At 40.1% G+C, this 72,089-nt stretch overlaps 1 protein-coding gene and 1 pseudogene across 1 annotated transcript; one reads left to right on the top strand and one right to left on the bottom strand.

Moving 5' to 3' along the window:
* The first annotated feature begins 15,395 nt into the window (after positions 1 to 15,395).
* BPNT2 (3'(2'), 5'-bisphosphate nucleotidase 2) lies at positions 15,396 to 43,289 on the top strand. Its single transcript, XM_037802825.1, has 5 exons — positions 15,396 to 15,987; positions 21,880 to 22,042; positions 23,255 to 23,350; positions 35,308 to 35,469; positions 37,752 to 43,289. The coding sequence occupies exons 1-5, from the start codon at positions 15,610 to 15,612 to the stop codon at positions 38,021 to 38,023; spliced, it is 1,071 nt and encodes a 356-aa protein (XP_037658753.1). The 5' UTR covers positions 15,396 to 15,609; the 3' UTR covers positions 38,024 to 43,289.
* Positions 32,101 to 33,666, bottom strand: LOC119509029 (annotated as a pseudogene).
* Positions 43,290 to 72,089: the final 28,800 nt, after the last annotated feature.

The raw sequence follows: 72,089 nt of genomic DNA, 5'->3' as shown, positions 1-72,089 counted from the left end.
GGGGGGTGGGAGGAGCTGGGTCCCGTTGGTTCCAGGAGAGCTTCTGTGAATGGGCTTTGTACTTCTATTCAGGGCATTCTAATACAGTATCTCTGCTGGCACTGACAACAAATTCTGGAAACATTTCAAAGTCCAGGATGTGGCAAACCTCACTTCCTCCCTCACCCCATTGGCTAGAACTAGTCACGTGGTATGAACCTAATTGCAGAGGGGACCAGGAAATGTAATGAGGCACATGGGTGTGTGATGAGAATTAAATGCCCCTGCTGCAAGCTTTTCATTTTTTGAGAAAGCAAATATTCTCCTATAGGAGAGTCAAATTTACAAATATTTGGCTTGGATGCACAATACCCATAATTCCATGTGATACCAAATTATTCAGGGTTAGGGGAGAACAGAAGAGGGAGCTATTCACATATGAAAGTTATGGCCTTTTGACATCTGCTTTCTAAGCTCAATTATACTCATTTTTAACTCCCACTATAAATGATGACTTTTACTGGTTTTGCTAATCTCATTGATTTTATGTAGAGAAGTTTAACAGTAATCAAAGCTGATTGTAAATGTATGTAGTAATGTTTTCAATCGAATTCAAACAAAGTGGGGTTTATGATATTCCTACAACTAATCTCATTATTAATTGTTTCTTCCATCAAACATCTTTGTATTTCCTTTTAGGTTTAATTAAAAATGAACAATAATCACTGTCTTACTAATATTTTGAAAGCGCTATACTGCTTGAGAAACATGTGAATCACCCCTCTAGATTGCATCATTCTCTCATCCGAACACTGTGCTTTTTTTTATTATTTAGTACTTAAGAATTCAAGGAGATGATTCATGGAGGTCATTAATCAATTCATACATAATCATTTCTTTATCATTTTAGAAGTGTGCATGTGGTTTATAAAGCAGGTGATGAGCCGTCAATAAAAATTATTTGCACTACTCAGGCCAAATTGAGAATATAAAGCAATCACCCTTAAGCAACACCAGGGTGATATGATAATAAATTAATATTATGTCAAGTAAATGATAAAATTGACTATCACTTGCCTTCTTTTCTTACAGAACCTTTTCCACATCTGTAGCTGAAGTGCTTTTGATTAGCTCAAATTTAAGGCAAAGGATTTAAACTCTTCAAGAATAAGAACATTTGCAGCTACTCAGCTGGGTATAGTTGTAAAGTACTACATTATTGTCTGAATGCGTATAATGCCACTTGAGTTGGAAAGTCATATTTTGGTGTGTATGAGAAAATTAACAGACTCAATATGCTTAGACCAGGTGCAAATCACAGATTCCTCAAGTTGCAGGGGTCATTAAGTTCTTTTAGTTGACTCGCCCACTCACTGTGTATTTCCCTCTGTGACAGCCCTCACACGTAACCATCCAGCTGCTGCTTGGGTGCTTTTAACAAACAGGTGTGCACCATGTTTCCAGCCATTTCATTGTTAAAGTTAATTGTTGGACAGTCCATCTTATTTTGAACAAAATCCTGTCTTTACGTAACTTCTTCCCAATCCTCTTGATTGTACCATCTCTATAACACAATTTCACTCCCCCCAATCGCTGTAATGTCTGCCTTTAATCTCCATCTAATCTAAAGCCCAAATAAGATTCGAACCCTCAGCCATTAACAGTGAGATGATTTAGAGACTCCTTGCTACTTCATCATCCTCTGAATTTTCAACTGGGGATGGGGACACATCTCCTCAGGGGTAATGAGGTTTCTCTTGGAGGACAGTATTGGGTTTGTTCTCTTACTGTCCCCCTCACCCTGAGAGTCTAAGATGCTCCCTGTATTGGCGAAGTTTCTCCAGAGAAATAGAACCAATGGGATATATATTAAGAGAGCTATCATAGTAGTTGGCTCACATGACCAGGAGAATTGGTGTGTACAAATTGTGTAGGGCAGGTCATGAGTTGGAAACGCATATGAAGTTGACAGTAAATTCCCCCAGGACAAGCAGCAGGGTGAAGCAGTGATTGAAGTCCTTCTCTTCTGGCTAATGATCTAAACCTATCCATGAAACACCCTCATACCAGCAATCAGGCCAATGCTTCCTGGACCAGACAAGTGGACACCATGACCCAGCCAAGTTGACCCCTGCACATAACCATCACCCCCCAAGGAGGAATGTCCTCTCTCCAGTCTGTAAATCATTTGGTTAATGAGTCCCCTGCCTTTTCCCTCAGCCCCTTGATATCTCCCAGGCCCCACTCACAGACACACACTATGTCTTTCTTGGAGTTTCACAAGGAAACTCCAGTCAAATTGTTGGCTTTTTCGGAGTGTATTTCATCATGTAATTCCCAGAACAACTCTGCTGTGTGGGTAGTATCCTTACTTTACAAAGTAAGACACACAACGTCAGAGAGGTTAAGCAATTTGCCTAAGGGTCCACGTCTCTAAAATAGTTTACTGTATCACTGTAGAAATAATTATAAGGGGTTATTTTGCAATATTAAAGAGAGCATACAATTAGCATGAAGGCTTTAAATTATTCTGCCCCAAGTTTCTTGCATAGAGGACCATTCCAGAAGCACTGTGTTTTGTGTTGGCTGCATATTCACAGAACTACTCAGCAGGATGAAGAAGTGGATATCCACACTCCATGGGTTTGCACCCTTCCTCAGGCTGGAAAACACTCAGCAGACACACGAAAGCTTTAGTACTAAATTTAGTGCTTTACTTGGAATTCTTAAGTACTAAATAATAAAAAAAAGCATTGGACTGGAGGCTGACAAAGTCCTAAGTTCTTCTACCTTCCATGTAACTGCCTCCAACTATCCTCAAAATTGGGGGCCCAGCCCTCCCTGGTCATTGCCCCCCCTGCTTTATGCTCAGGGCACAGGGCAAATTAAATGAACATGTTGTCTTAGAAACTGACATAGTGGAAAGAGTGGTGCATTAGAAAGTAAGTAACCAACAGCAGAGAGATCTTAGGGGAATACTGTCAACTGTCATACAAATGAATACACTATTTGAAATATTGTCATTGAATTGAAGCTTCTTACTTGGAAAGTGGCATACCAAAGCATTCATGCATTTAGTCAATCAACAAACATTCGAGTGTCTCTCATGTACCCCTGAGACAATGTTAGCATTTGTTCTAACTTATGTTACTGGAACAGTCTTTCTAATCTGATCTTTTTCACAAAAAGAAAATAAGTTTGTCCCCTGGGTGATTAAAGACTGACTGCAACACGCTGCAGTAACAATTCATCCAAAGCACATGCATTCACTTTAAGATTTCATGCTACCATTACAATTCAATTATATTGCTTATCTTCAAAATAGTGTTTCTCCACATGGAGGTTATGTCCTTGGGGAAATTGAAGAAAGAGGCTTATTTTCATGGTTTTAACATTTGTACGTTACTGAGTCCTCTGATTTCTGATCAAGCTGAGAAGATGGAAAGAAACGGGAGAGGGATGTTAAGCATTTAAGAAGGCATCAATCTTTTGTGTGACCAGGTCCCATTCGGTTTAAGAAACATGAGGCAAAAGAGAACAGGAATAGATCAATCCAACGCATTCTCTTGAGAGTGTGGTTTTGGAGGGGCAGTGGGGAAGGGCAAGGAGTAAAGGGAGTGCTGTGTGGATGCCCCATGCTGGAGCATGAGGGTGGTGATGGTGTTTCCACACATGGGTAGTGGGTGAAGGGAGGGAGGTAGTGTGAAGGGAGTGGCTGACACTTCTCACCACAGCCCACTTCCTGAAAGCTGGAGACTAGCCTCTCCAGAGCCAGGGAAAGAAAAGGGAGCTTGTTAAGAACTCAAGGCTGGGATGGAAATAGATGCTCTTTTTGCATAATAAGAACAAAAATAGCACGAGGTGCAGGGAAAGGGCCAGGATGTATGTTTTCTAGCGCAGTGACTTGGCCACCTGGGGTGGACATGGGGACAAGATGAGCAAACTAGAGATTTTACTTCTAATCCTCCCACCCTTTTCATGAGTTCAGTTATCATCTGTCTCTTCAGAGAATTGTTTGAAGACTCTTTCATGTCCCATGTGTGTCCAACTAGACAAGAGAAGTTAAGTATCTTTCCCACGATCATACAGCTAGTAAGTGGTAGAACTTGGATTCCAACTTCTGCAGTCAGGCTGGGGGAGCCAGGCTCTTAAAGAGCATTCTGAAGAGTGAGACTGGTTTTACTGGCTCCAAGTTTAGGGCCATAATACCTGGGATCCATTTCCTAACATCTAGCATTGAACAGCCAAGCTTCTTACTGTTTCTTACTTGGAAACAGGCATACCATATCAACTATCTCATTTAGTCCTAGAGAAAACCCAATAGTTGTCTTGCATTTGCAGGTGAGAATGTTGAGGCTCTGAGAAAGTGAGCAATTTGCCAAAGCTCTTGGATCCAGGAAGTAGCAGAGTTGGAATTTTTTCCTAAGTCTTTTTTTGCCACAAGCACTGATGTTCTTACTTGCCTTTCAGCACACTGTCTCTTCCTGGAAAGAAGGATTTTTTTTAGCCTTTTAATAATGAGACATTCTTTTCCATTCTAAATTTATATGGCATGTTGGCTTTTGTTTTCTTTGTCCCCAGTGGACAAAGAGATTTTTAATAAAATACATATTTTTTTAATAGAGAAGTTGTAGGTTAACAGAAAAATCAAGGAGAAAATACAGACTTTCCAAATTCCACCCTCTTGATACACAGTTTTTCATCTTTGCATTAGTGTGGTACCTCTGTTATAATTGATAAAGCAATATTATTATAATTATACTATTTACTATAGTCCATAGTTTACATTAGGGTTCACTGTGTTGACCAGCTGATGGCTTTTTTTTTTTTAATTTTTATTCCAATAAAATATATATAACCTAAAAATTTCCCTTTTAACCATATTCAAATATATCTCAGTGGTGTTAATTACATTCACAATGTTGTGTTACCATCACCACCACCCATTGCCAAAACTTTTCCATTGCCCAGTTGAAACTCTGTACCAAGTAAGCATTAACTCCCCATTCCCTACCCCCACCTCAGGCCCTGGTAACTTATAATCTACTTTCTGACTCTAGAAATTTGTTTAATAAAATATTTTTAAATATAAATGTTTTTAATAGTTGATAATATGCAGATGAGAAGCAATCTTCTTAATAAAACATTAGCGAATATTGAGTTTGGAATCTCAGAATGGTGGTCTAGATTGAAATGCACTTAAGCCTTATGAAATCGATATGCTGTATTATGGATAAAAAGCTTATTCTTTGGACAAGGGTGAAGGGTTATGGTCCCCGGTACAGGGCCAAGCCCAAGAAGTCAAAAGACGATGAAGGAGACGCTGAGAGGTCATGTCCTGTCTCAGCAACCAGGAAGACAAAACCATTCCCAACATCAGAGGTTTGTGTGCTTGTCAAGTATTATACTTTAAGTCATTCTCATCCTCCCACCATTTTTCTTTTGTCATTTCTATTCTTATAATTAATAGTGGACCACCTGAAAGAAAAAGAAAAGCTCTGGGTTTTCTTTACTATTTTAAAAAATAGAAATATTTCACTGTTTTAGTTTGCTAATGCTACAGAATGCAAAACACCAGAGATGGATAGGCTTTTATAAAATGGGGGTTTATTTTGCTACACAGTTACAGTCTTAAGGCCACAAAGCATCCAAGGCAACACATCAGCAATCGGGTACCCTCACCGGAGGATGGCCAATGGCCTCCGGAAAACCTCTGCTAGCTAGGAAGGCAGCTGGCATCTGCTCCAAAGCTCCGGCCTCAAAACGGCTTTCTCCCAGAACGTTCCTCTCTAGCAAGCTTGCGCCTCTTCAAAACATCACTCCCAGCTGCACTCGTTGAGTTTTCTCTCTCTCAGTCAGCTCATTTATATAGCTCCACCGATCAAGGCCCACCCCGAATGGGTGGGGCCACGCCTCCATGGGAACATCTCATCAAAATTATCTCCCACAGCTGGGTGGGGCACACTCCAAGCAAATCTAACCAGCACCAAAACTTCTGCCCCACACAAGACCACAAAGATAATGGCATTTGGGGGACACAATACACTCAAACCGGCACACACTGCTAATCTGATCTCTTTTTTTTAACTGCTTCTCCATCTCAGCTCACAGCCATGGACATTGCATTTCTTTTGTGGAGTTCTAATATTAAATGTAAGACTTTGTATTCCTCTCCAAATGTCTTCCAATATTGATGAGAAATATTTAGATTCCCTGAAGCAGTTATGTTTTAAAAATTGCAAAACTGGTCCCCAAAGTAGTAACTGACTCTGCAAAAGATCAGAATTGAATCTTGTCTGTCATCAGTTATAATCATACTAAATCAGCTCACTAGGAATTATAATAAATAAGAGCTTCAAGTCATCAGCTAAACCCACAACTGTTAGACACAACTGTCCTTCCCACCTTTTTTACTTTCTTTATTCCCCTCTTTCCCTCCAATTTGCCTTCCTTCTCTCCCACCACATAACACATATAAATATAAACACAACATAGTGTACATGCAAATACACATTTTAAACTTAAGAAACATGTTTAAAATTATTATACATGTAGGTTGAATATCTGCTTGACAGGAGACAAACTGGAAGAAGCCAGTCAAAGGAGGCACTGGTTATGTTTGTGCTGTTTTCTCTGCTGCCCGCCATTCAGGCCCGACTCGGACTCGGGCAGCTATAGTGGAGAGGAGGGAAGTGGGTGGCTGTGTCTTCACCTCCCACGAATCCCTCTGGGGTGGAGGGAGGAGGAAAGTTGGAAGGGAGAAGGCTTTTACGCGATTTCGCACCCATGGATGGGGGAAACCCAAACTCTGGCTCTTTCTTTCATGAGGCACTTTTGCAAGTTTTTTGGAGACCACCCCCCCCCCTCCACTACTCTCACCTGCTGGGGACCTTGGTCCCCTGTTCCCAGGTGTGGGAGCCATGCTCTCCGACCTCTGCCTTGGACACCGCCTCTCCCAGGGCGCTCCATCAGAGTCACCTTGAGAGGGCCAGCAGGCCGTCCCCTTGGACAGCATCATTTCAAGAAGACTCTCATCTGGTTACTTTCTCCAATGTCCATTCAGTCCAGAGCAAAATGCAGCACTTCTGTCCACTAGCTTCTACATGCCAAGGCTGCTTGCTCTCTTCCCCTCCTGGCTTTACCCATCCACACATCACCTGCTAACCACTCACTGATAGACTTTTCGGGTCCCTGTGCCCTCAACCTTGAGGGTACACGTGCTTTTTCTTCAAGTGAGAGAGGTAGGGAGGGGAATGTTGAGTGCAACGTTGCACAACTAGTGTTAACAAACTCTGGCTCACCAGGATCCTCTAACCACTCTTGTCCTTAAAGGCAGGTAGAAGGATGCAATCACCCCAGGGTCCTTTGGGTCCCTGGCAGCAGTCCTGGCTAAATGACCCAGTGCTGCACCTCCTTGAGAACATGCAGCCACTTCATCCCCACGTCCTCAGCTTGGGAATCCCAGCCCAGACTCCAAGACAGTGAGAAACTTCTGTCTCATGTCCGGTTGCATACGATACAGTGGGCATCCTGGCACTTTTATTTCCAGGCACTGCGTATAATAGAATCAGTCAACCATTACATCTGGCTGGTCTGTGCCAGGTACTGGGGAAGTTAAAAAGGAAGGCTAGATTACGTGTCCCTAGAGAACTGATTGTCCCAACACATACGACAAGTGGCTTTCATTTTAAACACATTAAGCAAAAAGTGGGCCTCGTTCCAGCTGGCACAGCCTGGTCCTGCCTGGATCAGACCAGGCCCCTGAAAACAGGGATGGGACCCAGGGGGTGCCGCTGGGGGCCAGAGCCCCTGAAGGGGGGTGGGGCAGGGTGGGAGTTGGCCTGCACACCCCCATCAGAAAGCATCCTTCAGAAACCCCACAGGGAAGTGATCCAGGGGCCAAAGGCAAGAGCGCTGGCTGGGAAAGGGTGTGGGGAAGGGAGGCAGTGGGCAGCTTTCCCAGGATCTGCCAGATAACCTGGCAGTGGGAGAAGCAGGAAGCCTGTCTCCTTCAGCCAGCCCAGCAGCCGGAGGGCTAAGCCCCTAAAGACTCCTCCCTCCTCCTCCTCCTCCTCCTCCTCCTCAGCCACAGATTGGGGAAGCTGATATACCGAGTGTCTGGGAAAAGAGGATGGAGGAGAAAAGTGTATCCTTCAGGGCACAGGATAACTGCAGAAAAAATGTGGATTTGAGGGAAACAAGGATTTTTGGTTGTTGGACTGCATTTCACCAGATCACAGAGCTGGGGTGTTATGAATGTAAGGCATAAATAAATAGGAGGATAATTGTTAAAATGCACAATCAAGTTACAAGCCCAGTAGAAATCCACAGATTGGGGAGCAGCCGCCATGGGAAGTGGGGTGATTTTGTGGGGCCAGAAGGACCACTTAGATTCAGGGGGGCAAGGAAGGGCACATAGCAGGAGGGACAACAGCTTCCACTACCAAAAGAAACACCTGTCATTAAACATTTTATACGGGCTAGAGAAAAATGAATGCTTTTCTTTTGTACCTTTGTTCTCTCTTCAGCATGAGCCTCGGGAGCCCTTTCCTGGACATCGTAGTCTTGGCTGAAGTCGGCCTTCAGTGCTCTAGTTAGGAAGCAAGAAGGGCCCCTTTCCCAATTCTTTAGCTTGCACTGATCCCCTCTTTCTCTTTTGCTGCAGCCTTTCTGTGATTGATGAGATATGTGACTTCACTATTAAATGTTGTCCTAGTTTTTCTTATTCAGGTCAGTCTTTGAAGGGCCTGAGGTCACAAATCCAGCCAGACTGGTAATCCTCATGATTTATATCCATTCGCCATGTGCCCCTTAGAAAGCAATATCTGGTCACCCCTTTCCTGGGTAGCTGCATTCTGGTTTGACCTCATGGAAGGGTGTCTGGTCTCCCTCGTTTATTTTGTATTTATGCTTACCTTCACAAGTCAGTGGGGAGAATGAGCTTGCAGATCTTGCTAGACAGGAATGTAAGACATTTCTTAGCTTCTTGAATTGAAGCACCCAAGACAGTCTTGTTGGGACCTGCAGTCACAGTTTGTTTGGGGCAGAAATGTTGATGTCAGCTCCACTACTAACTGATCTGCAAGATCTGCATAATTTATATACGGTAACAGTCACTAATTTAAGGGCTCCCACTGGTGGATTTTGACAGTTGTGTCAAGTCAGGTAAGCACCACCAGAATCATATCACAGAACCCTTCCATCATTCCAGAAATTTCCTCCGGCCCCTTTGCAGGCAGTCCTCTCCCGTCCACCGTTGTCCCTGGGGTGCTTGGTTCCTGTCTTAAATATGAAGAAGGATGTTAGCATGGTCTCATAAACATCCTCTAATACTTCCTGTTCTTAATCTACAGTACTTGCCAGTCATTTCTTAATTGGCATCCTGAAGAATCAGGAATCATTAAAATCCATCCACCTTTTGCCCCCATAACAGAAGCTGTAAGGAGACCACCAGTTTGACATGTTAACTTTGTTGACTTATTCCCTGTAATGTAAATCCTTTCCAGAGACATCTGTTAACTGGCATCTCTCAGATGCTGAAAGAAAGGAGTGTGAGCTTAACGAGAAAGAGATGTACAATTTAAATTAAATGTAATGAACTCTACCTCCTACTGCTCTGTCTACTATCTTTTGGTTAGATTTTGATACGGTTTAGTGCCTAAGAGGTTATTTGTCATTTACCCTTATTCTCTTATACCATGGAAACAGGAAGTGATAAAAAAGCAATGAGTGAGGCTAAAGCTAGGAATTTGGAGGATGGTCAATAACTGTGTAAACGTAGAGGGATAAACAGAATGCATCAGAATGCCATTTGTTGAACATGTATAAGCCCAGTGGTGGGTTCTGAGACACCAACCCAGAATAATCTGTGGGTCTTGCCCGCAAGGAGCTCACTGTCCAGGAGGGGTGACAGCCTGGTAATCAGGCCATGACAGTGTGATGGGGGGCACACTGTTAGGGGCAGCACCTATTCTGATGGGAGCATGCACACAGACGGCGAGTCCTGTCTTGTGCGGTCAAGGAAGCATCCTGAAGATTGAGATCTCTAAGACTGGAGTTAAAAAACACAACTGAAGAGTATAAAATCTGAGAATTTGTCTGTAAGAGCTCTTCACAGTAACAAGTGATGTCATATAGTGGAAACAGGAGGACATTTTAAAAATAAGAGCTCTCATTCAGAAGCACTGGGGAAGGCAGAAAAATTAAAAATGCAATCTGAATCACATGATACATAAAACTAGTCATTTAACTGAATTTAAAAAGAAAGACAGAGAGCGTGAGGGTGAGAGCAAGAGAGAGAGAGAGAGAGAGCAAGTGCATGCTACAGTTATGGAGCAGGCACTAGACAGGGGCTGGAAACACAGGCTCTGCATTGGAGGGGCCAACACTCTCGCTGCCTTCATTTGGGCAACATCATGCACATCTGTACATCCGATAGAAAGCATGCTGGGGCATGGGAGACCAGGGTTGTAGGTCTGCCTTAGACTTTGGGGAACTCGGTTTACTCATCTGTAAAATTGGGAGGTAAATTCTCCCTCTCGTGCTTTTCATCTCTAAAATGTTCTCATTTGGTGTCCCCTTGGCAGGTGTTTGTAACTTTGTCATAAGGTACAAGGATATTAGGATGCTACTAGAAGGGCTCTAATAGTTGGGCTGTGGTAGCCATATCCACCCCATGGCCCTGTGCTGAGGAATGCTACCTCTATCTTCTTAAAGTTGCTATGGCTCTGCCTTGTGTCCAGATGTCCGGTGAAAGTGGCACTGCTACCTTGGCTGAAATGAAGGCACCCATGTAGATGTCAGGAGGACTCCAGCATGACAGGTAACATGGTATGAAACCCTGCCAGGACAAATGACCCGTAACCGCTCTCCGTGCTGGTGCGAGCATGATTTACAGAAGAAAAAATGGGTCGCTAGAGCTGTACATGATTCTAGAAGCCTGTGAATTGTGCTTGTAGCTACCTGTGATCTGTTGAACATTACAGTTTTAGAAGCTCCCAGAGTGACTGGGTAGCTTGTGCATGTGTTCCTGGGAATCCTTGTTACTGCAGAGAGTCTTACCTAACCCACTTAGAGCAATCTGAATGTTTCCCACGTCTCCTAATTAGGAGAGCCTGAAGGACAGGCAGGAGGCTGTCTGTAGCTGACTGAGGCTCCTGGATGAAGGCAGATGAGTAGAAGGCTTGCTTCTGCAAAAAGGACAGATTATTCAGGAAGAGACGCTTTCGCATAATACCGTATTAGAAAATTGATGCTGCAGGAATATACATATTTTCTATTTGCTTTGTGACTGAGAATTGGAAAAACTGGGAAAATTGGCTTTATGACTTAACTGATTTGGGTTGTGTTTCTCTTATTGAATTCTGATTAGAATTTTCTTCAACTTCATAGAAGCAAGAAGACTGGCTTCTGCGATTGAAATAACATGACATGTGGAATGATTTATCTTATTCTGTGATTCACCTTTTAAGATTTACAGGAATTTTTAATAATTCTAGACCATCTCTGAAAAGTTGGGATCATGTTTTTAAAAATATATCCTATTTCATGTGGTTAGCTTTTAAAGTTTATTTTTAAATTAAAGGTATAGTGAAGTCTCAATGGGGACAAGACTAAAATCTGGTGTATAGACCAGAAGTGCTTTTCAAAATGTGGGGATTATGAACAGCAAAAACTGTGAAGGGTCTGAGATTTTACCCTACGCACAAGCTGTCAGGTTAAGTTGCCACAGTTTGTTGGCAGAAGACATGAAACTTCTGGGTCAAAGACTATGCATTGCAGCATTCAGAGTACCAGTATCTGCAGTTGTTCCCCAAGCCACAATTCTTGCAGGATGAGGCAAGAGGGCCAAGGGACACCTGCCTACACACGGGTTGCATTAGAGGAGAGAAACCCTGTGTGTAGGGAACCCAAAATATTTGTAATGGACAGTAAGACTGCCTGACCTTTGCCACAGGAGTGATTAAAACAAAGCCTTGCCAAATACTGGATTTAATGAAAAGCACTCAAAAATGTTAAATTAATATTAATATTAAAGTATAGATGCTTGTTATGTTAATTGTTTCAAAGCAAATATTTATGTCAGTTGACTTTCATGCTAATAAAACAAATGTTTTGAACTGACAAATTGAATAATGGGTCTTTAACATATTTATATTCAATATTTTTCAAAATGCTTTATAGGGTAGAAAAAAATTCAATAAAACTAGTTTTCAAAAGTTCAATTTCATGAATGTTTACTGAGTCCTTACTGTATGCAAAGGATCTGAGCTACGGCAGAGGATATTAAGGTAGGTAAATACCTGCCTGCCTTTATGCTGTTTATGTGGATTAAATTAAACTATAATTTCAAAAGTAAAAGGTATGTGTAATTTCAAAGTAAAGTAATTTTAATTTCTACTATATATACCTATAAGATGGTAAGTATTCACCATTATTAATGCTAAGATCAGGGGCACAGAAGGAGGTTATAATGATAACATAAATAATTCTTTTACAATAATTGAAAAAGTTATCTGTTTCAAAAAGAGACTCTCCAAAATCTTAATGCATGAAAGCCACTCCCAGGAAATATATGATCTGCCAAAGGGAGAAATTTAATTGCATTTCAAACATAATGGAGAGCATGGGAAAAGTGGTATTTGTAGGAAATTGAGATTAGGTATTCTGGAATGGAGTGGGCAAATAAGCTGAGAAAATTTAAAGTGAGAATCATAGAAAAGCTAGATACAAATTAAAACATTTGAACCTAAAAGATGTAAATAGATATTCATTCATCAATCTTTTAAGGTAAGGCAAGGACTTCCCTTTGATTATATCCACTAATTGGAGTTTCAGGTTGTTTACTTGCACCATATTTGTAATATATCATCTAGGAAGGCAATTTTTGGTTTCTTTAAAGTGGGATGAGAACTTGAAGAATCTTGGAAGCGATCTGATTTTAGCCTCTGAGCTTTTATGATTACTTTTCCTCCCAGTTAGAGTTTTTGCTCCAACACCTAATTTGATGGTAATTTTTGTTTTTAGTGACCCACTTTTAGCAAGTCTTTCCAAAACATTTGACTTAGTATTCATTTTATTGTTTTATATAATATTTCATTTAACATGTATTTATAATAGTAAGCACAATGGCAAAATGGGGTTGGAAATGAACAAAACTGAATCTTGAGAAGAATATCAAGTCAACTAGTGGGCGTGGCTGGGGGCAGGTGAACTAACCAGGGCATCAGGAAGTGTGTTTTACAGAAGCAGTGGAGAGCATGAGTCTGGCAAGCCAGTAAAATGGAAGTTGGGTAGAGAAGCTTCCACTATCTTAGATTCTTATTGCTATCAGTACTTATACAGAAGAAATATAAGCAACACCTTTTTCAACACCTAGAGTAAAGGTTATTTTTTTAAGACCTGCTTGCCTCAAATTCAAAAACCCACTGTTTTTCATTTACTTTCATTTAATTTACATTTGTATGTATACTTTTTTTGAAGCTTCTAGCAACTGGCTACTGATAAAACAAAGTTTCTTTCAGCCAAATTCCTATGAAGGTTCTAAGACATAACATCACTGTCCCACATGCTATTAATTAAATGTTTGTGCCTAGTCATAAATTTTCTCTTAATAATAATTAATAATCATCAGTGTCTATTTTTGCTTCATCCTCTCAATCATCGCTGAGGGACAAGGGCCTCCCTTGGACCTTTGACTTTTAAATTCACTCTCATTCTTTTCATGAGCCTTGGCATTTCTCCAATATTTCTTCACTCTCTTTCTGGCAGTATAAATGCTCCTGGTTTTTTGTTTCTACCTGGATGATCTCACTGTCCCTCTGCATAGTGCCCAAGTGAATATGGCCCCATACTCTTCTCCGATATTGTTAGAAATCTGTATTCAATTTATTTTTATAAATTGTAGCTAAACTTTCCAATGATGATTTTAATATTTCTCTCTCTGATTACTTCCCAACTCATGGCTTTTGCTGTTCTTACATTGCTGTTTGAGGTGGTTCAGTTTAACTTAAGGCTTTGCATTTCAACCCTGATCTTTATCTTTATCTTTGGGTTGGGTAACTGTAATTACTCTGTGACCTTCTCTTTCAGATTTCTTTCGAAAGCAGCTTTGCTTAATTGCCATGCTGCTCCCCTAAACTGGCAGGAAGGACAGTATCAGTTCCTCACCATCTCGAGCTGCCAACACTCCAGGGGCTATTCTTTCATTGATTTGTATTTGTACTTGATTTCGTGCTGCGCTTATTTTTAAGCCAGCTACAGATTGCTGGCAGGGAAACCAAGCAATCAATAGCCTTGTTTATTTTATCTGTAAAACCAGATGCAAATGGAAAGCTCAGGCTGTCTCTACAAGACCTCTTTAGCAAGGGGTGATCAGAGTCGGGTCTGTATGTGTACATTTTGTAAGGCGGTTAATATTAAAGCCCATCTGAAACCAGTGCTTTTGCGTGTACACAGTAAAAGAGACTACATTTTCAGTTGCTTTTCAATAAATATTCTAACATTTAAAAGTGATACTGCATATCTTAATATACACTTCTAAGATGGAAGATAAGCTCAATACTTATCAATAGGAAGAAGTTATTTCACTCAAGTGCTTCTATACAATGCATTTGGAAGGCCTGTGTTGACTCAGAGATGTTATTTTCTGTATTGACTGACCATCTCCGGACAACCTTGCTATCAAGTGGGCTCCCAGGCTATTTCTGCCCCACCCCATCCCCAACCCAGGGAGGAGAGCATGAGTGATGGATCCTCAGAAGTGAGAGGCACGCGGGGTGTTTTCTTTCATTCCAAAAGCCCAGTATCGTGGCATGTTTTAGCGGCTTAGAGGATGGTTTATTTTGGCAGATGGAGGTAAAGGGAAAAGCTGTATATACGTACAGCTATCTATGTATAAGCGTTTAGATCACCCACAGGCGGAGATGCCGACCCAGTAAAGAATCAAACACAATTTCTCCCCTCGTGGCTCACGTCCCGCCCGCCCGGACCAGTGCAGGGGAGGCGATTTAAAGCTACAGGCTCTGTCTACACACACGTTGCTGAAAAACAGCTTGGAGAGAGAAAAAATTTCAATGGCTTATTTTACTTTCCTTCTTTCCTCCACGATCTGAGCGCGATGGGACGTCTGAACTGTCACTGTGGCTTGATTTCAGCCACTCACTGTCGTTCAAAAGGAGACGTAATTTTCAAATGCACAGGGCACTCAGCATCCTCCCTGCGCGGAAGGATGCTACGCCACAGGTAGGAGAGGCTAGAAAGGACGACCACGTTCCCGACCCACACCAAGGGCTCCAGCGTGGTCCAGCGACTGCGGGAGGCGAAGCCGTCGCCCCGCCCACCCATCGCCCCGCCCCCGAGCGTAACCCGGATACACACCCACGCTGCCCTTTCACCTCGCGGCCGTTGGCTAACGTGGAAGTGGGACGTGCCAGCCGGCGGAGGAGCCGGCGGAGGAACCGGCGTCGCGCTGCCCGCGGCGGCTTTGGGGCGCGGCGGCTCGGCCTTGGGCGGAAAGGAGCCATGGGGCGCGCGGGCGCCGGGGAGCGGGCGGCGGTGTAGCGGCGGCGCGGGGCCCGGGAGCTCGGCGGGCGGGCGACTGCGCGCCCGCGCTCGCGGAGGCCTTCGGCCATGGCCCCCATGGGCATCCGCCTGTCCCCGCTGGGGGTGGCCGTGTTCTGCCTACTGGGCCTCGGGGTGCTCTACCACCTCTACTCGGGCTTCCTGGCTGGGCGCTTCAGCATCTTCGGCCTGGGCGGCGAGCCGGGCGGCGCGGCGGGGCCCGCGGCCGACGGAACCACGGTGGACCTGCGCGAGCTGCTGGCCGTGTCGGTGCTGGCGGCCGTGCGCGGTGGCGAAGAGGTGCGGCGCGTCCGCGAGAGCAATGCCCTGCACGAGAAGTCCAAGGGGAAGACGCGGGAGGGTGCCGACGACAAGATGACCAGCGGCGACGTGCTGTCCAACCGGAAGATGTTCTACCTGCTCAAGACCGCCTTCCCCAGCGTGCAGGTGGGTGACCGCGCGGGCCGGGAGCGCTCCGGCAGCCCCAGGACGTGGGTCCTCTGGTTCCCATTTTGCAGACGTGGAAACTGGCATAGAAGCTAAGGTGCTTAAGGTCATAAGAGCAACTCGTGGAGGAGCTGGGCGAGGGTGCAGGCAGTCTCATTCGGGGCCCATGCTCTCCAGACCTACGTTGGGGTGTGGGCGCGCTTTGTACTCGGGATCGGGAGCCGCAGTTTTGGCATAGGCTTTGATAACCAGATGAGCAAGTTAACTTCACTGTCTGCGTCATACCGTTCTGTAAACTGAGGGGATTAAACTTGGACCCCCAAGGTCCCTCCTGCTCTAGCCTTCCCTGATTTCATTCCTGGAAGGGTCCTCAAGTTTTCCGGCTGGAGGTCAAAGACTTGAGAAGAATTGCTGCAGAGATATGCAGGCCGTTTGAGGGGGATGCTCATGAATTACTTTAGCTAGTGGCAGAGGTTTTGGGAACCCTTCAAGGAAGTGTTTGGTAGTATATTTGCCAGCAACCTCGTTTTAGCGATCTGTCCTAACTTGACATTTGGTTAAAGATCCATATTTACTCCAAAAGATAAGAATCGAAGAGCATTTACCTTTTATTTGATTAGATTTCTGAGGTAGGAATTGACATTTTCCTAGGGGAATCCAGACATTTTGGAAACTTTCAGAGTTAACTATTTTGGCAGAGCTGCTGTTGAATTGAATAAAATGTTTGTTGGTTTATTACAGTTAATGATAGTTTATTACAGCAAGAGCTCATCCTAGCGTAGCAGTACCTTGTAAGTTTATGTCTTAAGTCACCTAACAGTAAGTTTCTTCTACTGGGAAGAAAACCCGTTTCCAGTAGAATTTTATTGATTAAATAAACTGTGAATCTAATGTCAGCCTTTGGAACATATTAGACGTTTTTATTATTGTTCTTGGAAGAGTTAGGAGAGTATTGCCACTTTAGAATTACGTATCTTGTGTAACTCCCTCCAGTCTATTATTGCTTTGATTTGATTCTCTCTTCCTTCCTCCCCTCCTCACCCCCCACCAGCAGGAAGGAACACTGGCTTTCATAAAATGAGCTGCTGGATACCAGATGTAATTGACATTAGTAGAATTTTTTCAATTGTCTGTTCAAATAAAACAGAACTCTTCTGCTTTTTCTTTGGCCTTACTCTGCTTTATCATCACAAATAATACTTATCTTGTGTTTGCACCTAGTATGTAGGATGTGCTTGCGAAATATCTTCCCCTCTGTTCCCAAACACACGCTTTCCCAAGAGCATATGGAAGAAAATAGAGTTTCAAGAAAAGTCAGTCTATATTAATTGCAACAGTACTAATAGTAATCATTTAGATTCTGGTTGCACAGGACTTCATTTGATTTTGTAGCAACTTCAAGAAGTAAATTTTATCCCCATTTTTCAGGTGGGAAGTCTGAGGCTTATAGTGCGCCACTCCATGGCTTATATATAAATTAATTATTTGTTTAAGCTAGATCTTTAGGAGATGATTGAAAACTTAAGAGTGTGAATTGTTGGGCAAAACAAACTTGTAGAAGCATAAAAGCAGTAATAGTGAAATACAGCAAGCATAGTAGAATTTTTTAAAAATGAAAGTAAAGACAAAAATATATCTGTGTTTATATAATCTCCACCATTCCCCTGTCTGCCTGCCTTTTGTCTTGGGTAATTTCCACAGAATTCTGTGTTTGTGTTCTCACTTCTTAGCAAATGCTAAGGGAATAGGTGCTAAGGGTAGAAGCCATGTTTTATTAAACACAAAAGCAAAGCTTTTGGAATTACAGATACTGAGGTCTCTGCCTTAACATAAAATAATTTCTTGTGACTGAATGCTTGCATGTGCGTCTTTAGTGTTTATGTTGGATTGTTGATTGGTAGAACGAGGAGGTTGTGTTCATTTCTACAGTGTCCAAGTAGGGCTGATGTCATGTCGTGCTTTCTCCTTTTGTCCCTATGTTGTTAGACTGGAGGCCACATGTAGCCATCTAGGAAGAAACTTGGTCTTAGATTCCTTCTTCCCTTCCCTCTCTTCCCCCACCACCAAGAAGCTCAGTCTTAAAGATCTGGTTGTTTTAAAGCCTCACCTCCAATTTTTTTTACCAGGAACTTCAATCATCTCTCACTTAGTTTACTTCCTAGTGGAGAATGAGCCTTGAAAAGCCACAGATTCCCCTTTCTTTTACCCTGGTTCCCTGTGCAAAGGGGAGAGGGCTGTTCACTCTTTTCCCAGTGCTTTCTTGTCTAGATTCTGAGGCCTGGGTTTTCCTATCTAATGTTCACTTCTCAGTAAAAGGATATACCAGGAGTCATTCTACAGCACCCACCTGGCCATCCCCTCAGCCCCCACAAGGGACATTTGGCCATGTCTGGAGACATTTTTGATTTCACAACTTTGGGGTGAGGTGCTATTGGTATCTGTTGGGTAGAAGGTAAATTTTACAGTACATGGGACAGTCCCCCTTAAAAAGAATTGTCTGGCTCAATTTGTCAGTGGTGACCAGGCTGAGAAATCGCTCAAGAAGTGAATGGTGTCCTACCAAAATGCAGGCTTGGCCTCATGCTTTCCTTTGTGTGAAATCTTTCTCAGGTGAGGAATCTGGGGAGGGCCCTCAGGGCAGCAGTTGTCTTCCTAAACCTGTGCTGGTGACACTCCTTATCATCCTGTCAAACTGTCAAAATTCCCAGGACACTGTCTCTCATTATTTCCTTCTGGATAATGAGGACAGTGAAGGCTGAAGATAGATTTGTTGAATGGATTTGCAGCCAGCAGGAACACACCAACTCCTATTTATGGTTTTGATTTAATGTACAGGAAGTGCTCTTTTGGAGTTCCACAGGGCTCTTGTGCTCAAGTTGATTTGTTCAAAGGTTTTGACAATGACTTGTCTGAAGATAAGGTATGACACTGCAAGATGGTAGCAGCAGCATGGATCTGAGCACTCCTTGTCCTCTAGGATGGGAGTTAAACGCTTCTCTCTCAACGGAAGTACTTACTGGACAAGTTTGAGAAGCACTAATACAGTGCAAAGAATACTTGCTTTGACATCTTGTCCAGTTCCAGCTGATACGATCCTGGCAAGGCATTTCTCATCTCAGAGCCATAGTTTCCTCCTCTAGTAATCAGTAGATAGTGCAGATAAGCATCTCAAGGCAGGGAGAAAAAAAAACAAGTTCAAAGGAGCAGGCCCATGTGGGAAGTGGTGGTTTGGTGAATTCAAGTTGCTGGATGAGTTTGAAGAGAGGAACACATGGGAGATCACTGTGGACACAGTGAGAGACAGGTAGGCAGGGACTAGATCAGAAAGTACCTTCATATGCCAAGTGCAAAGGAGTTTGGATGTGATATTCAAGAGCAATCCTTGAGTACTAAAGGAGGTCAGATTTAACTGGCTTTTCTTAAGGCTGCTCTATGCAGAATTTTGGGCTTATACTTTTGGAGGTGGGAGAGACCAATTAGGAAGTGATTACAAAAGGCCATATGAGAGGTGGTGTACCAGAACACAGGAATGGGAGGGCTGACATTTATTTAGTTCTCAAGTGTCAATCACCAAATTAAGCTTTTTAATACAATTATAATTTAATGCATTAGGGTATGAGAGAATCGTTAGGAAAAGTGAAGAGATGGGTATCAAAAATGACTCCTCTATTTCTGGCTTTCCCAGTTGGTGTTTTCTGGGGGTGAGGAAGGGTAGGGGGTGACAAGGTGGAGGGGCAGAGCACAAGTGCCATCTTAGACTTCTTAGACTTGTTAAGTTGGAGGTGGCTTTCATGTGTCCAAGGGGAAATGCTAAGGAGGCAGGCAAATAATATGGGTCTGCAGCACTGAAGAGATCTGAATTGGAAATACAAATTTGTGAGCCATCAGTCTCATGGTAAATGAAACTGACTGGGGACAGGATTTCTTAGAAGAACATGAAAGGGGAAGAACAGGGCCTAGAACCAAACCTTGAAAATCTGCAATATTTAATAATTGGAGAGCAGATGAGTCTATAAAAAAGGTGGGATGAAATGGCCACAGAGGGAGGAGCGGAACCAGGAGCACGTGGAAACATAGATGACAGGGAAGGACGGGGACTTGATCAATGCTGTCACAGCTATTGGAAGATCAGGGAACATGAAGACTGAAAACGATGATTTAATAAGAAAATAAAGCCAACCTTTGTTAAGTGCTTTCTCTGTGTTAAGCACTAAAGTAAGTAGGTTTTTTTTAAAGTCTTTTTTCAATTCATTGATGTGTCTTATGAACTCTGTAAGAGAGGTATATTTATTGATAAGAAAACCACAACTCCGAAAGATTAAGTGATTGGCCTAAGTTAGAGGAGCTGGAATTTAGATTCATGCAATCTAATTAACACATACTCTTAATTATGATTCTATTCCACTATGGCAGAGATTTTTCTCTCACTTTGTTCACTGTTGAATTTTCAGGCCCTGTGACTGTGCCTGATATGTAGTAGGCAGTCAGTAAATATTTTATTGAATTAATAAAGAAATAAGTAATTGAATTAGATGTTTACTGTACACCTATCCTAAGAAATGTTTTATGAATTAAGTGTTTTGATGTTGGTTTCTGGAATATTACTGTTTTCAACTTCATCGGTGATGATTTGTGGTGCTGCAGGGTACCTTCCAGAGATTGCTAATAGTTGTGGCAATTTTACCCTGTTAGTGACTTTTTACCCATGAACTATTAATACTACAGTTTACTGTGGCTCTGTACCATGGGGTCTGGTATGGCTTCATGTGCAACGTGAACATGGATGACTCCCTGGAAAGGGGGTTTGTCAGAAAGCACAGAACCCCAAAGCCTGTCCTAAATAGAATGTTAATCCCTAACTGAAATCCACCTTTTGGGGATGATTGCACATGTGTGTTTGTATTAGGATCTTATAAAGGAAGTGTTGTGATGAGGCAGTATTTTAATAAGATTGACAATTGGTTATTAACTTAATTCTTAATGTGCAATCAGTTCTTAGATTTTCTTCACTGGTATAGCTTAATTAACAAACTAAATGCAGTTTAAAAACATTGTTTTGAAATCATTATTTTGCAAACCAGACTATATTTTAACTGTGTTAAGAAGCTCACTGTTTAAAGCAGTGGTTCTCAGTTGGGAATTATTTTATCTACCCTCCCCGCCCCTTGCAGAGGGGCATTTGGCAGTGTCTGAGGCTTATGGTTGTCACACCTGTGGGCCAGGTGCTGCCAGCATCTCGTAGGTGGAAACCGGGGATGCTGCCGAATAGCCAAACGCACAGGGCAGTCCCCACCCCAAGGATTTATCCAGCCCCAAATGTCATAAGGCTGGGGTGGAGAACCCCCAGTTTAAAGGGTTGCTTAGTGTAGTCTTCCGTGAACAGAGTATGTATTTTAAGTTTTATAAACCTGTCAATCAAATGTATTTCATTTACTTTTTTAGGACATGGCATCGCTTAGCATTCATAATTCTGTTTATAAGGCATATTGGCTCTTCATGTCTATTGTCACTTACCTCCTTTTAATTTTTGTAGTAGCTTGTGTTCAGTGTACCACTGAATTGCCAGTCTATTTTCACGTTAGAGCTATTATTTTTCGTAAATCATCATTACATTTTAAGTAGCTTGTTTCTTTGATTCTTAGTTTCTCTATATTTTTGATCGTTTTGCTTAGCCAACATGTGAGTATTAGGGTAGGCAGTATTTGAAGACAGTATATCACTGTAATTTCTTCTACAGTGTATTTCATTTTGCAGTGAAATACCTCAAAATAAACAAAAATAGGGATTTACCTTTTTAAAATTTGTGCGATTTTATCTGCAGTGTTTTATTTTCTTTTGTTTTCTCAGGTAGTAATTTTTAAAATTATTAACTGTCATCTATTTTTGATGCAGATAAATACTGAGGAACATGTGGATGCAGCTGATCAGGAAGTTATCTTATGGGATCATAATATTCCTGAGGATATCCTGAAGGAAATAACTACCCCTAAAGAGGTGCCAGCAGAAAGTGTCACTGTCTGGATTGACCCACTTGATGCAACACAGGAATATACAGGTAATTGTAAAACTTCATTCTCAAACTTTAAATTGCCGTTATATATTGGAGAGCCAGAACCACTTCCTTCTTAAGAAAAGTCAGGTGATACATGCATCGTGGTAGGATACTTTCAAATCCAAGACAACTTTTCCAATTAGATTTTAAGACAGAGAGCTATTGGATTGGTTAGGTGATTCTCAATCTTTTTTTAATTTTTTTAACCTCAAAGCACTGTATTATGTTATTGTTTTTAACAATGATAGTCATGAAAAGATTCCCATTGGACACCCAGTTTTTTTTTGGGGGGTGGGGGCAGAATATATGGAGCCAGAGGGATATTGGGATTTTGTTTTACTGCATATACATATGGCCTTGGAATTCAAACTGCTAAATTCTTAGGTACCCAGAAAGCAAGTAAGTAGCACAACAGAGAATTATCACCCCTCCCCTTTTCCTTTTTATTTTTTAACCTGGTCCTAGCTCAGATTGCATTTCTGTGGCTCCTTTCCCAGACCTCATTTTTTACCCAGAGATTTTTAATTCCCTCTGTTCCTTTGGTCTATATGCTAAATTTAGTTGCTTCTGTATTGTTCTCCTGCTTTTTCAACTTTGTTTTCTGGTGCTTAAGCAGAACCCTCGAACACACTCAGAAATTCTGGTTGGAGAACAGGGGAAGATACATACTGTAGATGTAAATGTTTATAGTCATAACTAAAATTACAAACAAGATTTTGCAGGAGTAGATAATAAAAATATGGAATCTTAAGGGTTTTGTTTACAAAAAGGTTTTCATGCACTGAGATTGACCTGAACAAGTAATAGTGAAAATAGAAAACTTTTAGTGAGCACATGCCTTGGGCAGGGACTGTTCTGAGTACTTAACTTGATTTTCAAATTTCATCCTAAAATTAAAAAAATTATTTTAATGTATACCTAAAGATGATTACTGTTAAGTTTCTCTTACCTTACAGTTGATGAAATGGAATGTAAGTACTTGGCCCAGAGACAAGTTGCTGAAAGAGGTGGGCTGGGGAAATAATCCAGGGAGCGGCCTGCAGAGCTAGAACTCTTCCCGCCTGCCTCAAACTGGCCCTCATCAGTGCACTGTGTTGGAGGGATCCTCCTCTAGAAAAGAGAGTCCATGTAAATAAATTTTTTAATGAGACAGAGTATAAAGTTGTATCTTCAATTTATAGTTCACTCTGACAGTTGTGCTTTTTCTGTTCTCAGAGGACCTTCGCCAATATGTCACTACCATGGTGTGTGTGGCTGTGAACGGCAAACCTGTACTAGGAGTAATACATAAGCCATTTTCTGAGTATACAGGTATGAAATTTGCTAGAGTTCTAAGAGTTTATGTTATCAAACCATTTGCCTATAGCATTTACCATCAGGTCAGAAGTTCAGTTATCTCAGTAGTTATTAAAGCCAGTCCCCTACCTCTCTTCTCCACTCACTAGATCCAGTGAGGTTTTTCTTGTTGGTACTCATGATATATGACAAAGCAGGGCTTTCTGACCTTTCTTTAGCTGCTGGGAACTGTGTGAAGAGGAAAGATTCTCAGTTTGTGGGGGGTTACACCTGGTCATGGACTCCCCCAGAAGGTGAGATCCTCTTTCTCTCATACTCCTGGGTTGAGGTCCAGGGCTGTTACATCTCGGATTCTCTGTGTACCCTGAGGTTCACTGTGCAGCTGCTCTTAACCAGATCTTTTGTCCTTCCAGGAAATGAGCTTGACCTTGTGGTGGTTGAGGGCAGTGCCACCCTCAGTATTGAAAATGGATGAGTGGGTGTCACCACGAAAGTCATAGGCATCAGGCTAATCCCTAGGTAGCCTATGACGCCCTTCACAGCTTCTTTGGACACTTGTTCCCCTGCCTTCTTGATGTTTGTTAGCTTCCAGCGGATGGCAGATCAGATCCTCACAGTCGTGTTGGGAGTGAGGTTATGGAAGATGTTGTCAATGAGCTCCCCTTTCAGCTCAGGAATGACCTTGCCCATAGCCTTGGTAGTGCCAGTGGACCCAGGGGTGATATGTTGGCAGCCATTGTGCTGCACTTTCCCAAAGGGGCTTCTGGGGGGCATTGATGGCAGGGACTCTGGTACAAGTTTCTGATGGTACCACTAGTTATCATGGTGGAGGGAGGGAGTCAGTTACTGATGCCAAGTGGCTTTGCTGACAGTCTAAAGGGAGTTGTCAAACTTCTCATTGATAACTCCCATCATAAAACACTGGGCAATAGTGATGGCCTTTTTGAAAACTACCCTTCTCTAAGACAAGGAGCTCTTGATGGCAGCGGTATCAACTTTGCCATGTTGAAAGCAGCCTTGATGTCCTAGAGTCCCATACAATTGTATCCATTCCCTCAGACCTTCCCCATTGTGTGCAGGGGTGTGATTGACAAGCTGCACAAAAAGGCTGTCTGTCAAGTGGAGACAAACTGAGAGACAGAATAATCTCTCATCCCAAATTCCAACTATTCTGAGATAGGCTAAACACAGATTACTATCTTGATCATACTTTTCTGTATTTGAGTGTGTTGTCTCTGCTTTTCAAAACCAAATCTACTATGTGCCATCTGAGCTTTTATTTCCTTGTGAAAATTTGGGGAAGTTTTTAAAGTTAATTTGATGAACTACAAAAGTTTTATGCCATTGCTGTAATAATGAGCCTCAAGATTAATTGCATAACTGCTTTATAGTTTATGGTTTACTTATACATATATCCTTTAATCCTTACTGAACTGCTTGTTTAGGTTGCTGTGGTGGACCCCCCAAATACAGGTGGTTGAACAAAGCTTATCTCTCCCTTCTCTGATAGCCTGTGTGTGAGCAGTGTTCAGGCTTTGCTATGCTGTCCTCCTCTTGATTGAAGGTGGCCTGTCCATCCACCTTCCGCCCAGGGCAGAAGGCCAGAAGGGAGCCGAGGAGGGCTCTCCCATGACTGGCTTGACCTGGAAGCTACATGTATCACTTTAACTCACATCCCACTGATGAAACATAGTCAGAACCCTTTATTTTCATGGGCCATCCAAACTAAATTTTAGGCCTTCTGTTACTAAAGGAGAAAAGGGAAAGTGAATATCAGAGTGCCACCTAGCAGTCCTGTCACATTTAGTGTAGGCCTGCCAGGGGACACAGTTACTATCTGTACTCCATTCTTAGATGAGAAAATGAGACTCAGAAATTTGATGCATTCCTCAAGGTCATCTAGTAAGTTAGTGGCAGAATCATCCCCAGGAATTCTATGCAAATCTGTGTATTACACTGCTTTCTTAATAATAATTCCGTAATTCCTAACACTTGTATAAGTGTTTAACAATTTGCAATATACTTGACGTTATCTCATTTGAACCTTTCAGTAACTGTGTGACAAGGAAAGAAGTCGTTTCTTATAGATCAGAAAACAGGCTTGGTAGCTCCTATCTTTTAAAACCGAAGAGTTCGAATGTAACTCGAAGAGCTAATGACTCCTTATTAGTATCTCACAATTGTTTAGTATTTTTACAGTTGACAGAAATTCTTTCATTTCAGTCTCAAAATAAACTTGGAAGGAATGTAAAACAGGAATTATAATGTCTTTATAATGTCTTTTTTTTTTTTAAGTAACGAAGACAAAGCAGGCTTTTAGAGGTTCAGTTATAGGGTTTAGGTTTTTTAAAGCCTGATCTCATAGCTCTCATTCTTTTGGCACTGTCTATCATTGCCTTTCTTTATAGGCCAGGACTATTTTTTGCAGTTGCATATAATATAAACTTGATTACAACATTTAAACAGATCCTGGGGGAGTTATTCTCAGATAACAAGGCCAAAGGGCAGGGCTAGCTCAATGGGCTTACAGTACTTTTAAGGACCTGACTTCTCTATTGGCTTAGAAGGCGACTTTTGTTTACATGCTTGCAAAGATGGCTACTTTCAGTTGCTGTGACTATTCTAGTCAAGAAGAAAGGGGAAAGAAGACGGGGGGGGGGGGGGACCTACTGTTCTTTTTATTAGGAAAGCCATACTTTGAAGCCCTAGCCGTTTGCTCTCCTTTGCCTCATGGCCAGTATCATGTGAGCACCCTTAGCTGCAAAGGCACCTACTGCTCCAAAGAGAACTGAAATTTGGTAAAGAATCCCCAAAAAGGAAGAGGAAGAAATTGGTATTGGATAGGCAAAATAGATTCACATTCTGTGGGTCTTGGTTTCTTCATCTGTTCGTCTTAGGGGGTTGGGGGAGGTTGTGTGGAAAGAGTTTAGGCTTACTCCTTAAAATAAAGCAGCTAAAAGTCTCTGACATAGGAACAAGTTGTGTTGAAACATTTCTGTAAGTTGGTAATAAAATACCCCATTCTTCCATAAGGAGGCCAGCTTTCTCAGAGTATTGGAACATAAAGGTGCATGTTAGTCAGCAAACAATTTTAAAAGATTAAGTCCACCTAATTAGGTGTAGGTTGACCTTCCATTCTGAGAGCTAAGGTTTGTTTGGCTTGTGCCTTTCTTTTGTACTGTTATTTTCCGGTCCAGACTGTATATTGATGTTGGCAAAGTACCAGTTGTCAAGTATTGTATGTTTACCAGAATTTAACTACAATTAATTCTAATGGGAACTAGATATTGTAGCTCTTGGCAGTGGTTGTAGCAAAGTTGATCAAACTCCTTATCAGATTTACTTAGAATTAATTCCTTGAGTTTGACATTCTTAGAAACAAGAGATACTTGAATAGTATTTTAATGAAGTGATGTAAGTCTAGTGTATCCACTCAGGATATTTGTAGCTATTAATATTGAGTTAGAACATTCGAAGCCTGTTTAGCAATGTGAAAAAATGCTTTAAAATACAGTATTTAATGAAGTGATGTAAGTCTAGTGTATCCACTCAAGATATTTGTAGCTATTAATATTGAGTTAGAACATTCGAAGCCTGTTTAGTAATGTGAAAAAATGCTTTAAAATACAGTATTAAGTAGAAAAAAGCAAGATATAAATGTGCACTTAATATTATAGTATACAATAAATCATCAAACGTTAAAATCTATGAACATATGAAAATTAAGTTTTAGAAACAGGTTCAAGAAGTCCTTATTTTTTTAACTTTGATTTTTAATAATCTGTAATGTTTTCAGGGAAAGCCGTACAAAAGCTTTATCCTCTTAGAATCATAAATGCTATGATTAAATTATCCATAATTGTGAAATACATGGATTTAAATGAGCTTGAATGTTACTGTCATCATTAGTGGAGCCCAGTAGGAATCCTTCTGGCCCTCATCAAATGCTTCAGACATTTTCTTTGTAGAGGCAACCTGTTGACAGTGAAAAATACACATATTTATCTTTGGATCTCTATGATTCCCAAAACAATATCCCAAGAGGTCTGAAGAGATAGAGAGGGAGCACTATATGAATGGATTGAAAAAGTAGCACAGATTAAGCTAAAACTGTGTTTTCAGTGGCATCATAACAGTTCGTCGGGAAACATCAGGACTTCTTACAACCCTCCCTTAAAGCTTGTTTAGAAAAATGCCCTAGAAATGAGCATGAAACTTACCTTGCAGATACAATTAAAGGATGTGGCGATGAGGGAAGAAGAGAAACTGAAAATATGGAGAGAGAAGCCTCAGAGAGCTTTGCTGTCAAACCTTTTTTCAATAAGAGAATAATGAAGCATGCTGAGAGCCATGGGCCAGCCAGAAGGGTGATGTGGTGTGAGAGTTGTTAGGATACAAACAATTCAGCAGAAGCTTAGGACCCTTCAGACTATGACAGCAAAGTCACTGCTTATGTAAATAATGACATATGGCACTTACATAGCAATGTCTATGTGCCCGGTCCTGTTCTAAGGACGTTATATGTAACCTTCTCATTTGTGAGCTGTGGATAGTACCTGTTTCTTGTGAATAATTGAAATACCTGTGCCAGTGCTCAGCAAACAGTGTGCACTCTGCAGTGAGCTGTCACGATAGTCAGTATCATCACCACCACTGCCACAAAGAATGAAATAGTAACTTCCTGCAGGCCCCCTAAGTAGGGATCGGCATTGACATTCTGGCTTTTTAGGTTCAATTCCTGTTTTAGACCATCATTCTACCTTGAGGAGGTATTGAGAATTTTGCTTAGTGTTATCCTTGGAGTCTATGTACAGAGTCCACATTATTAGATAATACTGTGTTAAGCACATAAAGACCTTCTAGTACCCCTTACAATGGATCCATGGTGAAAAACCAGTGTGCCCATAAATTGTGCATCATGATGGGTCCTGTTAATGTGGAAACTCCAGGATGTGTCAGTGTTCCAACCACTTTTATTTCCCGCTGGGCTTTTTTCGCTTGTCTTACAGACAGAATAAATATAGTCTGCAGCTGCATTTTACTTCATCACTTTATCCTTCTCATCAATAATTTACATTTATTTAAGATGTTAGTCTGTTTGTTCAGGCACTTGAAATAATTGTGTCCTTATAAGTGTTATGACTGAATACAATGAGTTGTGTAATGTGAAGTAAGTAATTCTTACCTATTAATTGTTCTGGTTAGTATCTACGGAGATATACTGATTCTCATTTTCTTAACCAATACTGACCTCTAGAGAGAGAGCATTGTAAATTCAGTTCTTAGCATCACTGTAAGTTTTTCCCTTTAATATAATTTTTTTTTTAATTAGAGGAGTTGTGGGCTTACAGAAAAATCATGCAGAAAATACAGTTCTCATATACTCCCCCCTGTTATTAACACCTTGCATAAATGCCGTACCTGTTACAATTAATGAAAGCATATTATAAGTGTACTATTAGCTGTAGTTCATGTCGTCCACATTCGGGTTCACTGAGTTGTGCAGTTCTCTGTTGTTTTTTTATTCTACTCACATATATACAACCTAAAATTTCCCCACATTTGTATATATGTTAATTACGTGCACAGTGTTGTGCTTCTATCACCACCACCCATTATCAAACTTTGCCATCACCCCAAACAGAAACTCTGTACCAGTTAAGCATTAATCCCCCATTCCCCACCTGTACATACCCTGGCCTCTGGTAACCTGTATTCTGGTTTCTGGCTATGAATTTGCTTATTCTCATAATTTCCTATTAGTGAGATCATACCATATTTGTCCTTTTAACACCATGTTTTTTGAATATTTATAAAAATTATTTAGAGGGTTTTCTGTTCATTTATTTCCCCTTCACTTCTTTTTTTTTTTTTTTTTGCACTCCATTATGAATAATTCTAAACAAACCTAAAATTATAATAAATACATGTATACTTCATGTAGATTTAAGAGTTGATTTTTTTTTTTTTGTTTTGCCTTTGCATGTTAAAGCAAATTATAAAGATCATGGCATTTTACCCTAAAGTATTTCAGTGTGTATCTTTAAAAAGTAAGGGCATTTTTCTACTAGTATTCTAACAAAATTAACAGTTATTCCCTAATCCCCATCCAATAATTCACATTTCCTCAGTTCTCCTTAAAATTGATTTTATAGCTATTTACTTCAAACTAGGATTCAGTCAAATGAAATTTTTTTGGTGAAAGTTCCCTAATCATCTCTTGGTTGAATGAAGCTTGTTCCCTAATTGATTACTTCAGAAAAGTAGCTCATGAGTGTGACATATGTACCACTAATTTTCCTGGGTAATTCATATTTTAAAATTGATTTTTCTCCTATATTACCTCAACTTCTATATATGTCACAAGTTGAATTTTCCCAGGAAAATCAGACCTTGAGATGAAGATTAGCATGCCAGATGTTTTTAAGGAGTGCTCTTGGGAACAAATTTTTGGAGGGAGGGAAGGAAGTGGGATGAAGTGCAAGGAGAAATTGAGTTGCAATGCAGTCCCAACAGAGTCTCAGGCAACACCCCACAGGGAACTCTGGAGCCTGGAAGTTCTTTTCAAGTTTGCTAATGATTTTGATAGTCAGATGATAAGCATTGCTTGTGGTTGTTAGGTTGTCAAGTTCTCTTAATCTAGAACAACCCCCATTCCTTTTTCCCCCTGCCTTGGATATGTTCATTGTTTTTGCACATTGGCTCAATCTCCTAAGTGGCTTTATAAACATAAATACAGTTAAAGAGTTTATATGTTTATTTTGTCCCAAGAGTATAAAAGAAAAAGCTTATATAGAACTAAAAAGCCTATCTAGTCAATATAGAACAGAAATTACAGAAAAGGGGGAAATGGCTTGGGAAGCTTTCCTTGGTTTGGAAGTCTGCACTACTGACTAGCAAACTATACAAGAGACTAATTCATAGTTATCCCAATTAGATTGTTGTTCTAGCACTCACCATGGAATAAAGTATAGTTCACCATGGCTAGCAATGAAAGCACATTCCAGCTAATTCCTGGTTGCAGGAAAAACATCAAAAAAATTAGCAGGGTTTGGGTTTCTGAGTTCTGTAAGGAAAATGGCAGTCTCCCAGACTCTTGTTATACTTCCTTCTAAAATCCACAGAGCAACAAGGAGAGCAAATCGAAACACTTATAAGATATACTTACAGAATAAGTAGGAGACAGCAGAGGGCAATAAACCACAGTTATGTCAGAGGAGAGGATTAAATACCAATCAGCAGAATAAGTGCTGGAGCCCACCCCAGCTTGGGAAATGTGGAGGAATTTCACAGAAGCATCTAGACATCAGAGAATTCCCCAGGGGTGGCAGAACTCGGATGACATTAGCCAGGACTTCTTCCCAGAAAGAAAAGGTCCACCCTTTCTGAAAGAAGCCCTGAAAACCTGGCAAGAGAGCATTGAGAAGAAGCTTGGAGAATAGGTGGAACCTAAAATGTAGTCCTGAGAATACACAGAATGGAGAGATGGTAAGGGGGTAAATGGGAGAGAGAATGTGAAAGACAGCTAGTAGAGCTAATGAGAAGGAAGGGGTGCCGAACAAAGACATCTGAGAACAAAAAAGGTGCCCAGTTTAACACTTTCTACAAGATAATCAAGAAAAAAGAGTGAACCAAAGATTTTATAACTAGCCCAGTGGACTTTCAAGCATCAAGGTAATAGGAAAAGTTTTAACACGTAAGAAGTGTTTGTTTATTATTCCTGGGCTTTGTCCATATAGGTGAATTCTCTTCTTTTGGGTCTGAAGTCAGTTGTTCAGCTGCCTGCCTCACTGATTTGTGGTAGAGGCCATGTCAGTTGTGCTGAGAATGTCCCATCTTTTAGATTTATCTGATTGTTTCCTTTTTTTTTCTCTTTTTAGTATCCCATTTTTTCTTTCAAGTGGAGATTAGTTCTAAAACCTTGATTGCATTGAGGGTTAAACATTTTTGTCAAGGATACACCATAAATGTTCTCCATGTCCTTCATATAACAACATCCTGTTACATGCCATGTAATATCTTATTGTCTCCTTGTTAATGACACAGTAGTTAAAGTGGTCACCGATGTGTATATAATAAAATTCGTGAACTGCCTCATGCTCCGTTTCCGACACAGAAGCAGTGAGGTTCCACACTTAGAACATCATAAAGGCCATATTCTGGAGAACACTCTCCTAAGTGGACTTCCCCACTGCCATCACTTTGGGGCCATTTTTGAACATTATCCTAATGGAACAATATTTACTTACTTGGACTTTGTCTGTAGGCCTCTCCTACCTACACTTTTCATATAAAAACCTTAGTTAAAATAATCAGTTGCCTAGGGACATGCTACTTTCAATTATGATGGGCAAAAGAACATTTCATCAAAAACAAAGAAAAAAATCTTCAAATATGCATTTGGTGGCATTCTTAAAAATTTACCCTTTTTATTTATGTCAAAAGGAAAATAAGGATCAGGCTAGTAAATTTGAGGGGATTTAGGGAAGTCTTTATTTTCCCGGAAATCTGCAACATGAAATTATCGGAAAAAAAGAAAAGTAAAAACTGTAGCTAAAAATGTGATTTAAAAGAACGGGACGATAGGATGTGAGATGTACCTCAAAGAATTGGAAATCAGTCTGCACCTTCACTTCCATCTAGAATGCAGAGGAGGTGACAGTGCTGCACTCTGCTGAGAAACTGCATTGCAAAACAGTTTCTCAGTCTCATCTATTGCAGAACATAGTTTTGGAATTTTAGGGCAATGACAATTACATGTTTTTCAGAAGTGATAATAAAAAAAAATATATACTAAACTACATTGCCTCCAATGTATCTAAATTTCTATCAAAAAAGAAATATGCCAGTGACCGTTTCAACCTAAATAAAATTTTATTCAAATTAAGCATAATAGCCAGGGTGGTTTATTTGAACCCTGGTTACTACTTAAAAACTTAAAAAAAAACTCAATTATAAATTTTCTAAGGTCCTCTCAAAAGTAAAGAGTTAATTCTATCCAAGTTTTTGCCCCAAATGTCCATAGGTATTATCAGCATATATGTACACACAAGGCTTTAATTAGAAGTAATCTTTGGCAACCGCTGAAATATACAAACTAGGACTTTCCACAATAGAATTATATGCTTGAAAGCTGTGGCCTCAAAGCACTGAAAGAACAAAGGTAAAGGTCACTTGTCAGAACTAGTCAAGAGAACACAAATATTTCTCATTTAAGAGAGTTCATTTAACAAAAAAAAAATTCCTGGAAATGAGTAGTCTCAAGCTTTAAACAAGGTGAAAATGAATCTCGGAATATACAAAGAACTGATGTATTTTTAGCACTGTTGAGTCCTAAAGTTAAAAACAAGGACCAAGAGCAGGCTTGTTGGACACTTCTCGTTCTGGAATTACAGCGGGACATAGCTAAACAGGTAAGACACACACTTACCATTGTGTGTCCTCCAGATTGCTTATGCCAAGATCATTGAGATATCAATAACCTGAATCTTGGAGCAGTGTTTTCATTTTGTCCTCTTGCGTAATTGTGTTTGTTGACCACCACAGCCTCAAAGAAAATAGCCGGCTGAGAGAAGATCCCTTGGTAAGGAGAGCATAGACTTTGGTGGCTCTGGCTGAGAGGAGCTTTTTGGTGACAGGGCAGATGGTGCCACACGTGTCTGCCATGTCATCTACCAGGAGAGCCACACGGTCCTTCCCATCCCCCACCAGTACCATAGGGTCCACTTCGTTCACTGTCTTCCTCTTTTTGTGATTCAAAGCGAATCCCAAGTTCAACCTGTCAACAATTGCTGTGGCACTTTTGGCCCCCCCTGCATCCGGTGAAATGTTGATGCAAGTGCCTCCACTCGAAATAATTTCCTGAATCCACTGCAGAAGGCAGGTTCTGCCTATAAGCTGTCTGTGGCAATATCAAAGAATCTCTGAGTCTGAGAGGCCTGCAGGTCCATGGTGATGATGTAATCCTCCCGGCTACTGACAGCATATTGGCCACAAGTTTTCCAGAAATTGGGGCACACTGGGCGTAGGGAAAACATGGGATGACTGCAGTCACCCTGGATGACGACGCGATTTTGCAGTCATTGATCATGATGATGATGAGTTCCATCAGGTTGTCGTTCATCGTCCCACAGCCACCCTGAAGGTTGTAGACATCTGCCCTCACGCTTTCACCAATCTCCATGCTGGTCTCCGTGGTCTCCTTTGTCTCCTGGTTGCTGAACTTCTTGGTGATCACTTTGCCCAGCTGCAGGCCCAGTGGTCGGCCATGCGCTGGGACAGGTCCTGGTGCAGCTGCCGCTGAAGGGTATGATGTTGGTGGAGAGGGGCATGGAATGACAGCGCGGAGCAGGCTAGAGCAGAGCGAAAGCGTCACCTAGGGGTGGAGCTGGAGGGGAGGAAGAGCAAGGAGGAGCTGAAGAGAGGAGGGAGGGGAGGAGTGGGAGGAGGAACAGAAAAGTGCATTGCAGGATCAGGGGGAGGAACACAGGTAACCCTGGGGGTGATGGTGGGAGTAGGGAGTAGGAGCAGGAGCCTGGGAGTTTTTAAGCCAAATATTCAATTGTCATTATCTTTGGTTGGGCAGAATTAACTGGTATTTTTTTAAAAACATTATTTTAGTATATATCTAGTTAATTAAAAAAAAATAAAAGCATTACTTTTATACTCAGAAAGTACAGTGAACTTTCTATTTTGGAAAAAGAAACAATTGCACTTAATTCTGTGGGAGAAGATATTTTTTCAGTCACTTGGTACTTTGGGTTCTGAAGAGTATCACTTCTAGTTTTAAAAGCTCCGTGCCTTGCACCTGAAGAGATGTTCGTTTGCTATTAGGGAAATGCAAATCAAAACCACAACAAGATATCATCTCACACCTATAACAATGCCCTGTATTAAACAAACAGGAAACTACAAATGTTGCAGAGGAGGTGGAGAAATAGGAACAACTTATCCACTGCTGGTGGGAATGTAAAATGGTACAGCCAATGTGGAAGACAGTTTGGAGGTTCTTCAGAAAACTAAATATTGAGTTGCCCTGTGACCCAGCAATTCCGTTACTTGGTATATACCCAGAAGATCTGAAAGCAGGGATATGAACAGCCTTTTGCACAGTAGTGATCATAGCGACATTTATAATTGCCAAAAGATGGAAACAATCTGAGAGTCCATCAAGAGATGAGTAGAGAAACAACATGAAGTATATACATATGATGAAATATTTTGTGGCATTAAGAAGGAATGAGGTCCTGAAGCATGTGACAACATGGATGAACCTTGAGGACATAATGCTGAGTGAAATAAATCAGACACAAAAGGACAGCTGTATACGATTTCACTAATATGAACTACATTATGTAAACACATAGTCATAAAACGTAGAACATAGGTTACCTAGAGATAGAAGTTAGAGAAGGAGTGGGTACCTAATACGTACAGAATTGTCATTGAGGATGGCGTTAAATGTTTGGGAATGGACAAGAGGTGATGGTAGCTCATTATTGGGATTATAAGTAGTAATGTTGTAGTTGAATTTGATTGAAAGTGGTTGTTTAAAGTCATGTATGTAAATACGTTCTTGCACAAACTACAACAAATTTTTTTAAAAAATAGGTTTATATGGGAAAAAACATAGCTGTTGCAAACTGTGGACTACAGGTAACAGTAATATTTTAATATTCTTTCATCAACAGTAACAAATTTACTACACCAATGCTATGGGTCAACGATGGTGGGGAATAAGGGGTATAGGAGGATTTGAGTTGTTTTTTATTCTTATTTCTGTACTGGAGTAATGAAAATGTTCTAAAATTGATCAAGAGGATGTATGCACAACTATGCGATGATACTGTGAGCCAGTGGTTGTATACTTTGGATGGTTTATGTGGTGTGTGACTATGTCTCAATAAAATTGAAAAAAAAAAAGAAGCTCAGTGCCTCCCAAAGTGGTAATGGATATGCTATTTGCTTTTCAGCATGGGCAATGGTGGACGGTGGTTCAAATGTGAAAGCCCGCACTTCTTACAACGAGAAAACCCCAAGGATCGTTGTGTCTCGCTCCCATTCAGGGATGGTCAAGCAGGTTGCTCTTCAGACGTTTGGAAACCAGACTACAATTCTCCCAGCTGGTGGTGCTGGTACGTCCCCACTGCCTTTTGTTCCCATTGAGTGTTGCCAGCAGGGTCACAGCTCATGGCACATGGGAGGAGAGCAAGAATGGAGAGCATACACTAAAGCAGGTCTAGTCTCCCACTTAGCAGTCTCAAGGGTGGGTTTTCAGATATACCAACCTTCTAAGAAAAAAGCAATTCCTCAAACAGAGGGATACTCTGTCCCTCGAATACTGCAGAAGCATTTTCCTATCAGTGGTGTGCCATCACTGAATGCTGTATATATAACCTGTCCTGTTGCTTCAACTGAGGGTCCTCAGGGAGGGGAGGGAGGAGCAGGCACATTAAGATACTTCATATGGCAGGAGGACGTCAGGAGTCATCCTAGGTAGTAGGACAGTCATGCCTGGGTCAGTGTGGACACTCCTGAGCTCCTCAGCGTCCCCCAGAGCAGCTGCTTGTCTGCAGTGAGCGAGGGAGTCAAATGCCCACCCAGCTCAGTGCATATTCTTTACTATTTTATTACCTTTGTTATAGATCAGGGGCTCAGCAAATTTTTTTCCAGAAAGGGCCAGCTAGTAAATACTTGAGGCTTTGTAGGCCCCATATGGTCTCTGTTGCATATTCTTTGGTTTTTCTTTTTTGTTTGTTTTAACAGCCTTTGTACAGCTCAAGGGCTGTACAAAAACAGGCTGTGGCCTGGATTTGGCTCACGGCTGTCATTTGCCACTGCTTACTATGATGAATGCTCCTCAGCACCACAGAAATGTTTAATTCAGAGAAATAGCCAATTACAGTCAGAAAACATTTGCGTGTGAAAACCTTTTTTACAGAGTAATAAAGGAACCCTGAAACTTCTTAACTTTTAAGCCTAGGGGTCTTCATGTGCTGGTTGCATGTATATTGCCTACCTTAATGTGATTTCACTACTTTCTCATAGTTTCTCTGTTAGGTTAATGAGTAAGTGTACGGTCCAAAATATCGAGTAGGAATGGCATAAACTAGATTCTGGACCCAATTTCTTCTATATTTGTTTTGTTATTTTATTGTTTAAATCCTTCCTCTTTGCAAAAAGGACTTAAAATGGTAGTGTTGCATTGTGTTCTGTTCTTTCAAATCAGACCTGCCTAGATCCTCAACTGAAAATCAAATTTAGCTTCAGTGTAGTATGTCGTTTCGTAGAAAGGGACACATACTGAATGCATTACTCCATAGAAAACCACAAAGTAATTTCTAAAAAATTACAGGCATACCTCAGATATCACAGGTTTGGTTCCAGACCACCGCAGTAAAGCGAATCACATGAATTTTTTGGTTTCCCAGTGCATGTAAGTTATGTTTACACTATACTGTAGACTGTTAAGCATGCAATAGCATTTTATCTGAAATACAATGTACATACCTTAATTAAAAAATACTTTGTTGCTAAGCAATGCTAACCATCATTTGAGTCTTCAGTTAGTCATGATCATTTTGCTGGTAGAGGATCTTTCCTCGATGTTGACGGCTGCTTACTGATCAGGATGGTGGTTGCTGAAGCTTGGGTGGCTGTGGCCATTTCTTAAAATAAGACAACAACGAAGTTTGCCGTATTAACTCTTCTTTCATTTGAACACTTAGAGGCCATTGTAGGGTTATCAACTGGCCTAATTTCAATATTGTTGTATCTCAGGGAATAGGGAGGCCTGAGGAGAGAGAGAGAAATGGGGAGACAGCTTGTCAGTGGAGCAGGCAGAACACACACAACATTTATCCATTTAAGTTCTCCATTTTATATGGGCATGGTTCATGGCACCCAAAACAATTACAATAGTAACATCAAAGATCACAGATCACCCTAATGGATGTATTTATAATGAAAAAGTTAGAAATATTGCAAGAATTACCAAAATGTGATACAGAGACACTAAGTGAGCACATGCCTTTGGAAAAATGGTGCCAATAGACTTGCTTGATGCAGAATTGTCACAAATTTTCAATTAGGAAAAAGATGCACTATCTGCAGATCGCAGAAAAGTGAAGTGAAATAAAATGAGATATGCCTGTATAGGCATATATTTGGTTATACTTGAGACTAGTGTTATAAATTTACCTTGTATATTTTTGCTCGTTTGAATTTTTTTGTAAAAAATATTGTTAATATTTTACAAAAATTTTTCCTTTTGAAATAATGTTATACAACACTTGTAAAGATAGTGCAGAGAGCTTCCACACATCCTGTGTGGTTACTTCTAACAGTGAACTTACTCAAAAAAGTAAGCTACTTCAAGTCTTTCAACCAGCAGCCTAAGTTCTGTGTTGCTTTTTAGGTTATAAAGTTTTAGCGCTCTTGGATGTGCCTGATAAGAGTCAAGAAAAAGCTGATTTGTATATCCATGTGACGTACATCAAGAAGTGGGATATTTGTGCTGGCAACGCCATCTTAAAAGCCCTTGGAGGCCATATGACCACCCTGAGTGGTGAAGAAATCAGCTACACCGGTTCCGATGGTGTCGACGGGGGACTCCTTGCTAGCATCAGAATGAACCACCAGGCTCTGGTCAAAAAACTCCCTGATCTAGAGAAGACTGGACATAAATAAGCATTACTGATTACAGGGCACAACTTCTAAAGCTGAAAATGGCCAACCTGAAATGCTGGAGGCTTTAAAGGGTCGGTTGAGATGTGGTGCATCGTTAAGACCATCCCGAACTGTTTTGAGTATTTTTGAAGCATCAGAAACTTATTTTCCCTGTAATAGGATGCAAGATCAGGGAAAATGGGTTGCTTCGTGTCTCCAGTATTGTCTTTATTTTTGAGACTATTTTCGTACAGTTGTCATACACAAGGCGCGTATATATATTTATGAATTAAAATCTAGCTGAGTCTGCATTGTGAATTAACATTTTCAGACAACATCATGAGTCTTCACTGTTAATACTTTCAGATAGAATTGGGCTGAAGAAAGGATTGATTTTGTGTAGATATTTAATGTAACTTTACAATTAAATCTCATTGAAAATAAAGTAATTGGGGGTTTTTACCCATAATTTGGGTGGAAAGCACAAGAAACCATACATCCATTAATATGCAACAAATGCTCTATTTATCCTTTCTGAATATTTCTTATGATTAAAATAGAAAACTCTTAAATTGATTTTTTCCTTTGAAATTTTAGTAACAGGTTCACCAGCTAGTAGAAAATATAGACATGATGGTTTGAATTTTAATCTCAACTTCCGTGTTTTTAAGTTTTGTTTTTATTTTAAGAGAAGTGTGTTTGTACCACCAGGGGTTTGACATTTCGGCCATCTTGTTGGGTTTCATTTTCACTATGAAAGATACATGGCTCCATCCTTCTTTTCCTCTTGGCCAGTGTTTAGTCCTTAACTTGTAAGATTTGGTTTAAGATTTCAGTGTTAGCCCTAAGATTTTGGTACCTTTTCTCATTAGAGATGATATACTGTTAGGGAATATAAGATTATAAATGATTCTCTTATTAATTGAAAGTTATTTAGCACTGTAAGAATTGAACTAGTTTTCCTTATTTTCAAAACCACAAAATTTTACCCTTGTTTTAGTACTTGAAAAAAGAAGCTGAAAAAATCATTGCTAAGAATTAATGAATGGATCTAACCTAACCAGACTCTCGAAGTAATAACCTTTGAGAGACCCCGTGTTTTCCCTTCGGATTAAATCAGTGATGCTTAAAGTTACTTTTTGATGAAATTTTTTCCTATTCGGTCTGCAGAATCTGGTTGGGAAAAAGGTCGGGACCAAGTCCCTTGTGCCCCGTAACTGAACCTGCTTTGGGAGCTGCCTTTCCTTGGGGTGTCTGGTTTCTCAGTGTGGTGTCTGGCTTTGCCTCTCTTGGAGGTAAAATTGACTAACAACTGGGTGTTCTAGCCTGGTGGAACATGCAAAAACTTCAGGTGTGGGTGTCACACTGTCCAGAGGCCTTTGATCCCTCGTTAATGAGCTGATTCTGGGATGTGCACACGTTTCCATCTGATCTCTAGCCACAGATCACAGACCCGAGAAGGTGGTGGGGCCTTGTTGGGGAGGCCTTTGTTGAGTGAAGAATCATTCAAAGTGTGAGTTGGTTAGAACATTTGGTTTTCAAACAGCACTTGGAATTATAGAAAGAGTATCAGAGGCCTCATCTTTTTACTTTGCAAGAAGATGAGGAAACCCTTTTTTCTCAGGAGAGATGGCAAAAGCTTCTGCTGTTGCCAGAGCCCTCTGGTATAATCAGCTGTTTTAATTGTGATATGTCACACTTTCAGGGTAATTGGACTGGCATGATAGGAAATGGAATTTAATTGGAAGGGTTTTTTCCCCAATATTATAGGGAAACTTTCAAATTTAATGGAAACAAAACTAGTTCACATTAGCAAGCGTAATTACTTTGGTTTTATTTTTAAGTTCTTTAATCTGCATGTAGAAAGTGACTTTGTGAAGGGTTTGTGTTGTGTGCAAGAATTGAGATACCAACTGACCATCAAATGCATTGTTTTTATAATTTGGGTATAGTTTAGTTACTAATGATTTTAAATGCTTTTACAGAATGTTAGGTTTTTTTTTAAATTTTTCTTCTTTCTAAAAGTAGATATATATTGCAGAATTAGAATGAGTACAAAGAACAGTATTTATATTTATTTATTGTGAAACACTATTGTGCCAGAACATACCGGTAGAACATCTTCATGAATAAGTCGGATTATTCATTGAGGCATGTAATATCTCTTAAGGTTAAATAAATGAAATTATTTCAGAAACAGTGCAAAATAACTGAGGAAGCGTTTGACTGTTAGTGACCCGCACCTCTCAACTCCTGGTCTGCCCTTTCCTTCATCTTTGCCCTTATCTCGGGGATAGTTTTCCCTTACATTTGAGTCTCATGCATCACATTCAGGAGCAGCAAAGACATCCCATCAGTGACCTCAGTATCATCAGCTGCCCCCTTCCTCTGCTCCCTCTTTATCTTCTCTACCCTGTTAGTCATCTCCCTTGCCTATTAATTTTCTCCTTTTATCTTCTTCTCTTTTTTAGCCAGTGTATTCCATGCCCAACACCCACCCCCAAATTCTCTCTGCACCCATTTCTCTCAAAGCCTTCTCAGAAAGGAAAGGAAAATCACCTCTAAATCCACAAAGCTTTAGATTGTGAGATCAAATCCAGTATTTCTCTCTTTTCCAAGCATATTTTGTGACCCATCCCTCAAAAATATAAATGTAGAATATACGAGAGAGTTGGGTGAATAAGCCTGTTTGAGAAACCTTGCTTTTTCACTAAGTTTTCATGCTTGGATCCCTGTTTCAGTTGAGGTGACAAGGGCCTACAAGAGGGGGTCACATTTGCCTTTGTTATGTTTTCCAATTGCCCTCATACCCCAATTTAAGTGGTTTTCTTTTTCCTTTATTTTGAATCAATAATATTCAAATGAATTTTTTATGTTTTATAATGAATTAACGTAAGCATTTTGGTTTGTGTGTTTTATGTAACAATTGTGCAAGTTTTTCCTGTTTGCTGCGTGCATCCGTTGGATATTTTGCAAATTGTGTCAGAGGAGGTGTGGTCCAGGTGGTGGGAAGGAGGTGGGAGAGGAGGTGGAGGCAGCTTGGTGGAAGGCATGCAGAGAGAGGCTGCAGAGGAGACATCTGCCCTGACCCTGTGGTCAGGGACTCTGCCCCGCATCAGATGCTTAATTCTAAAATTGGATTTCATGCTGATTTGAAGGCAACATCTCTCTCTCTGGATAGCCCAGCATAAACAAAAGAAGCTGGAGTGCCACCCCTGTCCCTCAGAAAACAACATGCCAGCATGCCTCTCTCAGGTGATGCCTTGTACACGGCTCCCTGGAGACAGTCTTGAACAGATTACAGACCTGCAGCTGCCTACCTTGACTATGTGTTGCATTGGTCCTGGATAGAAGCAATGATTTTTGCCTTTTAGATCTTGGTTGAATTTGAAGACTTATTTAATTATTTTCAGAATATGGCTAAAAAAGTCTGTCTTGTGACTGTTGTGTAAAATAAACCTAGTCATCCACGGATTCATATTCTAAAAAAAGTTGTGCCTTAACAATAGGGCATTGTGTGTTAATAGGGAAAACAATACTTTTTTTGATAGGGAAAATAGGAACTTTTTGCCATTAAAACTTAAGTTCTTTCGATGTTTTTAATATTAGATTTGGGGGAATTCATTAAAATTAAATAAAGTTGATATAAAATTATTTTTGCATAATCTAGCATTTACAACTAAAGTTACATTTTTTATAACAAACAGACATCTTGATGTATATAGCTTTTAAATGGTACTTCATCTTTAGCGTTTTAATTTAAATTAATGTAAGACCAGGATAGATCACATAGTTTTATTTTACTTTTAAATAAATCATTTCATTGTGCTGTTATATCTGTTCTCCTAGTCCTCTAGAATAATTTTGGTTAAAAAATTAGCTATTTATTGATGGTGGCGTATTAAACATTTATTAATATTAAAAATACTGTGTTGTATGACAAAATGGGAATGGGGTTCTAATTCTGATATGCAGTTTACAGAGAAGTCGATAAGAATTGAACGTTATACTTCTAAAAGGAGGTTTTGGTTTTCTGAGGTGCTGGTTTATGTTAGCTTATTTTTATTTCATCATCGCCTGGGAGGTGTATGCATTATTTCTGTTTCCCATTGATAAATGCTTACAGGAAAGCTTTTATTTATTTCTTATCTTTTTTTAAAGTTGGGTGATGAATTAATTTGGTGGAAATGAGATTTATAAGTCGTTTTCCTTTGAGTTAATATAATCCAAACTGTCAAAAGTTCAGGGTGATGAATAATATTAAAACAACTTGTTATATGTTGTGTTTGTAAGGGCTCCCTAAAGTATTATAACATACTTTGTGTAATTGCAAAAGCTGAAACTGTGATGTTTGATTAGTAGTACGTTCCATTAAAATTCTCTGTCAGATGTATGTTATACGCATAGTAAATTTTTATTCAAGAAAGACATGCTCATTCTGTATTTTTTAAAGTAGGGAATAAAGCCTACCCAAAGTCATTAGATCAGTTAACCTACAAAAGGTTCTCATTTCTTTCTCTGCAAATTCTTTCTTCTAGCCTTCTCTGTCATTCATGTTGAGTTCAGGAGGAAACATTTATGGGCTTTAATTTGCGTGTAAGTATGGACTTTAATTTTGTGTACTGTTCCTTGCCGCTACTGGCAGTAGCCAACACTAGCTTTTAAAAGGCTCAGTAACAGGAGACACCGTGTTCCACCCTGTTCCACCATGACAAGCCATTGTGCTGCCTGTGTGTGTTTTGCCCATTTGGCAGTGTAACGCAAGCATCTAGACACATGCACACAAGGGGTTGAGCCACACTACAGCCATGTCTCTGTCCCTGCCTCTTCAAATTGTATTCTCACTTCCTGTGAATTCTTTTCTTATAACAGTCTAACTTGATAAGGGGGATTAAAATGAAACAAATAATTTGCCTTTGAATGTCCCTTCCCCTTTCACACATTTAAAACTGTAGAGGAACTAGAGAACATCCTGTTCCCAAGACATGCTTAGACACCAGTCGTGCTTACTCATGCTCCTGACCTGTTCCTCACCCACACCACTGAATGTAAGCACCTCCCAATTTTAACCTCTACCAGGAAGTAAGCCCTCCTCCATGTTTTTGGAGCAGTTTGTGTGTACCTCACTTGATAGCAGTCATTTTTATGTATGCTGTACTAGATGTAAACTTCTTAAGGACAGGGATTGTGTCTTGTTGATTTTGTATTTCCACCTCAACCCCAGTGTCTTGCACAAATTAGGTGCTTTATGTATGTTGAATTAAATTGAATAAAAAGTTACTGCTAACACCGGCATGTTTCCTGCCTTAGTTGTGTAAGCTGGTTGTTTCCTTTGTTTCTTCTATAAATAATTTTCTTATGATTATCTCCACTAATTCATTTAAGGAAGTTTTGCTGCCTTTTGTTCAGATACTACCCCATGACCAGTTAGCTCTAACAGATGTGATTGCCTCCAGTGAAATGATGATCCCAAACACTCCACCCCTGGATATACTTTGCCCAACCAAAACTGAATTTTCTCAATCAGTTGGTCATGTCTGAAAGAGATGGTGTGCTGCATCTATTTTTGAGCTCTTAGTTTTTATGGGATTCTCCTCTTCCTCCTAACCATGTATTCAAAAGTCATCTGTTTGAGAATGGATGTGCATGACGAACATAGCTTTAATAAAACCATGACTCAAATCCATTTATTAGGTTTTGTTTTTTTAAGTATGATGGAAGATAGGAAAAGGAGAGTGAAGAAGAAAAGATAATACAAAATTGTAGAAAGGAGGTAAGAGAAAAAGTGTGATGAAAAGTATTTTCATTCTCCTCAAATCTTGTAGATGCTCTAAAGAAGACATGCCCCTTTATGATGTTCTTTGTAGTTTGGCTTCTGAGAATCAGTAGTCAACTTCAGAATAGCAACAGCTTTCACTCTCATTGGCAAAGGACTTATCTCTCAACCTCTACTGATCAGCTGCATTTTGTTAACCACATTGTTTTAATTTCAAATGCTCCAGGAGTTTACTGAAATTTTGCTTGTTGCAGTTCCCCTTGGCAAAGGTGAGTATAAAGATAGCAGAGCAGGGGCGGGGGGGCGGTGGATAGATGAGCTTGTTCTCAAAGCTGGTGAGCCTGTCCCAGCTATGAAGTTCCAGGTAGTCGGTAATTCTGGAATTTGTGATCACTCTCACACCCAGCCACAATCGCATAAAGGAAGAAAATATCCTGTTTGAACACTGAAAGAAGCTGATGCCTTCTTGATGCTTTTAGAGCTTTGAGGTGTGTGATTTTCTTTTCTGAGTCCTTTGATGTTCTGGGTTCACAGTAGATAATCCAAAATATACCTTAGTAATAACCAGTCCCTTAAAATAAATAACATTTTTTATTCTAAGGGCCTGGTTCAGAAAGGGCAGTGGGTGGTGGTGTTCCTTATCCAGCTCTCCCTCACTGATTTATTATTTTTTTTTACCACTGTTGAGACGGAAATTTAAACCCCTGGCATCCACTTCAAATCTATGCCATCCACCCAGAAAGTCCCAGAAGTTTTCATGATTGCTAATGAGCTTTCTTCACGGTACATTTTAGTTTCCTGGAATGCTGCAGATGACTTTCAAGACCCTTCTTTGCTAAGTCTTTTGCTATGCCTGTCACATATCTGACATGAACAGAAGATTTTCTGTTCCTTGAAAGCCAGCATAAGCTAGCATCATTTCCCAGGGCCCCCTTCCCCTACAGTGCATCTTGCATTTGAACAGCTTTTGTCATTGGTAATTGAATGGCAGGTGGTACCTGGAAGAGTCAGGATCAAGAAAGGTAAGGTGGTAAAAAAGGGAACAAAAGAGCATAAAGAACATTTGGCAATTACATGAGGAAGGTAAGGGTGATGTACACACATATAAGTGCAAGAAATCTGATTATGTTTGTGAGCGTTGTCAGATAATTTGTCCAGTCTTTACAGTTCTTATTTCAACCTCACTGAAAAGCTCCCAAGGGGGAAGGCAGCTATTCCCATTTTACAGATGGTCTATTGGTTGTCAACACTGACCTCCCAAACTACAAGTAAAAATGTCTATCTGGTTTGAATTTTGCTGTGGTTGATTTGCCCTTCTTTGAAACTGTCTTTCCTCTTTTGATGTTAGAGACCTCGTTTCTTCTGGTTTTCCTCCTACCTCTCTCACTACTACTTTTCAGTCTTTGCCAGGTCCTCCCTTAAATGTTCATGTTTCCAGAGGTTGCATTCTGGGTCCTCTATCCTATTCAGTGTATTCTCCAAGGCCAATGTTTAAGTATTGCCCATGTGCCATCTCCCTGGCTTAGATTTCTCCTGAGCTGTACACCCATATTTCAAATGCCTATTTTTAACTGAGTGTGTTGCTTGCCCCTCAAATTCAGCGTGTTCAAAGCTCAAGTAATTATATTCCTATTCTCAACCTCTGGTAGTCTCTTCAGCTAAGGACATCAATGTCCATAAAGTCCCCACATCAGGAAACTTAGAGATATTTTAATCAACTTTTCTCTGTAGTTGCCTGCTCCCACTTTCACCCAGTCTCCAAGTGTACTTTATTATACCTGCTAAATGCCTGAGTTTGCCCTTTTTCCCAATTCTTCTAGCCAATTTTAGATCCTCATTAAATGAGAGCTTTAAACATTTATTATGGGGTTGGGGCTGGAAATAGTTTTTATAGTAAGTTTATTTCTTGCTATAAAGGTAATGCATACTCAAAATATATAAAACACAGAGAAGTACAAAGTAAAAATTAAAAACTATGTTTAATCCTACCACCCACAGATAACCATGGTTGATATTTTTATGTATTGTTTTCTGCATTTTTCTATGGAAATATAGATTGTATGTGCACCGTTTTCACAATGATAGAAATATACTACACATATTTATACTCCACTTTTTCCACTTAGCAATACAGCTTTGACTTTTTTTTTATGTCAGTAAATATTCTACAGCAAAAATTTTAATAGTTACAGTATCTGTACAGAGAACATAATTTACTAATGAATCTATTTATATTTAGGGCATTTTTCATTTTAGTTATTGTACTATTATGATCACCCATATGATTACTTCCTTAAACAACTTCTATGTCAAATGATACATACGTTTAAAGGATTAAAGCAATGGATGCACTTTTATTAAATCAGCAATATATGTTTATTGTAGACAATTATAGATCAGTCAAAATCCCATAACCCCACACAAATATTCAAACTCAGTTAACATACTGGTTGCAAGTTCGGAAGGTCCCCAAGACCACCCTCAGGTTCCATAATTTGCTAGATGGACTCACGGAACTCAGCAAAGCTCTTATACTCATGGCTGTGAGTTTATTATGGAGAAAGGATGCAGATTAAAATCAGCAATGGAAGAGTTACATAGGGCAGGGTCCAGGAGATTTCCAGGCATGAGCTTCCAGTTGTCCTCTCCCCCAGAGAGGTCTTATTTCCCCCAGCAATAGTATGAAGTAACACTAACAGAATATTGTCCAGTCAGCTGTCCGGGTAATTTGATTGCATGTCCAGAGCCTTGGTTACTGTTGTATGACAGTAACGTAGGCACGACTGACCACTCACTTGGTCAATCTCCAGTCCCTCCAGAGGTCAAGCTGTTACTGCATGACCCAAAGCCTCACCATAATTCACATTGTTAGCAGAGACTACCTGGCATGAGCCAAGGCCCCAGGTAAACATTGGTACTCTTAGCAGGCAGGACATTCCAAGGACCTAGAGGTTACCTCCCAGGAGCCAATAAAGGGCCAAACCTTTCTTGGTCAAGGTTAATCCTTTGCTGTACACAGGTATATATTTTTCTAGCCTTGCTCTCTTTGTATATGTATATACATATGGTTTTTTAATCATATCTATATATTCTATTTACCTGGCCTTTCCATGTCTATAAACACTCAACTGAAATAGTATTTATAATTGTTGAATGGTATTCTATTATATGAATGTAACTTCAGGTTATTTCTGATTTTTATTTTGCTATTATGAATAGAGGTGTAGTGATGATCCTAGCTAAATCCTTTTACACAATCACCAGTAGATCCTCAGAATCATTTCCTAGGGATGAAAGAATGAAATTACTGGGTCAAAGGCCAACCACATTTTTCAACATGCGCACACACACAATATGAAGTCTCTGAAAATAATCTGCTGATTTATGCTCCCATCAGAAGTGAATGAGAGTTTTCATTCTAATTATTTTCACAAATATTAGGTAAGATTTTTAAAGTCAACTTTATAGGTGAAAAATGGTTTCACTTCAATTTGTATTTATGTGATTAAAGAGATTAGTATTTATCATGTGCTGTTCAGTCATTTGTATTTCCTTTGTGAATTATTTATGTTTTTTGTCCCTTGTATTACTGTTGTGTATATTGTAATGACAACCCTTTGCCATATATACCACAGTTATATTAGCCAGTTTGTTTTTGCCTTTTAAGTTTCTATTTTGCTATTTTTTTTTTTTTTTAAGGTCTGTTCTTCAAATTAGCATTTTTATTTTTATTTTTTTTTATTAAATTCAGTTTTATTGAAATACATTTACACACCATACAATCATCCATGGTATACAATCCACTGTCCACAGTATGATAACATAGTTATGCGTTCATCACCACAATCTATCTGTGAACATTTTCCTTACATCAGAAAGAACCAGAACAAGAATAAAAAATAAAAGTGAAAAAAGAACACCCAAATCATCCCCCCATCCCACCCCATTTGCCCTTTAGTTTTTATCCCCATTCCTCCACTCATCCATACACTAGATAAAGGGGGTGTAAGCCACAAGGTCTTCACAATCACACTGTCACCACTTGTAATCTACATTATTATATAATTGTCTTCAGGAGTCCAGACTGCTGGGTTGGAGTTTGGTAGTTTCAGGTATTTACTTCTAGCTATTCCAATACATTAAAGCCTAAGAGGTGTTATCTATATAGTGCATAAGAATGTCCACCCAGAGTGACCTCTCGATTCCTTTTGGAATCTCTCAGCCACTGAAACTATTTCGTCTCATTTTGCATCCCCCTTTTGGTCAAGAAGATACTCTCAGTCCCACGATGCCAGGTCCACATTCATCCCCGGGAGTCATACTCTGCGTTGCCAGGGAGATTTACACCCCTGGAAGTCGGGTCCCATGTAGCGGGGAGGGCAGCAAGTTCACCTGTCGAGATGGCTCAGTTAGAGAGAGAGAGGGCCACATCTGAGCAACAAAGAGGTACTCGGGGGGAGACTCTTAGGCACCATTACATACAACTTTAGACTCTCCTTTGTGGTAATGAGCTTCATAAGGGCAAGTCCCATGCTCGAGGGCTCAGCACATCAAACTGCCAGTCCCAATGTTTGTGACAACATCAACACCAGTCCAGGTGAGGATGTCCAACACATCTGCACCTTCCCCCAGATCTTTGGGGCTGGGGAGGGGGAGGCTGTAAATATATTTCTTATTATCTGCCCAAATTACTCTAGGATGTGTCACTATTTCACTCCAGCCTATACTAACCTACTGTATCTCACTTCCTATTCAAAGTTCCATGCAATTGTGGTGTTTGAACAAATTGACTGTAGAGTTGTACCGTTTAGAAAATTTAGATCCTGTACCAAATAGATATCTATTCCCTTGGTCTCATATGAAAGTTGAAGTTTTAAAACACAATAGTTTCAACCTTTATCCTTTGGCCTGGCTTGCCCTGGTCTTAACCAGACCTGCTTCATTCATATCACTAATTGAAGTCCGGGCTCTTTTTCAGCTTTTTTTTTTTTTTTTTTTTGGCAGTGGCTGTATGCACTAATACTGCCATTCATATCTGTCAAGCTCTAGCTCTGAGTTTCAGGTGTCTCAGAGATATGCATTGTTCCAGAGACCAATCAGGTTATACGCTAGGGGATCAGCATCTCAAAGTTTAGAGATAGGCCTTACAATTCAGGGATAGAGTTAACTGCTGTAAGAGCTTACAATCTAGGGACTATTACAATTATTGTGTCCACGTTAGGCTATGTTCTAAGATTCAATTCTGAGTTTACACATTGTAGTTAGTCCATATTGGTGAGGCATCATCCCTCTCACCATGTTTTCTCCAACACTTTTACTCCTATATATATATTTTCCTACAATTTTATAGAGTTATATTCACATACCATACATTTATCCACAGTGTACAATCAGTTGTTCATGGTATCATCATAAAGTTGTACATTTATCACCATAATCAGCACTTGAACATACTGATTACTACAAGAAAAATTGTTTTTTTTTTTTAGCAATAAGAAAAAATGATAAAAAGAAAAATAACGTCATACAATACAATATACTAGTAAGGACAGCAAATAACACCACTACCAAGAATCCCATATTACTCCCCTATATCCCCCTCTCATATACATTTAGCATTGGCATATTGCCTTTGTTACATTTAATGGAGGTATATTACAATGTTACTGTTGACCATAGACTCCAGTTTGCTTTGATTATGCTTTTTCCTGAATACCATCCCTTTTTCAAATTTCTACATGGTTGACATTCATTTGCTTTCCCACATGCAAAAACATTTTTATATTTGTATATTTAGTAACAGTCATTGGCCACTCCAGTTTTTGCCACATTATACAGTCCCAGTCTTTATCATCTATCTTTACCTCTGGTGTCATACATTCTCCTATCCCACCTCTTTCAGCTTTACTCACAGACATCTTTGTTCAGTGTACTTACAATACCGTGCTACCATCACACAGTATTATGCTATCTATTTCTGGATCTATGCAGTCAATCCTAAACATTCTGTAGTCCTTCAGCATCAAATGGCTGATCTCTGCCCTCTTTTTATCTCCTGGTTGCCTGTGTTGTCAGCTTTTAACTCCCAAAGTTTGTTCATTAATGTCTGTTTATGTTAGTGAGACCATACAGAATCTGTCCTTTTGTTTCTGGCTAACTTCATTCAACATAATGTCCTCATGTTTCATCCACATTATTACATGATCCATGTCTTTGTTCTGTCTTGCTGTTGTTTTATAGCTTGTATTGCTTCTGATGGGAAGTCGGCGGTCATTCTTAGATCTCCTAAAGGTATCCTACCTTTTTCCTCTGACTACTTTAGAATGTTCCCTTTATTACTAAATTTCAGTGATTTAATGATTCTGTGCCTTGGTGTGGTCTTCTTTCTGTTTAACTTGCTTGGGGTTTGTTGATATTCTTGGAGTTGTAGTAGGATAGTGTTTTAGTTTCCTGTATTTAGTATTTGCTCAAGCAAATACCATACAATGGTTAGGCTTAAATAATGGGAATTTATTTGCTCACAGTTTTAAGGCTAGGAAAATGTCCAAATCAAGGCAACATCAAGGTGGTACTTTCTTCTGAAGATTGTGTTGTTCTAGGGCAGGCTGCTGGAAATCCTTGGTCCTTAGATTGTCACATGACCAGACATCTCCTGGTCTCTCCCTTCTTCTGGATTCCATTAATGTTCAGCTTCTGGCTGTCCCCTCTGTGGCTTTCTCTCTCTCTTTTTGTGAGTTTCATTCATTATAAAGACTCCAGCAATAGGACTAAGAGCCATCCTGATTGAAGTGGGCCACACCTTAACTGAAGTAACCTCATCAAAAAGTCCTGTTTAAATGGGTTCACACCCACTGGAATGGATTAAGTTTAAAGACATGATTTCCTAGGGTACATAGAGATTCAAACCACCACAGCCACTTTTAGCAAATATGAAAATTCTGTGCTCCTACTTCTTCAAATATTTTTCATCTCTCCCTTCATTTCTTTCCTTCTAAGATCCTAGTTACTTTTCAGTTGTATTGTTTGATATTGTCCTAGAGATCATTGAAATTCTGTTCTTTTTTAGCAGTCTCTTTCTAATCTATTCTTAAGTCTGTCCATAGAATTTTTTCATCTGGTATTGTTATTTTTAGCTTTAATGTGTCTATTTGGTTCTTTTTATGGTTTCCATTTGTCTCCTGGGTTTAGTCATGCTTTGCTTTAAGTCTTTGATAATTCTATCAACTCTGTCATTTCTGGATCTTTTCTATTGGTGTATCTTTTCTTCTAAGTACCTTTTTACTGATTTTCTTTTTTTATGTATAGAAACTTGACTCCAGTAAGTGAGCATCTTGACCAATGGAAGATTATTTCAACAAAATTTTAAATTAATTTAAGAGGGTACACATCCTCTAGAAGAATGTAATATTTACTCTAACTTTTTTTTAGCAGTTTTATTGAGATATATTCACACAACATACAAATCATCTGAAATATACAATCACTGGCTCACAGTATCATCACATAGTTGTGCATACATTCCCAATATCACATTTAGGGCATTTTCATTACTCCAGAAAAGAAATAAAGATAAAAAGGAAAACCCAAATACTCCCATCCCCTTATTCCCCCCCTATTATTGAGACATAGTATTGGTGTGGTACATTCATTATTGTTGATGAAAGAGTATTAAAATATTACTGTTAACTATAATCCATAGTTTGCAATAGGTACATTTTTTCCCATATACTCCTCTATCATTAACTCCTTTTAATAGTGTCGTACATTTGCTCTATTTCATAAAATAACTTTTTCATATTTGTACAGTTAATCACAGACATTGTCTACCACAAGATTTCTGTGTTATACATTCTCATCATCTATCTTATTTTTAATCATATTGTTGAATATCAATCTTTTATCACTCAATTGTTAAATGTGAAGAAATGAGAAAATAAGCATAGTCTACAAATATAGTGGTCTCTTCACTTTTTTTCTTTAAGGTTATGACACATAAGGAGAGTTAATAATCATTCAAATTTGATAATCACTGCTTTGAAAATTAACACCTAATTCTGAAATTAAATATGTGTAGTCTAATCAAAATGTCAGGATTACTATAAGGCACACATTTAGAGAAATTTTAAACTCTACACTTTAGTTTCCTGAATAAACTTCTATTTTTATACTTTGTATAAACTTGAGTTGTTATATTGAATATTATATGTATGTTACTAAAACAACAACAGTGAAGTCAGCGCTTGAGCTCTCATTTGTTAAGCCATCAAAAAGAAAACATTAGAAAAGCATTAATTTACTTTTTCCCAGAAAGGATGCTGTTTTTCGTCTTCAGATCACCCAGACACAATGTTGAATGACTCCAGTAGTGTTTCAACTGCTGAAATCATAAAAAATAAAAATAATCTCTAAGCAAACCAAGAGTATTCCAGGTTTACTTCGGGGGATAAAAGCCCTTATTTAAATGGAGAAAAGGATTAATAAAAGGTTGGATGCACTAAACTCAAGAAAAGAAGTTTAGAGTAGCATCAATTGATGTAAAAAGAGGAGAAAAAATCAAGAAGCAGTGACTTCCAGGCAGAAAGAACAGAAAATAGCACATGCCAACCACTTGCTCTACCAGGCAGATGTGCTTTAATCCTTTCCTTTCTGCAAGGGAAACTGCTTACTCCGCACCAAATCTGTTGCAAGGTGTTCACATGAGGTCCACCATCTATTGATCTTTAACCTTCACTATATGTGATTCAGTTTGGAACTTCACGGAAACAACAGTGACTTTCCCAGAGCTACCCCCTTAGCCTACCAACCATGGACTAAGGACTTCCCAAGGTTTAATTAATGCAGGTTAACTATGTACCGCAACCATGAGTGCTATTTGGCAGGATTCTAAATGTATTTCCATCTCTCAAAGAACCACTAAAACAACTAACCTTTTGTGGCAGGTACAGCAGCCCAGAAAGAGGTTTCTCCCTTGAGCAGTCAACGTGGTGCAGCGGTGGAGAAACAGGACCAGGACTAAGCTGAATGACCTTGGACAAATGACATCCTCTGTGGGCCTCAGTCTGCAAACTGAGGATCATAGCAATGTCTTCCCCGTAAGGCCAATCATGAGGACCCCTATAGAGGGTAGTGATTGTCAGTATTTTTGCTTTCTGGCTCCACACAGCCTCACCTGTGGGCTTGACATGGTCCATGTGTCACAGGGGCAAGGATTGCTATGCTTTCTTCCTGAATGCATGCCCATATTTAACTCCAGAACATTTACACCTTCTCAGAATGTAATTACCAAATTCCAGAACTTACATGGAGAGCTTTCGTCAACTCTATTTTTTTTAATTTTCTTTCCTCCAGTTAAATGCCACCTGTCTGCTCCTCATTACCCTTGGAATGGCTTCCTTTCATTTTCTTAGCCCTACAGGATGCTGTTTCTGTTTGAGGGTTCTCTATCTGATCCTCCATCCTTTAGGATCCATTGTAGCTTCATATGGTCAAAGAAGGGAGTTTTATCTACTTGCTTTTGGGAGGGTAAAAATCCTTTCACATGGGATACAGCTGGCTGCCCCTTGGAAGCCATATGGAACTCCTGTGCTTTCTGTGGACTGGGATTAACACCCTTCCTGTCTCCAGCGGCTCAGTGCCAGGTTTACCATTTAATAATTTCACACACATCATCACAAAGACCACACTGGCTTCTTTGGTCACAATGTGTCAGAAGAGCATCGAGTTATCAATAATCATACAAAATCATAATCTATATAAATAATTGAATAAAATAATGAAAGCCAGGTGCAGGAGTTTGTTTATGGGTAGAATTACTGTATGTCCTGGTTTGCTCTTGTCTGGGCAGCCCACTGGGTCTAGTGTTTGTCTCAGATTTTTAATTAAAAAAAATTTTTTAATGAAGCATTGCAGTAGTTGCACTAAAAATAAACCAGGATCAACTTAGTGGGCCTCTCTACCTTGTATTTCCTGGTTCTGCATGTCTTTCCGAGTAGCACGTGAGATGAATATGTGATGAATAAAACAATCATCATAACACATGGTTAAATCTGAAAAAATGTCCAGTGATAACCCATCTCTGTTTTCCAGATTCTTTCCAGGCACGACATAGTGCCTTTCTTTCAGAAAAGAGCATCCTGTAGAGCACTCAATGATAGAACAAAGTGCTTGTGGATACGAGTGGCTGGAAACAGTTAACTTTTTGGGCCTTGAGCAGGGCTGGAAGTCTCTGATGCTGTGCCCCTGCCAAGCACTTTGGGTACCAGCTAGTTGTGCCATAGCCTTTGATGTACCCTGTTAGATCACAAAGCTGCCAGGCTACTAGATGGCTGGGTCAGTGGGAAATGTAGGGGAAAAAAGTTTACTTATGTGTCAAATAATTGTGGGAAAAGAAGAGGCTTGCTGTCAAGAGCATAGAGTAGTCTGAATGTTCTTGTTGTGATGGTTTTTCATTTATCATATAAGGGAAATCTAAAGCTTTTTATTTTATGGTTAACATATATATATATATATATTGCATTAGGTCCTTTCAACAGTAATGAGCTTGAAACATGCAATATTTAATGAAGAATTAAGAACTAAACTTCCTTTTCTCAAGAAAGGTGATGATGAATATGTAATTTGCAGAAAATTAACAACATGAAAACCTAGAGACAAACCTGTCAAAGAAATAGCAGGTCTTTCAAAAGTTACTAGTTGCTTTAAGAAAACTGCCTAAAAATGACAATCAAAGCTGCATGGAAGAAAACCTAACTTTAAATTTAGATCAAATGACTGTTTAACTAAATTAATTTTATTTTTTTTTTATTCCAAAATTTCTTTGGCATGTATTATAAGTGGAACAATACTCTTAGCACATTAACTCCATTGTCAGAAGAATTTTTAAGTAATTAAATGACATGTTTTATGTCAGTGTCATCAGATGCTTAAGATGGAAAACTGATTAAGTTATTTCCAATAATGATGGTGTTCTTTTTCTAATACCATGCAAACAGTTCTTGGAAGTTCATTCTGTAAAAGGTGAAACATCTGACTTTATTTAATGAACCTTGATAGAATTTATTTGTAAACCAACCTAAATGTCCTTCAATAGTATTGAACTTTTTTTGAATTTTTTTATTGAAATATATTCACATACCATACAATGATCCAAAGTGTACATTCCGTTGTTCACAATATCATCATATAGATGTGCATTCATCACCACAATCAATATTTGAACATTTTCATTACTAAAAAAAAAAAGAATAAAATTTAAAGTAAAGAAGAACACTCAAAAATCCATCCCCCATCCCCCCATTATTTATTTAACTTTTCCCCATTTTTCTATTCATCTGTCCATACACTGGATAAAGGGAGTGTGAGCCACAAGGTTTTCACAATCATACAGTCACACCACATAAGCTACATAGTTATACAATTTTCTTCAAGAATCAAGGCTACTGGGTTGCAATTCAACAGTTTCAGTATTTCCTTCTAGTTATTCCAATACACTAAAAACTAAAACGGGATGTCTATATACCACATAAGAATAGCCTCCAGAATGACCTTTCAACTCTGTTTGAAATCTCTCAGCCACTGAAACTTTGCTTTGTTTCAGTTCTCTTCCCCCTTTTAGTCCAGAAGGCTTTCTCAATCCCACGATGCTGGGTCCAGGCTCATCCCTGGGAGTCATGTCCCATGTTGCTGGGGAAATTTACACCCCTTGGAGTCATGTCCCACGTAGTGGGGAGGGCAATGAGTTTACCTGTAGTGTTGGCTTAGAGAGATAGGCCACATCTGAGCAACAAAAGAGGTTCTCTGAGGGTGACTCTTAGGCATAATTATAAGTAGGTTTAGCCTCTCTTGCAATAACGAGTTTCATAAGGTCAAGCCCTGAGATTTGAGGGCTCCACTTTCTAAATTGGTAGTCCCCAGTGCTTGTGAGAATATCAGTAATTCCCAAGGTGGACAGTTTTATTATTTCCACATTTTCCCGCAGTCCCTCAGGGGGCCTTTGCAAATACATTTTTATTGTCTGCCCAAATTACTCTAGGATGTATGAGGCCTTCACACTAACCTGTACAAACCAACCAAATCTCAGTAAAGACTTCCAAGTAATTATGGTTTTTTAACAAACTGACCATAAAAGTTAAATTGTATAGTGTCCTACAGAAAATATAGATTTTTCACTCAATAAACATCTCTTCCTTTGGTCTCACACAGAAGTTGAAGTTTTAAAACATAGTCAATATCGTCCTTTATCCTTAAGTGTGGTTTACCTTCATCCTAACCATGTCCATTTCGTTCAAATCTCTAACTGAAGTTTGATCTCTTTTTCAGCCTCTTTAGCATTTGCTGTATGGGGTAATGCTGACATTCATAGCTGCTGAACCCTGGCTCTGAGTCTCAGGTGTCACACATATACCTGAAGTTCTAGGGACCAACCAGGTTATACACAAAGAGCTCAGCATCTCAGAATTTAGAAATAACCTTTACAACTTAGGAATAGATGCAACTCTTGTAAGAGCTTACAACCTAGGAAACTTTACAATAAGCCTTCCCCTGATAACCTATGCTTTCATATTCAATTCTTAGAGGCTGCACATTATAGTTAGTCCATATTATTGAGGCATTATAATGTTTGTCTTTTCATTTCTGGTTTATTTCACTCAACATACTGTCCTCAAGGTCCATTCACTTAGTTGTGTGTCTTAACAACTTCATTCCTTCTTGTAGCCGCTTGATATTCCACCGTATGTATATACCACAGTTTGCCATTCCATTCATCAGTTGATGTACCCTTAGGCCACCTCCATCCACTGTGAATCATGAATACTGCCACCATAATCACCAGTGTGCAAATGTCCATTTGTGTCTTGGTTCTTCTAAGTATATACCCAACAACAGGATGTGCCAGTTTAAATGTATTATGTCCCCCAGAAAAAGCCATATTCTTTGATGCAATCTTGTGGGGCAGACATATTAGTGGGAATTAATTTGGAATGTTTGGATTAGGTTGTTTGCATGGAAATGTGCCCCACCCAAATGTAGGTGATAACTCTGATGAGATATTTTCATGGATGCATGGCCCCACTCATTCAGGATGGACCTTGATCAGTGGAGCCATATAAATGAGCTGGCAACAGAGGGAACTCAGTGCAGGTGAGAGTGACATTCTGAAGAGGAGCCACAGCCAAGAGGGACACTTTGAAGAAAGCACAGGAGCTACAGATGAGAGACAGTTTGAAGATGGCCATTGAAAGCAGACTCTTGCTCCAGAGAAGCTAAGAGAGGACAAATACCCCAAGTGCAACTAAGAGTGACATTTTTGAGGAACTGCAGCATAGAGAGGAACGTCCTGGGAGAAAGCCATTTTGAAACCAGAACTTTGGAGCAGACGCCAGCCACATGCCTTCCCAGCTAACAGAGATTTTCCGGACACCATTGGCCATCCTCCAGTGAAAGTACCCAATTGCTGATGTGTTACCTTGGATGCTTTATGGCCTTAAGACTGTAACTGTGTAATCAAATAAACCCCCTTTTATAAAAGCCAATCCATCTCTGGTGTTTTGCATTCTGGCAGCATTAGCAAACTAGAACACAGGGTTACAAGACCATATGGCAACCCCATACTTAGCTTCCTGTGGAACTACCACACTGCTCTCCAGATGGGCTGCACCATTCTACTTCCTTACCAAGAGTGAATAGGTACGTCCCTCTCTCCACATTTTCTCCAGCACTTGTATCCCTCTGTTTATTTTTTAAAATTTTATTCACACACCATATATTCTCTCCTAAGTAAACAATCAATTGTTCCCTGTATAATCACATAGTTGTGCACTCACCACCACAATCTATATGAGGACATTTCCATTTCTCCCACAGAGAAAGAGGAAGAGGAAAGAAATGAAAAAAGAAAAAAAGAAAATGAAAAAATGACAAATAAAAAAAAAGAAAAAAGAAAAAAACTATAAAATACAATAAACAGTTCAGACACCACCACCACTGCCAAGAATATCACACCCCTCCCTTATATCCCCCTCTTATAGACATTTACCTTTGGTATACTGACTTTTTTTAAATTAATGGAAGCATATTACAATGTTACTGTTGTCTATAGACTCTAGTTTGCATTTACTGTGTTTTCCCCAATACCATCCCATTTTCAACACCTTACAAAGTTGATATTCATTTTCTCTCTCTCATGTAAAAACATTCTTACATTTGTAAATTTAAGCACAAATATTGACCACTTTAGGTTTCACTAAGTTATACAGTCCTAGTTTTATCTTCTGTCTTTCCTTTTGGTGTCATACATGCCCCTAACCTTCCTCTTTCAACCATACTCATAGTCATCTTTATTCAATTTACTTACCATATTGTGCTACCATCACACAGGATTGTGCTATCCATTTCTGGTCTATTCAATCAATCCTATTGAGCATTCTATACTCCTTCAACATCAATTGCCTGATCTCTATCTTCTTTCTATCTCCTGGTATCTTCATTTCTACACCTTTCTTCAGCCCTCTCTCCTGTGTTTTCCTATCTGTCTGTAGCACTCCCTATAGTATTTCTTGTAGAGGCAGTCTTCTGTTCATGAACTCTCTTAGTGTTCATTTGTAAATATTTTAAACTCTCCCTCATTTTTGAAGGACAGTGTTGCCGGATATGTGATTCTTGGTTGGCAGTTTTTCCCTTTCAGTAACTTGAATATATCATACCACTGTCTTCTTGCTTCCATGGTTTCTGCTGAGAGATCCACACTTAGCCTTATCAAGCTTCCCTTGAATGTGATGGATTCCTTTTCTCTTTCTGCTTTCAGAATTCTCTCTTTGTCTTTGACATTTGACTATCTGAATAGTAAGTGTCTTGGAGTAGGTCTATTTGGATCAATTCTGTTTGGGTTTGTTGTACTTCTTGGACCTGTAATTTTATGTCTTTCATCAGAGTTGGGAAATTTTCATTGATTATTTCCTTTATTATTCTTTCTGCCCCCTTTCCCTTCTCTTCTTTCTCTGGAATGCCCATAAAATGTATATTTTTGTGCCTCATGTTGTCATTCAGTTCTCTGAGACCCTGCATTTTTCCATTCTTTCCCTTATCTGTTCTTTTATGTGTAGGATTTCAGATGTACTGTCCTCTAGTTCTTTAATCCTTTCTTCTTCTTAAGTCTGCTGTTGTATGTCTCCATTGTGTTTTTTATCTCTTCTATTATGCCTCTCATTCCCATAAGTTCTGCCATTTGTTTTTTCAAACTTTCAAGTTCTTCCTTATGTTCATCCAAAATGTTCTTTGTATCCTTTATCTCTTGCCATATCTCCCCTCAACTCATTGATTTGATTTTTGAGTTGGTTTAGCATGTTTGAACATCATTAATTAGTTTCAACTCCTGAATCTCAGTTGAGGTATTAGTTTTTTCCTTTGGGCCACATTTTCATGTTTCCTAGAGTGATTTGTGATTTTTTGCTGTCTAGACATCTGGTTTTCTTGATTAGTTTGTTCTGGAGGTTGTTTTCTCTCTTTTTCCTAGGGTTTTCTTGTTGGTTGTCTTTGATCTCTATCTGTTCTTTGTTTCTCTCACTGGCCAGTGGTCAGATTGGCTCTTTCCCCCAGTCTCCCACCACCCCAAAAAAAATCAGGTGCCACAGGGATAAGAGGTAGGCACTGGGCACCCCAGCAAGTTCCCTGTGTTTAGTAAAACAAATCTGGCTTCCATTTGTGCTCTGTTTTTCACCAGCCAACAAGACCTGGGTTTGTTTTAGAGGCCTGTTTTAACAGTTGGGTTGACCATATTTCTCAACAAAAACATGGCCAGGTTTCTGTGCAGAGCATGTAGACAAGCTCCTGTGGTCCTAAGAAAGGTTCTGGGGCATATTTTTAAGTGTTTTAATTACCTTGCACCTTCAGGACTGTCCAGCTGATGGAGCTGTTCAGTAACTTAATTGACCTCAAAAGCTGCTTTGCGTCTGAGCGCAGGCTGTGTCTACACAGGTGAGCTGAAACTACAGGATTCCCATGCCTTCACTTTGTTGGCCAAAATCTGGCTTGATGTGGGGCTCCACCTGTGGCAGAGCACTCCCTCATCTAACCCAGTACTCCAGCTGTTCCCCTGGCAAGGAAATGGCCACTGGCTGCTGCTTCCCTCAAGGGTGGGGGAAGGGCTTTCAGACCCAGGACTGGAAACACAGTCTCTGTTCACATTTTCTCAGTGTCTCTGTCACTGACCTGGTCCTTGAAATGACCTCTCCTGTCCCCTTTGTCTTCAAACATTGGGGGTATGTCTCACTGCTGTGAGAGATTTTGTAGTCAGTGTCCCTGGTGGGAAGGATCCCTCTGCTGATTCTGTGCCTTTCCCACACTGAGATGGAGTGAGGGGGAGGGGAGAGGACCAGCTGGTCTGGTAGGGAAAATTCATACCTGATATTTCTTCTCTTTCTTCAATTCAACATTTACAGTGTCCTTGTCCAATCTATATCCTCCTCTAGAGTTTCAGATAATTCAGAATTGTCCTTTTTGTTGTTGTTGTTGAATCTCTGGAGAGAAGTTTGTACTCACTGTTTACATTGCCATCTTGGTGACATCACCAATATTGAACTTTTATAAACAAATACTCTAAATCTTGATTACTGTTTGTTCAAAATCATTTGAAAATCTTTAATCAAAGTATTCAGCTAAAGGAGCATCAAAAACTTCAGCTTTTGAAGCTTTTAGCAAATTGCAATTATTGAAACAAATTTCAAAAAGAAAATATTGAAATTCTTATGAAAGCAATGGAGGAATGCAACAAATTAGCAATGAGGGGACAAGAACTGTAAAAGTTTTTGTTTTGAAATACTATAAATATGCATTGGAATATCTTAAGATAAAAATATTTTGATGGAGATCCTCTTTTAAATTAGAAAACTTTATGTTTATTATGCAATGGGATGAAATTATGAATGCACACAATTTGTTGCCTCTAAATTTGGAGCAACATTCAAAAGAATTGTAAACATTGACAGCTCATTTGATGAGTTTTGTCTTGTAAAAAGATATATTGAAGAAAGGTATTCTAAATGAAGAGAAAAAGACAGTATCTGTTTGAATATTTGGGCCATATTATTTATCAATGTCAATTAGAATTGATAGTCTCTTTCATTTACTTGAACTGTTGCTCTGAGCTTAATACATACTTCAGCTCCTGAATGGAGAGAGCATATCTCAATCAAAAATATAATTTTTCTTTACATAGAGGAGTCATTTGTTTTTCCTCTACAGAGAAGAAACATTAGCTTCTGCTGTGCAACAAACCACCCCAACTTGTAGTGACTTAAAATAGCAATTATTGATTAGCTCATGATTCTATGGGTTGGCAATTTTGGCTGTGCTCAGCAGGTTGGTTCTTCTGTTGGCCTCAGATGGGCTTACTCACGTGATCACAGTCTTCGTCAGGTTGGCTGGGGATTGGATGGTTTGGGGTGGCCTCTATCAAATATGTTGGTTGGTGCTGGCTGTTTTACTGGTTGAAGGGAGTGACTGGACTATATTTTTTCAGCAGGCTACCCTCGGCTCATGTATATAGCATTGTCCACAGGATTCCTAAGGGCAATAAGGGAGGGTAAGTCCCAATGTTAAGGGCTTTTCAGTATGCTTAATCACATTTGCTACTGTCCTATTGGCCAAAACAAGTCACCTGGCCAAGCCTAGATTCAAGGGGTGGCATAATCACAGCTCAAAGGGGCATGCAAATCAGGATGGGAGGCATGTGTCACCATTTTTGCAATCTACAGAAAGTGTCAATTTCTAATGTATTACAATAAAACACTACTTTCAATGTTATGAAAAAGTAAAAATAAGATCATATTGAAGAAAAAAATATATTCAGAAAAATACTGATGACAGTATTAGAAACAGATATGCCTATGAATCTGATTAAAGAATATGAAATTGCATATTGTTATATTATTTTTATTATATTATTTTTATATTGTTATTTTTAAGCATTTATATAATCAATATAAACAATATAAATCAATATAAACAATATAAACAACTTTTTTGCTTTGATATGTTCAGTCATGTTATTTTTAAAATGTAATTCTTTTTTTGAAAATAGCTTTTGAATAGCATTATTTTATAAATCCACAAAAATAATGAGACCAAATTGTGGCCAATAAGTAAACATATTTTAAAATTTACCCTTTTAAATACTTTAGCATGCTTTCTCTCTCTCAGAAGTATCCACATTTGGGTAGTAAATCATCTGGTCACTCTATTAATATGCCCCTATGAGTTTGGGTGGTCAACTCAGGTAGTACCAGTACCCTACTCTAAGAATAAATTAGAAAAATCGTAAGTAGAGTTGAAAGTGAAAATAAGGAAATGAAAGTAACCTGAAAGTCCACTGAACTGTGCAAGTGAATAGTCCACTTTCATTCTATCTTTCTGGGAGAGGATCCTAGGACCAACCACCACCCTATAGCTTATCAACTGAAGAAATTTTCTTTCTCTTTTGATTATTTTAGGAAGTTGAAAGAGAAGAGACATTTTATAGAGTCCAGTTTGAAAATGTACATGCTTGGGAGGCTAAGGAGAAAATTTATAAAGTGGGCAATAGGAAGACAATAGGATTGGTGGGGACTTTGGCATATACTGGAGAGCACATGTGTTCTCTAAAGAGACAGCCACTCCTCAACTTCAGCCATTTCTTGCAATATGGGAGTATCAGCCTTGTGTTGTGAGCTCTTCTGAGTTTTGGAGAGAACCAAGAGCTGTGGAATGTATGTGTGTACATATGGGCGAGTTTGTGCATGTGTGTGTGTACATGTGATTACCTCATTTTAAATATTGACAAATTCAGATCCTGTTGAGACACTTTGAAAGCTCTCAAAGAGAGGGCCAAAGTGAGAGCATTCCTGGGCCAGAATTCTTCTAACATACAACCTTTGATTTGGTTTCACACCTTGTCTTACAGATGAGGGAGCTATCGCCCAGACAATATAGGATTTTTGCCGAAGGCCTCACAGTTAATGAATGGCTGATTTGGACTCAGATCTCTTGAATTCTAGCATGTTTTTTTTCTTCTACAAATTTACACTTTCTGTTATCCTGGATGAACTGTGTAAGAAGTTTGATATTGCCTCAACCAATAGTAAAGTTAACAGTTGGCCTTCCCTGTCATTATCCCCACTGTCGAAACCCCTGACTCTGGTTGGCTGTATTTAAACACTGTGAAAATGAATGAGTCTTTGGTATTCAGTGGGTCAGATGAGACTTAATCACAGACCTGATTTAAGGCAGCTGATTTAATGTTCTTTGACTTTTATCTTCAGGGAAAATATTAAAGGTCACATAAATCAAAACTACCTTAGTTTCATCCATTTGCTTTTAAAATTAATAGCAAGGAAAATAAACAAGTTCAATAACTGGTAAAAGTATATTATGAGTAGTTAATTGGAAGAAATTAGAGTAGATGAGAGGATAAAATATACAGTGATTGATTCAGAAAGACACTCAGTGGAAGTAGGGATAGAACAGTCATGCACATAAAACACTGATAAAGAGGATAAACCTGGTAGCTCACTTTCAGTCAAGGACAATCAGAGAAGCAGAACCACTAATTTCTGTGGGATTTTCATAGGAATTTGATCTTATGCAATTGTGAGAGCTGGTTAAGCAGGCTCTGTAAGTCTTCCTGTCTGATGGAAAAGTTTGAAGTCTGCGGGGCGGGAAGGAAAGAAGGATATAAAGTGGGGAGAGCAACAGAAGTTGGAACCCATGAACCAGAGCTAGAACTCTTGAGAAGAAGCCGGCATCTACATAGATAGACTGGAACCTGGACCAGTTTTCACCCCCTCTGACTCTGATGAAGAGGGTGTCTTGGGGAAGAAGGTGGTGCCCTCTGTCAAGGAGCTAAAACACCCGGACTCAAGCTCTAAAGAAGAATCTTAGAGGGGGCTGAAGAAGTTGCTGACCTTGTTACAGTCCCCTGGCCATGAGGTGCCCCAGGAGATAAGTGACAATGTGTGTGAGTCACAAAAGCCCCCTCCCTGACCAGAGCATAAAAAACAAAATGGCCTTTGCTTCACTTAAGCCCTTCAAATCTCACACAAAAATCTCCCTTGTGGCCCAAACTGGAAACGTACAGGGAAGAGAACTCTGGGAAACATAGTTCAGTCTAGCCACACTGATATGTTATAAAGCCCCCACAGTCCGCCTCTTGGCAAATTGGCACCATTTACCTCTCTTTAAACCACATTTAATTTCCAAACAGAGACAATGACAAAGTCATGCATCCACTTAAAGAGACAATTAGCTGTTGCGCAAGGAAATCAAGCTGACCCTTTTCACAAAAGAGGATACAAAGTTGCTTTTTATACTTCGGGCAATGTTCATTTTTTTCCTTCCAGCTGATTCATACTTAACCCCCATTTGATATCTTATAAAATAAATACTGAAATATAAAATTAACTGCTATTAACACATCTTATGTTAGATGGTTGGGGAAGGGAGAAAGAAAAAATTATTTAGTGTATTTAGTATAGATGGATAGATAGATATATAGGTAGATAGAATTATTTCAATAGATAGATGATAGATAATGATCTTTCACACTAAGGAAGAACTATTCATGACTATAGAACTCTTTATTTCTGTTACCAGTCACATGGTCATAGCTGCTATTTAAAGCTATCACCTTACCCTACCTTATTCCTTATTCCCCTTGTCCTCATCAAGCACCATAGCTAGTCATGGTTCTTGCTTGGCAGAATGACCTACACTTCCACTCCTGAAGGGTCTGGGCCAAAAGCAATGCTTTCTAAATTGGATTTTTATAGTTTTCCATTTACTTTAATCCCAGGACACATGAGTTCTAAGAGACATCCTAGAGGACCTCCTGTATGCCAGGCTCATGCCTCCTTACCCCCTTTGTTTGGTAGCAACAGAGTTTCCCTTTGAGAGCTACAATCAAACACCTCGGTCAGTGTAAACCCCTGCTTTGCATGGCGACTCACTGGCATGAGTAGCCCAAAGTGGCTAGGTGTCCACTCAACTTGTAATTTAATAGAATCATCATTGTATCTCCTTGTAGAAGCACTTCTCTCTTGGAACTAAGAGCTCTAGACCACAGAACTAAAGGCTGCAGGGACAGGAAACAAAACTTTGTTAGTGGATGCCAGGGTTATAGTGAGTGAAGCCACTCCTATTTCCACCCCATGATTCCAGGATTCCTGAATTCTGGGACCCATGAGTTCTGGTTATGGGAAAACAGCACTATATATTGGGTGCTAATTTAGAGCATGTATAGTTTCCTGGAGGACATCCTGAGTCCCAGCCCCCAAAGTGTTTTCACCTGATGTCATAACTGAGTCTTCAAAAGGCTAACCCGCTATCCATCAAGCCAGCTGCTTCAAGATGAAGGGGAACATGGTAAAAATAGTGAATTCCATGAGCTTGGGCCCATTGCCATGCTTCATTTGGTGTGAAATAAGTTCCTTGGCAAAAACAATATTGTGTGAAATACCTGTGGGCAGGGAAGTCAAGTGCATGTTCAGAGTAAATATCTGTTTCAGTAATATCTTCTCCATGATGGAAGTTATCCAGTGGACACCCTCAGGGAAAGGTGTCATATCAGGTCTTAGTGTGGGTCTCAGTTGCTGGCAAATTGGGCACTCACCAGTTGCTTGTAGCCAAATTAGCCTTGGTGAGGGGAAGTCCATGTTGCTATACTCATGTATAACCTCTGCCACTCCGCCCATGGCTACTTCATTCATAAGCCACTGGGCAATTACAGGAGTGGCTGGAGAAAGATGCTGGCTGACATCCAGCAGATGGATCATTCTATTTCCTGTTTATTAAAATTCTCCTCCACTGAGGTCATCCTTTGGTAAGCATTCACATGGGGCATAAATATCTTCATACTCTGTACCCATTTAGAGAGGTCTTTACTCATATTCCTTCCCAGAACTCCTTTCCAATCATGTTTCTTCCAATCACCCAGCCATCCATCAAACCGTTAGCCATAGCCTATGAGTCAGTGCAGAAAACCTTGAGCTGGGAATTCAAAACCCTGAGCTCATCATTTTTGCCCCCTAAATCCTACGCACACCTAGAAGCAAACAACGGCCAACCACATTATACTTCTTATTTTCACTAAAATGTTCTACAGTAGTAAATACTTGATCAGCCAAAGACTTGCCTTCTATAGGTCTTGATTATAGATATATACAGGTGATAAGTTCCATAATTGTTTTGCCACTGCTGTCATGTGCTACCAGTGGTCCCCTTACCACAGAAAATGGAAATTTATGCCTTTAAATCTAATTAAATAGAAAAACCAACCCCAAATAATGCAGAATCAATTCAAATAACTCATCCTTAAGATTTAATACCTCTGAAGCCATTCATGGTGCCAAATTCTGAGTCAGTCCAAGTTCAGTTAAAGAAGTAGAACCATTAAGAGGTGTATACACATCCACACACATATGTATGTATAAAATAAGGAACTAGCTATAGGGATTCGACCCTTTGTACTTGTGAGAGCTTGTTAAACAGTCTCTCTAAGGCTGCTGCCTCTGTGTTGATACCGAGCAGCAGGGTCCAGTCTCATCCAAGTCACAGTACCAAAGCCTGTGAAAATCCACAAGAACACCTTTAGCGTAAGCCTTCATTCAGAAACACTGAGGATGAGAAGGATTTGATGGAGCAGTTTAGCTTGCGGAGGAAGGGTATGATGCTTTATGAAGCTTGGCAGGAGGGACTTAGTCAAAGGCCAATGGGTTTGGGGAAGAGTTGATCAAGGATGGTTCTCCCAAGAAGGAGGGATTATTATTGTGGATGTGCAGCCGCTGGCTGGGAGAAGCATTACAAGGCTAAGGCCATGTGCAGAGGGGCTGGTGGGACAGGACATGCAGGGGCCACGGTGGGAAACTCTCAGCCCCTCAGTGCTTCTCACAGCATGTTTGCAGCCAGGGGGGAGCCCTTCTCTCCCCTCCTTGAAAAGACCACCTGCTTCCTGAAGTCAGTGAACAGCCTCACCCTCCTTTGTATTCCTAGCGTGGTGCATTATGCCTCAGAGGAGCTCAGCAATATTTGCTGAGCCAAAATGACCTGAAGAGAGAAAGCGTGGGTGCTGGAGAGGAGAGGGAGCAATTAAAGAGTAAGATTACCAAGAAAGCAGAAGGAGTTGTCAAAAGCACAGATGAAAGTGGAGAAATACCTATTTTTTTCTGAAATGAAGGAAGGAGGTGAGAATGTGTGTGGGAATATGAGTATTTAAAGTTTAGACGAAGCTAAATGGGGATTATTTAACAGGCTTGCCATTTCTATTCCTTGGGGATGGGGTGGGAAATGGGTGCGGGTAGGATGAAAGATTTTAGGGACAATGACAACAAGCTAAAATGTTGTTTTAAAAGATCCTGGGGAGAGTGTCTGAGAGAGTGCTGCTGGGGAGAGGGTAGCACAGTTTACCTGTGGGGAATTTTGTGGCTTTTGGGGGGAAAGCCATTTTAAAGCCCTTTTCCCAATGAAGGTTCCCATTCTGGAAGGAGCCTTTGGGACCCAGAGGAGATGACCTGCTGCTCAGCAACATAAAGTACAGGTCAGTCTTCCCCACGGCCACAGAAAGTCAATAACGTGAGCAAGTAGGTTTAGAATTTGCAATCATACATCTGATGCACAGAAATGTAAATTCATTAATAACTGAGCTTAACCAATCTCAACCTAGGGCTTCTTTAAAAAAGAACCAAGAACTGGGTGGCTTAAGACAACAGAAATCCCAAATCAAGGTGTCCGCAGGGCCATGCTTCCACCAAAGGCTTTGCTTCTCTCCCGGCTTCTAGCGGTGGCTCACGTGGCTTTCTCTGTCTCAGTTGTCAAATGGCCTCTCCCCTTGTCTCGCTGTCTCCTCACCAACTCTTATAAGGACATCAGATGTATTGGATTAAAGGCTCACCCAACTCCATCGTGACCTCATTTAATTTAACCAATTCCACCTCGAACAACTGTATCTCTAGACAAGGTCACATTCTGAGGTACCAGGGATTAGGATCCCACATATCTTTTGGAGAGGACACAAGTCAATCCATTACACACCCTTTTCTGGTTAATGGAGAGGAAGGTTAAACTTGCTCACTCAAGGTCACCCTCTCATTTCTGGTATAGGGCTGGGGTTGTTGCGGTTTGGGGTTTATATTCTGTCCATTCAATGTTCTCTCCTTCCTCTTTTGATCCACCTTTCCCCAGGGGTTGTCCAAGTCCCCAGTAGTGTCTGTGTCATCTTGGCACTGCGGGGTGCTCTGAGTGCCACTCTCTGCTTCCATCTGTTGTCCACTGAGGCAGCTTGTGCACACGGGCATTGGATGTTGGTCTTTGTTCTTGCCCATCTGGGACTGGAGTGTCCTCTCCTCCCACTGTGGGCTCTGGCTATCTGGTCTGGGCTCTTCACTCCCCTGGTACTGCCCCCAGGCCCATTGGGTCCACTCACCCTTTAAGCACTTCTATGCCCTCTCTGAGGGTTGTGGGACTCCAGCTTCTGTCCCTAATGGATATTTGTCTACTCATATGGATATTTGTTTGGATTTCTCACTGCCCAGAACTTTGTATCACATTCCTTTGCTTATCATCTCACCTTCACATGTTGAGGCCAGATGTGCTTTCTTGGAGAACAGGGCACTGCTATGTAGTCTACACCTTGAAAATCTGAATTCAGCCTGCAGAACAGTCATGTGGAGAATGTAGCGCTGGGAGAAGTAATTCACTTGACGGTGGCCAGGAGACATTCAGCTTCAAGAGGCAGCCCTTGCAATCTTCTGAGAGGTAACTTCTTGGGGACTGTGTGGACGATGTTAGCTAAGAGCCCATGCCCAGGGACCTGACTCCCAGGGGTGTAAATCTCCCTGGCAATGCAGGATGTGACTCCCGGGGATGAATCTGGACCTGGCATCGTGGGATTGAGAACATCTTCTTGACCAAAATGGGGATGCGAAATGAAATGAAATAAAGCTTCAGTGGCTGAGAGATTTCAAAAAGAGTCGAGAGGTCACTCTGGTGGACATTCTTATGCACTATATAGATAACCCTTTTTAGGTTTTAATATATTGGAATAGCTAGAAATAAGTACCTGAAACTATCATGCTCCAACCCAGTAGCCATGATTCTTGAAGACAATTGTATAGCAATGTAGCTTACAGGGGGTGACAGTGTGATTGTGAAAACTTTGTGGATCACACTCCGTTTATCCAGTGTATGGATGGATGAGTAGAAAAATGGGGACAAAAAACTAAATGAAAAATAGGGTGGGATGGAGGATGATTTGGGTGCTCTTTTGTACTTTTGTTTTTTATTCTTATTCTGATTCTTTCTGATGTAAGGAAAATGTTCAGAAATAGATTGTGATGAATGCATAACTGTATGATGGTACTGTGAACAGTTGATTGTACACCATGGATGACTGTATGGCATGTGAATATATTGCAATAAAACTGAATTTAATTAAAAAAAAAAAAAAAAAAAAAAAAGAGCCCATGCCTAGCGGCAGTGGCTCCAGGGTTTTGCTTGAGCCTCCCGCAGTATAGTTTGGCTGGGCTCTGCGGTCTCCAAGCCTGATCTTCCATTCTTCTCTGGACTCCAGGAGCTCTCTACTATGCTTTAAAAAATTCTTTTTAAGAGGAAGCTAATTAAGGTGGGTTCAGTTATTTGCAAGTAAGAAACCAGGTCTATTCTCTCTCCACAATAGCTAATCTGTCATTCAGAGTCCTTGTGGTTCTAGCAAACAGGTTCAGCTCAGGTATTGAATGCTAAGAGCTCTCAGTCTTCAGGGCTACGCCTAGAGAAGGAAGGCACCTTAGGCAAAGCAGTTAAGTGCGAGGAGAAACAGCCAAGTGCTAGTAAGAGGTGACCCAAACTCAAGGCTACTGGACTGAAGTGAGAGATACCAAGAGAAAACCAGAATTGATTTGGGGAACATGCATGGGCCGGAAAGGCCCATGTGACATTTTTTTATAGGCACACAGGGTGGGGACACAGATTATGTTAATTGAGTATTGGTATTCAGAATGGCAAGTCCCCAATCTGCAGAACTTGAGGAAATTCAGGCTCCAAGAGCCTTTTGAGTAGTTGACATGTCAAGCACTATTCCATGCACTTACCATTCACTACCTCATTTAATCTTCTCTATAGCCCTAAGAAATTAGTATCCCACCCTCCTTATATAGATGAAAGAATTGAGGCTTAGAGAAATCAAGGCCATGATCCCACAGCTGCTAAATTGGGGAACCATGCCTCAGAAAAGGAGGAGAGATGAAGTAGAGAGAGAGAACCAGTATCTACCATTTTATTAGACTCATGATATATTTTTTGAGCTAAAAATATCTCATTTCATTGCAAAGAGAATTATATTAATTAAATAAAGGATCTAATAGGGCCACAAGGCAGATGTGCAGTAGTCCCATACCTGAAAGAGTGACAGATGGCAGAACTGCAGCTTCCTGCAGTTCATCAGTGGCCGCAGAAGAACACTGTGTTCCCTGTAAAGCATAGTTTGGTCTTCCCATCACAGGGACTAAAGATTGCAAAGCCATGTCCACAGGTGTTCATAAACAACCCCCAAAGCCGAACCTTGTTGCATAGCAACGTCTCAGCGGTGAGGCTACATTGGACTTGATTTCCAACCTGTTTCTTTTGGCTGGCTTTTGCCCTCCTGCAAGTTATTTTACCCTCCTAGATGTCAACCCACACACATCCATGAGCCATATAGAAATAATGTGTCAGGGCTCTCTGGGAGCAAATGCTTCTCTTGATTCAAAGGTTTGCTGGTTTAGAGGAGGAGTTCCCAAAGTGTGGTTCCTGGACCAGCATCGTCAGGATCACCTGCAAACTTATTAGATAGGCAAGTGCTCAGGCCCCGCCCCAGACCTTCTGACTCAGAAACAAGAAGGGTGAGGGCCAGCAACCCGTGCTTGAACAAGTTTTGCAAGTGAACATGGAGGCTTGCTCAAGTTTGGGAAACTATTGGCTTAGAGTCAAGCTAAATATAAATCTCTAGAACTTTCTAAGTTTTCAAAAAATATAACATCGTCATTGAGCTCTAAGTCACATATCATCTGTCTTAGTTTTCCTGAGCTGCTATGACAAATACTACACAATGGGTTGGCCTAAGTAACGAGAATTTATTAGCTCTTAGTTTTGAGGCTAGGAGAAGTACAAAACTGAGTTTCAGCAAAGTGATGCTTTCTCTCCAATTCTGGTGTTTCTGCTGGCAATCTTTGGGGCTCCCTGGCTTGTATCCCTGCCTGTGTCACCTGGCAATGTCCTCCCCTTTCTCCTAGGCTTCTGTTGACTTCCAGCTCTGGGCTTCTCCCTCTAGCTTTCCCTATGTCTGAATTCTTTCTGCTCATAAAGGACTCCAGTAATCCAGCTGGGCCACACTTTAAATTCACACCTAAAAATACCATCTTCAACAAGCATATTTACAAAGAGTTCATATGCACAGGAACTCCAATTAAGATTAAGAACGTGTCTAAATTAGGGTCTACAATTCAATCCATAAAGTGTCCAAGTCAGTGGTTTTTATCCAGTGATCACTACAGTCACTTTTAGAGCATTGTCATTGCCCCCAAAAGAAAAACCCATACTCATTAGCGGTCACCTCCCATTTTCCCCCAGTTGCCTCCCACCCACCCCCACAGCCCTAGGTAACTACCCTTCTACTTTCTTCATCTATGGATTTGCCTATTTTCGACATTCCATGTAAATGAAATCATACAATATGTGGTCTTCTGTGACTGGCTTTCTAAATTCAGCATATTTTCAAGGTTCATTCATGTTACAGCCTGTATCAGTACTTTGTTCCTTTATAAATGCTGAATAATATTCCATTGCATGGATATGCTACTTGTTATTTATCCATCCATTCATTAGTTGATGTACATTTGAGTTCTGATTGGATTTTAAGGTAAAATTCTTTAGTGCAAGCTTCCTCTCTCCTTGTGTGAAATAACTACATATGAAAATTTCTGTATTTCTACCTGTTAATATTCTGAAATATTTTTTACAACCAACTGTAGCAGAGACATTGATGGAGGTTCAAATTGCATGGTCCTTCCTCTCTGATAGATTTAGGGTTTGTAGACTATTCCTGATGCCACTATTACTGCCACCAAAACAGATATCCATTGAACACATGGGTTTTAATCTGATGCTTGTTTTATGAGTTCTCTACTGTGCCATTAGCTGTGGTAGCCTACGGGGTGCTGTGCTTTTGTTTGGGTGGTGGGAGATGGTGTCTGGCTCCTCTTCAGCTCTGGGGGCTGGTTCTGGGGCTTAGGTGGGGGGAGTACGAGGGTAACCTAC

Source organism: Choloepus didactylus, chromosome 14, assembly GCF_015220235.1.
Source record: "Choloepus didactylus isolate mChoDid1 chromosome 14, mChoDid1.pri, whole genome shotgun sequence".
Classification (NCBI taxonomy): domain Eukaryota; kingdom Metazoa; phylum Chordata; class Mammalia; order Pilosa; family Megalonychidae; genus Choloepus; species Choloepus didactylus.
This window is presented reverse-complemented; position numbering and strand designations above follow the sequence as displayed.

Excerpts from the sequence above, each read along its gene's own strand:
- BPNT2 (XM_037802825.1), top strand. The coding sequence starts at position 15,610 with ATGGCCCCCATGGGCATCCGCCTGTCCCCGCTGGGGGTGGCCGTGTTC. Across the intron at positions 15,988-21,879 it reads CCGCCTTCCCCAGCGTGCAG|ATAAATACTGAGGAACATGT; the intron begins GTGGGTGACCGC and ends TTTTTGATGCAG. Across the intron at positions 22,043-23,254 it reads TGCAACACAGGAATATACAG|AGGACCTTCGCCAATATGTC; the intron begins GTAATTGTAAAA and ends TTCTGTTCTCAG.